The sequence below is a fragment of the Tasmannia lanceolata genome, unplaced genomic scaffold (assembly GCF_043159265.1).
Source record: "Tasmannia lanceolata isolate RefF3 unplaced genomic scaffold, GAP_Taslan_0.1 ptg000044l, whole genome shotgun sequence".
In the NCBI taxonomy this organism is placed as follows: Eukaryota; Viridiplantae; Streptophyta; class Magnoliopsida; order Canellales; family Winteraceae; genus Tasmannia; species Tasmannia lanceolata.
This window is the reverse complement of record NW_027518721.1, coordinates 14,245,948-14,317,785: the sequence shown is the minus strand read 5'-3', so window position 1 is coordinate 14,317,785 and position 71,838 is coordinate 14,245,948. Positions and strand designations below refer to the sequence as shown.

At 39.1% G+C, this 71,838-nt stretch overlaps 4 protein-coding genes across 5 annotated transcripts; 3 read left to right on the top strand and 1 right to left on the bottom strand.

Annotated features, from left to right (window-relative positions):
* Positions 1-1,875: 1,875 nt before the first annotated feature.
* LOC143863964 (mediator of RNA polymerase II transcription subunit) lies at positions 1,876-24,427 on the bottom strand. The gene is made up of 8 exons (XM_077374773.1): positions 24,125-24,427; positions 21,838-22,003; positions 15,181-15,658; positions 14,093-14,152; positions 13,913-13,981; positions 13,683-13,726; positions 13,381-13,603; positions 1,876-2,242 (listed from the first exon to the last, which is right to left on the bottom strand). Exons 1-7 carry the CDS (start codon positions 24,396-24,398, stop codon positions 13,420-13,422), a joined length of 1,275 nt encoding a protein of 424 aa, XP_077230888.1. The 5' UTR covers positions 24,399-24,427; the 3' UTR covers positions 1,876-2,242; positions 13,381-13,419.
* A 2,621-nt stretch (positions 24,428-27,048) lies between these two features.
* On the top strand, positions 27,049-28,260 carry LOC143863331 (uncharacterized). The gene is made up of 2 exons (XM_077374016.1): positions 27,049-27,420; positions 27,512-28,260. The coding sequence occupies exons 1-2, from the start codon at positions 27,049-27,051 to the stop codon at positions 28,133-28,135; spliced, it is 996 nt and encodes a 331-aa protein (XP_077230131.1). The 3' UTR covers positions 28,136-28,260.
* Positions 28,261-32,088: 3,828 nt separating this feature from the next.
* LOC143863516 (zinc finger protein VAR3, chloroplastic-like) lies at positions 32,089-48,734 on the top strand. The gene is made up of 5 exons (XM_077374197.1): positions 32,089-32,610; positions 33,868-33,985; positions 39,521-39,804; positions 46,383-46,481; positions 46,575-48,734. Exons 1-5 carry the CDS (start codon positions 32,174-32,176, stop codon positions 48,406-48,408), a joined length of 2,772 nt encoding a protein of 923 aa, XP_077230312.1. The 5' UTR covers positions 32,089-32,173; the 3' UTR covers positions 48,409-48,734.
* An 832-nt stretch (positions 48,735-49,566) lies between these two features.
* Positions 49,567-53,552, top strand: LOC143863582 (beta-glucosidase 1-like). Of its 2 annotated transcripts, XM_077374292.1 has the most exons (12): positions 49,567-49,912; positions 49,982-50,044; positions 50,142-50,200; positions 50,355-50,430; positions 50,554-50,625; positions 50,723-50,810; positions 51,507-51,759; positions 51,901-52,016; positions 52,100-52,317; positions 52,435-52,466; positions 52,821-52,923; positions 53,056-53,552. In XM_077374292.1, the coding sequence occupies exons 1-12, from the start codon at positions 49,825-49,827 to the stop codon at positions 53,337-53,339; spliced, it is 1,452 nt and encodes a 483-aa protein (XP_077230407.1). In that variant the 5' UTR covers positions 49,567-49,824; the 3' UTR covers positions 53,340-53,552. The 2 variants fall into 2 exon arrangements, with proteins under 2 accessions (XP_077230407.1, XP_077230406.1); XM_077374291.1 differs by having other exon boundaries at positions 49,567-50,044.
* Positions 53,553-71,838: the final 18,286 nt, after the last annotated feature.

The window sequence follows — 71,838 nt, the reverse complement described above, 5'->3', positions numbered from 1 at the left end:
AAAATGATACATGACCTTGGATAGGAGAGAATGGAAGAAAATGATCCATATAGATGAACCCAACTAGTGTCAGGATTAGACTTAGTCAATTTGAGCCGGGTAGACTCTTTCACCTTCTTCATGAAAATTTTCTAGAATTTTGTACCAACGCCATATCATGAAGCCCTGTTTTGGATTATCAGAACTGATTGTCAGTCCAAACCTGATTATTGAACTCAAAATTAAACTCTTGTAGAATTACAATGGCACGAAGTTCCCATAACAAGTTTGTGCTTCTTTGGAAACTTGCCAAAAGCAGAGAAGAAATCTCTTTGGAATGTTTTTTTCTTTTTCTACGACAACCTTGTGCCAGAGAGCAAGAGGGGAGAGAGATACAGAGGAAAAAGGTAGGTGAACAGAATTGTTTTACATTAAAATTAGGTTAAGAGAGTAGGAAAGGTTTGAAAGACTTTAATATGGAGATGTTAACTGAGTGAAAGGAAGGGGAGGTTGATATTTACTACCTATTTGGTTGTACTAGTGTACAAAATTAGAAAAAATATGAACCAAAAGGAAAGAGACTAAGAAGTTAGTCTTGATATGTATCACAGATTTTGGTCTCACCTAATCTTTTGGCCATTTGTGTACAATGCAGGATTTGAACAAAGCTTTGTTTTTGGTCTTTGGAGTTTCTATTGATCTTTTGATAGGAATGAATAAAGGGTTCAAAATGTGAGCTCACTATAGGCTATTGCCCATTCAGTTGGCTCTAAGCTCCTTTTTCAGTCAGTGGCGGATGTTGCAGAGGATTAATAGGCTGTATTTACTAATTAGATGGCACTCTAATATTCAGTAATGAGAATCCAAAGTGATGAAAGCAAAGTTCATGAGCAAGCCCATAATCCGAAAACAACAGCCGGTGTTTATTATCTTGATCTAAAGGCTGAGAATAACATAAAATAATAAAAAGTCAAGATTTTTTTTACTGCTCGAAAAAAAATGCAAGGATTGAAGTTGGTTTTTAATGTGTTTTGGACCTAACCTTTTAAAAAACAAAAAAATGTTTTGGGCCTAACCATTAAAAAAAAGAGGTTTTATATATTGAGTTTAAAATAATTTTAGGTGGTTAAGGAATAATTATTGCTCATGTAACCCGGATTCTTTTGAATTAACGAAGTACATGTATCATACATGTGTCGGATTCAAATATTTTAGGATTAGCTATGACACTTTTAGGTCTCTTTTATCTTTTTTCTTTCCTGAACACTATTGCCAAAACTATACAATTACCATATGTTTTTTTTTGAGACGGTAAAAGTGAGAATATATTAAAAGACGAACCGAGATGGTTCAAGCAAATTACAGAAAGAGAAAAAATGAAAATATAAAATCAAGGTGGGAGATAATCAAACCACTCCAAACTAGAACTAAAAACACCATGTATTGATATTTATCCATCAGAATAGTAAGTTTTTTATATGAAAATAAAACATTATATTACTTAACCTATTAAAAATTCAAAGAAATAATTTGTTATAACCATATATTATAATGTAAAAAAATTAAGTTGAGAATTTATTAAAATATATTGGCAAATTCCCAAATCTTTCTTTTCCAGGTTTGCCGAATTCTATGATCAATACACATGTCAGATTTCGACACTCTCATACGCGTACTGATACAACATAGGTTGTTAGTTTTTCGATCAGATTTCTATTTTGCATGATTGGATTGTTTGTGTGATTATACAGTGATCTAGCAAGTTTTACTCTTTTGTTGGATTTATCCCATGTGGTGGTGCTTTTCAAATTCAAATTCCAAAATAAGTGTAACAGATGCTTTTCAAGTGCAAAGATAGAGAGACACAATATGTATGTTGCTTAAAAAAGAAGACAATAGAACAATAAAACTTCCATTAAAACTTCCATAAACTTCAAATCCTGTAATAGACACAAAACAATCCGAAAACAAAATTTCCCAAATCGACTAGGCCCAAGTGGGCTCTCTATGCTAACCTTAACAAAGGACTGTGTTGATGTCAACAAAAGAGTACAATAAGGGTTCTGCTAATGAGATTTACATTAATTGTCATGTCGAGATGCAACATAGAAGGGTTACCAAGCTTTGATAATATATATATTTTTTTAAACAAGAATAATAGCTCTCAATATCAAATCCATGATTTTCTTCAAGGATGTACAAATTTACATTTCAATTTGGACGGCTTCTTTGTTTTCGGAATGATGCACCAGTTTCTTTTTGCCTATAAAACAGAGCCATAAATCAAAAAAGAAGACATAAGAAAAGGAGGACAATTTGTTAAACAAACACCAGATTGTTAAATGCAGTCCAATAGCAGCAATTTAGTATTATACACTCACATACTATGGAGAGCTTCTTTGTGATCAAATTACGCTATGATGGATATGCACTACTCTATAATCAGAAAGCCTTGGTCAAGTGGACAGATCTTTGTTCAATGAGAGACCAATCTTCCTTATAGGGGTGGCAACGGGGCAGGGCCTGATGTTGCATTCTCCGTCCCCGACCCGCAGGGAAAACCTAATCGCAGTCCCTGCGCCATCCCCACCCCATGCGAATTGTTAGACGAAAGTTTAGACAGAGAAAATAAATGAGTTAGGGTTATCTCCCCCTGACTCATATCTTTATACTAAAACATAAAGGAATGTACAAAGTCCTAAATGCCCTTAGGCAAGTTACATATTCCAACACTCCCCCTCAAGCTGGAATGTAGATATCATACATTCTTAGCTTGTTACATATATCATTCAATTTTGACTTATTTAAGGACTTTGTAAACATATCGGCTAATTGGTCCCCTGACCGAGTAAACACAGTGCAAATCTCTCTTTTCTGGATTCTTTGACGGATAAAATGACAATCCACTTCAATATGCTTGGTGCGCTCATGGAAGACTGGATTGTTGGCAATGTATATTGCAGCTTTGTTGTCGCAATAAAGCTGCGAAGGAGAAGATGAAATAAAGCAAATTTCAGAAAGAAGTGAACGTAGCCAAATAAGTTCTGTGCTTGTCTGTGCCATTGCCCTGTATTCAGCCTCTGCACTGGACTTAGCTATAACATCCTGCTTCTTACTCTTCCATGAAACAAGATTGCCACCTACAAATGTACAATACCCAGTGGTGGACCGTCTATCTGCTGGGGATCCAGCCTAATCTGAATCAGAGAAGCCTTCAACTTTCATACGGCCATGTCTTTTGAACATCAATCCCTTCCCTAGAGCCCCTTTCAAATACTTAAGAATCTGTGTCACCGCAGCCCAGTGAGAAGTACGTGGAGAGCTCATATACTGACTGACAACTCCAACAGCATATGAAATATTTGGCCGAGTAACCGTGAGATATATAAGTGTACTGACAAGCCTGCGATACCTGCCAGGATCCTCCAACAACTCTCCTTCTTCTGGAACGAGTTTCACATTAGGATCCATGGGTGCAGAAGCTGGTTTAACTCCAAGATTGCATGTTTCTTTTAGCAAGTCCAAGACATACTTTCTCTGTGATAGGAACAAGCCTCTAGAGGAACGAGCAACCTCTATCCCCAAGAAATACCTGAGCTGACCCAAATCCTTAGTAGAGAATTCCTTTTTCAAGAAGGTTTTCAAACGTTGTATACCTTGTGAATTGCTCCCTGTGGTGATTATGTCATCCACATAAACTATCAACAAAATACACCCAGCTGAAGAGTGATAACTGAAGACTGAGTGATTCACTGCGCATTGTTTCATGCCAAAGCGCATGGCTGCCTCACTGAATCTCCCAAACCACGCACGCGAAGATTGTTTGAGGCGATATAGTGACTTGCGTAGGCGACACACGTAAGAGGAAGTCTCCCCCTCAGCAACAAACCCTGGTGGTTGCTCCATATACACCTCCTCAGTTAGGTCGCCATGGAGGAAGGCATTCTTCACATCCAGCTGATGAAGGGGCCAGCTATGATTAACAGCAAGAGATAGGAACACACGGACAGAGGGAATTTTCGCTACATGACTGAATGTCTCAGTGTAGTCAACACCAAAAGTCTGAGTGTATCCTTTCGCGACTAACCGTGCTTTTAAGCGCTCGACAGTACCATCAGGGAGGTATTTGATGGAGAAAACCCACCGACAACCAACAGGACGGGCACCAGCGGGTAGGGAAACCAGATCCCATGTATCATTACTATGAAGAGCGCCCATTTCTAGGTTCATAGCATCACGCCAGCCAGGATGGTCAAGAGCCTCAGCCACTGACTGTGGTAAAGAGATAGAAGACAAGGAGGAAACAAAGCTCTGGAAGGTACTGGTGAGCTTATCATAAGAAACAAAATTCGAAATAGGATGTGCAGTGGAACGGGATCTAGTACGAGATGCAATAGGAGAATCAGAAACAACAGAGGAAGGCGGAAGAGAAGATACCTGAGAGCGGGAGAGAGGGATCATCGGCTCAGAAGATGATTGTGCGAGAGGAGGTAGAAGAGACCTATCTGTAATTTGGCGCCGCTGATACTGCTGTGTAATTTTAGGTGGAGCTGGCTTCTCCAACGTGGCAGAAGAAGTAGAAGCTGCAGAAGCTGGCCGCACGGAAATAGGAGATGACGGAAGAGAAGCAGGTAGATCTGGTAAGGGAAGCGAGACCTCAGACTCGAGAGAAGGGGTGAAAGATGCCGCGCCATGTTGGAAGAATGCCTCAGACTCAAAGAACGTAACATCGGCTGAGACAAACCAGCGACGCAGACGAGGGCTATAACAACGATAGCCTTTCTGCATACGGGAATACCCCAGAAAGACACAACGCTCAGACCGGGGATCGAGTTTGTCACGGCCAGGTCCAAGGTGATGAACAATACAAACGCATCAAAATACAGGATGTGTCAGAGGAAACTGGTCCTTACTAGGAGATAAAATCTCGAAAGAAGAGGCACCCTCTAAGACAGAGGAAGGAAGGCGATTTGCTAAGAAACACGCCGTGAGAAGGGCATCACTCCAGTTAGGGCTACAACTCGAGCCGGGTTTTACCCGACGCGCATCGACCCGACCCGACCCGAAAATAGCCTAGGTTGGGTTCAGGTTTCATGGGTTTCGGGTCGAGCCGGGTTGAGCATTCAAAAGCCCGCATGAATCTCGGGTCAAGCCGGGTTTGAAGGGGCCCGACCCGACCCGAACCGAGTTACATAAGTTATAGTATGTACATTTTTTTCTATTGTTAGTTAAAAGTTAAAAGTGAAAACCCACTGTTATTTTATGTGAGTGTAATTTCTACTTTTATGAGTTGAGTTGATTCAAGTGTTTGATTCAGCATTGTTTGATTGTAATTACAACATTGTTTGATTACATCATTGTTTGATTCAAGTGTAATGTGAGTGTAATTACATCATTGTTTGATTCAAGTGTAATGTGAGTGTAATTTCTGCTTCTATGAGTTGAGTTGCCTTGCCAAACAAGAATTTTCCTTAAAAAATTGCGTCAACGTGAAAAAACTCGACCCGACCCGACCCGAGATATTTCTCGGGTAGGGTTGGGTTCTCCAAAACCCGACCCGCCCGACCCGAGTTGCAGCCCTAACTCCAGTACGCCTTAGGAACACTCATCTGAAAAAGAAGAGTGCGACCTACTTCAAGCAAATAACGAAGTTTCCTCTCAGCAACACCATTCTGTTGAGAGGTGTACGCACATGAAGACTGATGTAAAATCCCATGTTGGGAGAGATAGGATTGAAAGCCATTAGTATCAGAAAAATATTCTCTAGCATTGTCAGTACGAAGACATTTAATATTGCAATTATATTGATTCTTAATTTCAGAATGAAATGTGCGAAAAGCAAATAACACGTCGGATCGACTCTTAAGTAAATATAACCAGGTTATGCGTGAGAAGTCATCAATAAACACAATAAAATACCGAAAGCCGGTACAAGACGCGACCCTAGAGGGTCCCCATACTTCAGAATGGACTAATTCAAATGGACTAGACACTCGACTAATGATCCGGGATGGAAACGACACACAACGGTGCTTCCCGAGTTCACAGGACTCGCACTGAAAACTAGAAAAAGGTCTGGGAACCAGAGAAGTTTGCAACAACTGCTGAAGTGAAGGATGCCCCAGGCGACAATGCCACTGAAATGTATCCACAGAGATATGTAAGACAGCAGGCGGCCGGCAGTCAAGACGATAGAGTCCATCTACCTCACGACCCGTTCCAATCGTCTTCCCAGTCGAGAGATCCTGAAACAAACAGTAAGATGGGGAAAAATGAGACAGAACAATGAAGTGATTTAGTAATTTGGCTAACTGAAAGTAAACTAAATGGTGATTTTGGGACACATAAAACAGAAGATAAGGTAAGAGCAGGATGAGGGGAGATATGACCACCACCAGAACGACCACCACCACGGCCGGTACGACCACGGCCACGACCAGAGGAGGCTCCACCACGAGGCGGGGTCGTGAGAGCAGAACCATCAATAGGAACAGATATCACTGGATCACCAGAAGAGCACTGCTGGACGCGGGAGTAAACCTCAGTAAGGGAAGGAATAGCGCCAGAACCGATAATATGCTGACGAAGATGCATGTACTCTGGACCCAAACTCTCAAGGTACTGCACAACACGGATCTGATCCCTCTGACAGGCAGCCTCTGTGAGATCCGTGGTAAGTGGCACGTAAACATCATGCGGCTGACAGAGGCCAACAAATTGGCTGTAATGGGTGGGAAGAGGAAGATCACCACGGCGGAAACGCACCCACTCAGAATAGGTAGAGCAGATCCGACTAATGTTTGCCACGCCAGAGTAAAGAAGAGTAACCTGATCCCATATCCGTTTCGCAGTAGGCAGAAGTATCAAGGGCCCAGAGACGTGAGGGGCCATACTCTGCCACAGAAGGGTGCAAACAAGAGCATCCTCCTGTTCCCATCGATCAAAGGTGGGATCCGTCGTAGGAGGAGGATCACGACGAATGACGTGGGCTTTCCCACGGGCAATAAGATACTTCTCGACGGCGGCTTTCCAAGTAACATAGTTTGCCCCATCCAACTTAACAGTAGTGATATGTGGGAATGATTCATCCACAGAGAGAGATGATGACGAAGCAGACGCCAAAGAGGGTGTCAGACGAACACCAGGAGCCACTCCTGTGAAAGGATTGTCAAACACCTCCTTAATAACAACAAGCAAGAAAGAAACAGACAATCCAAACAAAGACGAATAACAGGAGATAACAGAATAGGTGGGCAAACTAGGATAGGCCAAGAAAGCTAGACGCGGCTCCAAGAATGACGGGCATCGACAAAGCTTGACAAGAGGGAAGCCATGAGACACAGAGGGGAGCCGCAAAGACAAACAAGAATCAAAGTAGGGTAAGAGATGAAGATCTAACACATAATAACAGGGAGAAAAGAGTGGTAGGGTTTACCAAGTGATGAAAGGAAGAGGCGGAAAAATGATGTGGGTTGAAAAACTTGGGGTGTGAGGCTTACCAGCAAACCTAGAAATTGGGGGCTGGAAAAAAAAAATTCTGATGCGAGGCGAAACACAGCCCTGGAAACTTATTTCTAAGTAAGTGATTTTGTGGGGGGGTCAGAAAATATTTTCCTGGAAAATTTTGGGGAGGGGTGCAAATCCTCGGTCCTGAAAAAAGTTTTCCAACCTGGACAGAAAATATTTTCCTGGAGAATTTTGGCGTGGTGCAAATCCTCGGTCCTGGAAAAGGTAAATTTTGGGGGGGTGCAAATCCTCGTTCTTGGAAAATAATTTCCGCCCTGGGTAAAAAATGTGTGGGGGGGTTGCTGCCTTAGGCTCGGACAGAACGACGACTCCTCAGGAGGAAAAAGATAGCGTGCCGGTCTGCCTACGATGAAACTTGGCCCGGAGTTGGGTTTCGCGGCGAGGGGGGTGGCGGAGAAGATGGAGGCTGCTAGAGAACCCTAGGGATCAGAAAACCCTAAGGCTCTGATGCCATGTTAACTTACCAACTTCTCCAAGAAAGGCGTTATTTATCTTTTATACTTTAACACGAATGGAATCGAAAAGAGAGGCTTTTTTTATTTGAGGAGAAAAAAGGATATATACAGCTTATATAGGGGCCCGCAGTCTTAAAACAAAAGTTAGTTATTGAATCAGGGCGGGGCGGGATGAGGCAGGGCCAGTCATCCCCCCTGCCAATCCAGGGATTTTTTTTAAATCCCCGTCCCAGCTTAAATCAGGGGAACCCCGCCTCACGCGGCACAGATCTTTGTTTTCGCAGGTTTAATTGCCAGGCCAACTTATGATCAGTATGGTAGACCCACTAAATCAACAGCCTCAGTTCCGACAGACACACGTATGATGAGAGGGACAAGTGGCGATGAAAATTGCCACCTGTAATTGATAATAGCAAAACTCTTCATTTATCTGAAACTTGTAGACCACAGAACATTCACAAAATGGTTTATTGAGTGCAGAGTGCTTGTTGAATTTGTAGATGTTTACTTAAATTTTGCATTATAATTTACATGTAGTTTAATGTTTTATAGACGTCAATGCATGACATCATATAATTACTATTTTTATGGGGTAGGGATGAGTTTTGCAGCTTAAAACAGGTATTCCAGACTTCTTAGTTTTTTTTTTTTTTTTTTGGAATAGATACCAAATTAATTGAGATAGAGGATTACAAGTGCACTTCAGGGTTAAAGATCGCCCCATATACAATGAATTGCTAGATGCTCGTAGTTAGGCAGATGGTTAGCCAAATCGTTGCCGCTTCTAGGAATGAGAGAGAAAGAGAAAACACCATGCAAACACAGATCTTTAATCTCATCCTTCAGATTGGCAAGTGTCCACGGCCGTTAACATATCCCTTTGATCCAATAAATTGTATTAGAAGAATCGCTTTCCACTTCCAAACTGCCCTCCATCCGTGTTAAAAATGGTTATACCTAGTGAAGAGCACGAACTTCAGCTTCTATGAAATCAGTGGATGATGATTGGGTGTGCAAAGTAATAGACGATGTCCCCCAAAGAATTCCTAAAAATGCATCCAATACCTGCTTTGCCTGGGATGCCAAGCCAGCAACCATCGACATAGAGTTTTAAGACGTTTTCATCTCACTACCACTTTAGATTTAGGAACGCCTCCTTTCATAATTGTGCTCCAATTTCTAATGATGATATCCGTCGAGTATCCTAAAAAAAGTGATTTTAAAGAGCCAAGGAGACTATTGTTGATCTGATATACCAAACCACGTGATTAAGAGAGGATCTTCTACCTTCAAAGATGCATGAATCCTTAAGAGAGGATCTTCTACCTTCAAAGATGCATGAATCCCTCTCCATCCAAAAAGGGCGACCCAGTGCACGAGGCACCCGCCATTGCGGGGTCTGGGGAGGGCAATATGTACACATGGTTTTAAATTTCAACCGAAATTCGAAACGGTAGTTTATTTTAGCCGAAATTTTATCCCAAAATTTCGTCTAAAATGAAAGGGATTTCACCCAAAAATCTCAATTTTTGATAATTATTTAATATTGGCTGAAATTTTGGAAATTTCAGTCAAAATAAACTGCGAGATAAAATAGCTGTTGAATTGATTTCGTCGGATTTCGGCCGAAATTTTGAAATTTCGGTTTGGTGATGACGGAAACACATTCCGAAACTGAAATTTGAAACCATGGATGTACGTAGCCTTACCCCTGCTTTGCAGAGAGGCTGTTTCATTTACTGGAACCCGTGACCACCACCAGGTCACAATGAAGCAACCTTACAATTGCGCAATCCCTCTCAACTCAACTCAACTCAACTCAACAAGACCTTTGTCCCAAACTAGTTCAGGTCGGCTAAATGAATCCTTTAGAAAATTTTCATAAAGTAGGTGAAAGGAATCTCCCCGGCTCTAATCCTGGCTTTAGTTGAGTTCTTCTACTTGGATCATTTTCTTCCATTCTATCCTATCCAAGGTCATGTTCTCTGTTATGTTCTTAGCTATCAAGTCTTTCCTCATTGTTTCTACCCAAATTGTTTTCGGTCTGCCCCTACTTCTTTTTACTCCATCAACTTGGCACAAGTCGCCTCTTCTCACTGGAGCATCCAAAGGCCTACGCTAGATATGTCCAAACCATCTTAAGCGGTGCTCTCTCATCTTCTCCTCAATTGGTGCCACCCCCACCTTTTTACAAATGTCTTCATTTTTAATTCATAAGATTTCTAGGATCAATTGGTGTTCATAAGTTGCGCAATCCTCTCCATCCAAATAATCCAAAAATACATCAAATGGAGTAAGGCACCAAGAGAACCAAAACCCGTTATTCTCCAACTCCATAAGATTTCTAGGATCAAATTTGGAAATACCCATTTGATCCCTATACCAAATGAGGACATGGTCCCAAATGAGAGAAACCAAACTGCAATGAATGAAAAGATGTGAAGTGGAGTCCTCATCCGAAAAGCAATGATAGCACTTGTTTGCCAATTGCATGTGGCGATCCTTCAAAGTCAAACTATCTTGTGTGTTGATGCTATTAAAAGTTGTCGTCCAACAAAATGCTTGAACTCTTGGTGGAACAAGGAGTTTCCAAATATTCTGCCAAGTAAAAGAAGATACCGAAGGATTGGCCAAAAATTTAAATAGTGATTTAACTGAGAATACGCCATCAGATACTGGGGTCCAAAGTTTGCAATCTGGCTGATCCAAGAGAATGTAGATCTCCTTCCTGCTAAGAATGCTAGTATAAAAAATAAATAAAAAGAGTTTGTAAGGTTCCTAGACATGTCACCACCACCCCCCCTTATACCACCCTTCCCCCATTTTTATTCCTAGCAATCCTATAAAGGCTCGGGAAAACATGGCATAGTGAAATATATCTAGCCACATATCACTCTAAAAAACCACACTCTCCCCATCCGCCACCATAAATCTAAACCACTGAGAGGATATGTCAACAAGAGGGAAAATGGACCTCCACGCCCCTGAGCCTCGACCACTACCTAATCTGCCTACCTCCCACCCATCCCTCGTTTCCCCATATTTGCTTTTGATCACATTTCTCCAAAGTAGCATTCTTTTCGGTTCAAATGAGAGAAACCAACCTGCAATGAATAAAAAGATGTGATGCGGATTCCTCATCCGAGTCACAAAGATAGCACTTGCTTGCCGGTTGCATATGGTGATCCTTCAACCTATCCTACGTGTTAATGCTAATAAGAGTAGTCGTTCAACTAGTTGCATATGGTGATCCTTGAACCTATCTTGCATGTTAATGCTATTAAGATTCATCGCCCAACAAAACGCATGAACTCTTGGTGGAACAAGGAGTTTCCAAATTCCTTCCAAGTAAAAGAAGGTACCAAAGGATTTAATTGAGAATATGCCATCAGATACTGGGGACAAAAGTCCACAACATGGTTGATCCAAGAGAATGTAGATCTCCTTCAATATGCTAAGAAGGCTAGTACAAAAAATAAACTCAGAGTTTGTAAGGTTCCTAGACATGTCAACCGTGCATCTCTCTCTCTCTCTCTCTCTCTCTCTCTCTCTCTCTCTCTCTCTCTCTCTCTCTCTCTCTCTCTCTCTCTCTCTCTCTCTCCAGTTTTATTCTTAGTAATCCTAAAATGGCCCGGGAAAATGTGGGACAACGGAATAATATCTAACCACCTATCGCTTCAAAAACCCACAATCTTCCCGTCCCCCACCCTAAATCTAAACCCCTGAGAGAATATGTCAACAAGAGGGAAAATGGAACTCCACGCCCCCGAACCTCGACCTCTACTTAATCTGCCTACCTCCCACCCATCCCTCGCTTCCCCATATTTGCTTTTGATTACATTTCTCCAAAGGACATCCTCTTCAATTCCAAAGCGCCAACGCCATTTCCCCAAGAGGGCTGCTGGCACCCGTTTTCCAAGCTCTTGCTTTTAGGCCTTCTTTCTCCTGAATAAATTTTCCAATTCCCAAACCTCATTCGTTCTTTGGTAGGCACACTTGATTCGACTTTGCCAACTGTTTCAATTTTTGTCCTTCATGCTTGCCTTCCCAAAGAAAATCCTTCTGAAGTTTTTCTCGCTTCTTTCCAACCGCTTGCAAGATCTTAAATAATGACCTATAATAAACAGGAAGATTGGCTAGGGCCGCTTAAATAAGAGTAATGTGACCCCCAAAAGAGAGAAGACTTTTTCCACGCAGCCAATTTTTTCCCCGTCTCAATAGTTGGATTCCATAATGTTGCGGACCGAATACCCAAACCTAGCAGCAATCCTAGTTACACAAGCTTAAGTAAGATGTCGAGCAACCCAAAACTTCTGCTATAACTCTGCAGATGGCTATGATCCACATCACATCCAACTATTGAGCTTTTACCCAGGTTAATTTTCAAATCTGAGATCGCTTTGAACCATCTCAAGATAACATGGAGATTAAGAACATGCTTCTTGATGGCTTTACATAATATTATAGTATCATCTGTAAACTGAAGGTGAGAGACCCAAGCCTCTAAACTTGACCCCTTATAACAGCCCAACTTCCTCAGCTTTCACTGACATCTTGCTCAAGGGTTATCCTACAATTGTAAAAGGGAAAGGAGAGAGCAGATCTCCCAGTCTTAAACCCTTCGAACTTTGACAAAAATCCGAAGAAGAGAGGGGGGGGGGGGGGGGCCTCGAGATGCATTCCTTCTCCCACTTCCTCCATATTAACCCAAACCCCATTCTCCCTAGCATATAATCCAAAAAAGACAAGTCCACACGATCGTATGCCTTTTCCAAATCAATTTTGAGGACCACTCCTGAAGTTTTCTCCTTGTGCCATGACTCCAACCATTCATTGGCAATGAGGAACCCATCAAGAATTTGTCTGCTTCAACAAACACTTCTTGAAAAGGAGAAACAATGGAAGGCATGACTAACTTAAGGAGTTCAGCCAGAACTTCGGCTAGAATCTTGTATAAGCTATTGATAGGGCTGATGGGCCTAAAGTCTTTTATCTACTTGGCCCCCTCCTTCAGAATAAGAGATATAAAAGTAGCCTTGGAACAATGATTTAATCTACACCTTCTGTGAAATTCCTCTAGCATCTTCACGATCTCCACTTTCATATTTTCCATTCCAACCTATTTTTTCAATTTTGATAAACTCCCTTCTTCTTTTGAATCATTTTTGCTGAATTATAACCTTGTTCATAAACTCGCTTGCATCACAAATACATGTACGTATTCAATTAAAATCAACAAACAGTTGAAGCATTACAAGTACAAGAACAAGCTTTAGAGAGGCCTCAAAATGTAATACATACAACATCAAGTAAAAAAAGAAAAGCAATTTCTCTACACATGGCTGCAAAATTGACAGACTATTAGGTTGGCGAATATGTTTTCAGTCAAAAAACCAATAATGGTCACTTGTGAGCATACCTGAAGCCACATAAGCCAATGTCAGACATTGAAGTATTCCTACACTTCATCGGAAGAACATCCAATATGATATGCAGTGGTGACTTCTAAGCTTCTATCTTTTGGAGCCAACCCTGTTTGGACCAGTGAAATTCTCGTGGTAGAAAATTGCCGATAGGGGCGATGGACAGGAGGCAAGAGCAAAGCAGAAGGCTTATCCATCATCAGAAGGCGTCCACAATTGCTGCACCATAACAGTATTATAATTTAAAATCCAAAAGCAAATAAAAAAATGCATAAAACAAACAAGACATTCTTCCTACCTGCAAACGTTCGTAAATAGTGCCTGATAGCTGCTGATCCAATGCTACAACAACAACATAAATAGCATGTTTAAAGTTGAATGAGAAAATGGGCATACATGAAAATAGAGATCATACATGAGCAAAATGGAAAAAATGAAAAGGGAAAATGAGCCTCTACATTGCACTCTTTCCTCTCTTTTTTCTTTATTTTTTAATTTTATTTATTGTGTGTATGAAAGAGAGAGTACCAGAAGAAGATCTAATGATGCATCAGTTTTGGCACCCAAAAAGTACTGCAACGCCTTACCAGCATGTTCCTGCAATTAAATGAAGAAAGGAACCACAGTTTGTGAATGAAAACCAAGTAGGATATACATAGCTAGCAAAACTGTGATTAGATAAACTGTGTGGGCTGCAGAAGACATTACCGTGATGTGCCTAAATACATGATGGACCGAAAAGCCTCTTGCATGCATATAGTTGCCTCCCTATAAAAAAAATATTTATAGGTTAGAGGATCCAATCAGGATTCTGTAATCAATACAATAAGTGAACAATCAAACTGGAATCTATTAATCTAAATGTGGACAATATGAATAAATTCAGGTAAATCAATAGGAAGAAAGTAAAATTGAAAATATTATATAATTTAACACGGCATACAACACACAATTAAAAAATAAAAAGTTAAGTGAACACATGGTGGATGAAAGCTAGATAACCAACCAACCTGAACTCTGGCTGACTCTGAATTCTTTTCTCTGTTTTTTTTTTTTTTTTTTTGGAAATGGCGCGGGCTCTGAAATCATTAAGGTGCTTTTCTAAGAGAGACTATAAATATCCTAGCTACAGTTACGCTGTCTGGTGATAGTTTTTAGAGTCTAGACTACGAACAGAATCAGTGAAAAATGAAAATAAACCCTAACATTGTAATTAGTAAATCAAGCAGTGAATACACCGAGAGAGTATTTGGAGAATTCAATATAGCTTCATGTGCAACCTATGTTGCATCAGTACGGAAACGAATGTCGGAATCCGACAAGGCTCAAAAAGAATGATTCGTAGATTCGCCAAAATATTTTATTCAATTCTCAAATTTTAATTTTTACATAATAATATGATTATATAAAGTAATATATAGAAAAATTTAATATGTTAAGTAGATATAATATTTCATTTTCATTTAAGAAACTTACTATTGGGATGGGTAAAACTCAAAATATGCAGCAATTGTTAAGTTGTGGAAGTAGTATTCAAAGGAAAACAGATAAAAGAGATCTAGAAGTGTCTCAAAGAATCATGAAGTATTGGAATCCGAGATGAGTCCAACGCGGATTCTTCGTCCATTTAGAAGAATACATGTAACATGGTGTGCAACTACGGAACGCAACTATGGAACATAAAGCTACCAATGCTTGGAAAGAAAAAGCACATCCCACTACAGTTTCAAGTTCAAAAAATGCATTCATAGGAAAGCATGTGTCAAGAATAAGAATTGAGAACTTGAAAAGATTACCTCGTCTGGAGAGAAAAATGACACGGCATCGGGGTTTATAGAACCAGCTGGGTGCAATGATACTATAGCTCTGAAAACAGAAGGCACCAACAACTCAATAACAGCCACCTCATCTGCGGCCACAGCACCAAGGGATCCTGTTCTTAATTTATTTGAACCATGAAGGTTCTGTTCCTTGGACGATAGGCATATGAGATTCTCCTTTTCTGATGAAGACAATGATGAAGCCCTTTTCAACCAATCCAGGCGTTGGTAAGTGAAAATTCTCATGTTAGGTGCCTCTTTTTCCAAAAGGATTAGAACATCAGATAAAGTTCTATCTTCAATATGCTCGTCTGTATGACTCATTGCTGATGCTCGGGAAACACAATGTTTCTTAACAGCTCCAAGCTCTCCACCACTAGTTTGGCCAATTTGTTCGTTTACAAGGTGGGGAAAAAACCGCCTCTTCTGATCTGTAAACGCTTTGAGAGCCAATCTGGGAATATTCAAGAGTAATAATAAAAGGTCATTGAATATTTTCTTCCTCGGTCTTGTTCACTGACTTTATTGCACTTTTTGGTTTATAAGCCAAGCTAATTTAAAAAAGAAAAGAAGATAAAGATATAGACTACGTGAAAGTTTCAAAGTTACTATTCAAAAACAATGCAGAAAAGTGAGCTAATATAAATGAAACAAAAGTACACCCTGGACTTTTGCAAACAGCCAGAATAGCAAGACTTTTTCCAACCATTAAAAAATATGTAGCTCCCTCGAAAATTATAGTTCTTGTTCTTGTAGACTAACTTTGGGAATTAGTTCGCAATACCATAACAACTCGTGCGATAGGATAGGAACCCTCAACAGGTGGTGCTTTATCATATCGTGATTTAATCTGGTTAAATCAGGTTTTCTTCTACTACATCCAAATGAGATGTTGTTTCCCATAAAAAACTCGTGATTCTTACGATAAATTAATTCTAGGATCCAAATTGTGTGAAGACAAAACCAAAACCAAGATGAGAAATGGAGATAAGAGATATGTGAAGGACAGCTAAATAATCAACCAAATAAAAAATTGCCATCGTCTACAATTGACTCATATTGTGAATTGGAGAAGAGTTTGGGCGTTTCCTAACAAATGCTACACAATTTCACAAAGTGCCTACCAAAACAGAAGGGGAAAAATTCCTTCTGGTAAAAAATACGAAATGGAATTCCCATTTTAGTAGTTTAACCAGCAATCTTTTGATATTTCAAATTCTGATTTTGTATTTGGTTCAACATCTCTGGAAAAAAAAGAAACCACTGCACTGGGGGAAATAAAAATATTAGTTAAATCGAAACTAACCTCGGCCAAACACTAACACTGACAAGCAATTGACCAATAATAAGCTCGCTAGAACCACAATTTAAAAGCAATACCGGCTATATACATTCACATAAAATTTATAAACAGAACAATTGCAACATCCACGGAAGTTGTATCTTTCAATATGTGCACCAGAATTTATGGTATCGATACATGATAGGGAATGCATCATATACAACATGTATCGTTCAAAACTTATAAGGCGTCAGATGATACAACCCAATATCCAACGATAAAACCCAATATCCAACGATGTGCCAAATGCATATCGTATGTTTGTCAGGAGGCGTAAAATGATGAGGATGACTTTTCTAAAACCACGATTTTCTTTGTTTCGAAGCTTGGGAAATGTTTCCAACGAGATTTTGGGACCCTTTTTCTCAAATATTTGTGGAAAAAAAACCTTTGATCCTCCAACTAAGAAATCGAAGCACCAGATATAGTTTTTTTAGTGCTTAAACAAGAGTAGATCTAGTTTGGGTGTGTTGTTTCGCTAGATCATAAATATGTTTTTTTTTTTTGAAATAGCTAGATCATAAATATGTTAGACATAGCTTCTTCTTCTTTTTTTGTATTTTTATGCTTTTTAATTTTTCCTTTAAAATGGTAAAAACTAATTAGACTTAGTTTGTTAATAGTGTGCAAGGATAGACCATAAATATCCTTCGTTGGGCTATTCCTATCCCCAATGGCAGGCCAAGGCACGAAGTTGGAAATCTATCCACGTTACATCCTAGAAGCCCGAACAAACCTTCAACCTCTTCACTGAGACTGTGAATTCCCATGATGGATTTGTGACATGTCACCATCTCATTGCATCGTAGAATCGCTTCTAGCTTTAGCACCTTTTCGACTACTTGTACACTGAATACCAACGCATAATCTGCAAACTGAAGATGGGGCACCTCTACCCCAAGATTTCCAATCTTGAAACCTTCAATGAGCCACAAAGTCTACCTTCGTCAATCATTCAACTAAGAGTCTCAACAACAATCACAAACAAGAACGAAGAGAGGGGATCTCCCTGCCTTAAGCCCGTGGAAGACTTTAAAAAGCCTTTTGAAGAACCATTCACCAGTATAGAAAACCATGCAGAGGAAATACATTTCTGAATTCATCCCTGTCATTTCTAAACAAATCACATTATGCAAGGTAGATAATCCAAATAGTCACATTCCACCCGATTGTACGCTTTTTCCATGTCTAGTTTGCAAACAACTCCTTTCTCCCCACACTTAGAATAGCAGCCCATAACCTCATTAGAAATTAATGCACATCTAGGATCTGTCTTTCCCCAATAAGGATTGAATGATTGCTTGAGATAATTTTAGGAAGGGCCCTCTTCAAGCATTCTGCCAAAACCATTGCTAGAACGTATATAGGCACCCCACTAGGCTTATAGTCCAAAAATCCATTATATTAACTAATCCTTTCACTTTGGGTATCAGGTCCATAAAAGTTGCTCATGTTCCTTTATTAAGCTCCATTCCTGCATAGAATTCTTTGAAGAAGTAGCAGATATCCTCTTTAACATAATCCCAAAACGGATTGGAAAAAAGGAAGTCAGAACCCATCCGGCCACGGGGCTCGATCTCTTCCCAACGCAAATAGTCTTATCCTTATCTCCTCTTCTTCCAAAGGTTTCTAAAGGGCCACACTCCCCTTCCTCCAACACACTAAACATCACACCATCCGGTTTGGGACGAGCAACCCCCTCTGAAGGACATTGTCCCATGTAGAATGTTACAATCTCCTTTCCTATCTCTTCTTTATCCTCTGATAGCTCAACATATACCTGTAAAGCACTAATTTTGTTAGCCCAAGGGTTCCCATGGGTTCAACTAATCACCTTTACCTTGGTGTTTTGATGCTAGCAAATTCAAATTGATTAGTCTTTATGGACTAATGTGTTGCCTTGGAGTGTTGTCCCTTAGACAGGAACTTCACATGTCATATCGCCATTAGCACATTAGCACAATGCATCACAACACATGGCTTGAGGATCAACATGCACAAAGGAACTAAGTGAGCTTGCACATATTGGAGGCATCATCTTGAAAGATGTCCAAGCATAGAGCTCAAGTTGAGTATCCCACAAGCAAGCCTAGCATATGCCAAGAGGAGCTTCAAGTTGGACAAAGTGTTGGTGACCTTCTCATGTCTCAAAGTGAAGAATCCATTCAAGACGGAGAGTCATATAGACCAAGTATTCAAAAGAGTTAACCTACAAGTTCAAGAGCATAAAGAAGATATTTGAAGCCAAGACAATCAAGGGAGTTCAAGCAGCTTATATTTTCTAGATTGTATTAGAGATCTTTTTCAAAGTGGTTTTGCATTTCAAAGTGTTTTCGCATTTCAAAGTGTTTTCAAACCTTTTTCAAAACCACCCTTGAGACATATTTCAATTTCATGGAAAATCATTTTCAAAGGTCTTAAATACTGTTAAAACAAAAGACCATAGCCCAAGAACTAAAGCCCAATTGCCAAGTTGAGAAATGACATCTAACTGGCACTTACATAGTGGACAGAAGATCTTATTTCTACTTTAATTGGTCCAAAATATTTTCAAATATTTTTTAAAATATTTTTAGCAAATAGATCTCATCGCTTCCATTCAAATCGAGTATAAGAGCGACAAAATCTGATAAGAAACGAGTGAGATATGAATTTTACAAAACGGGCTGAAAAAACAGTTTTTACAACAGCGGAAGTCCGGACTTCGTTCGTCTGTAACTGGGAAAAATAGCCGCGCCGACGCCGAACGTCCGGACTTCGCTCACGACGCCCGTGAAGACCAAAAATTAGGGTTTTTTCTTCAACCTCAGCTATATATACATCTTCAAAAACCCTACTTCACAGCTCTTACAACTCTTGCAAGTTTGAGCCACCATTGTTGAGCCTTAACTTTCAAATCTACAAGTTTTCTTAGAATTCTTCAAAGAGCTTTACACTTGCATATCTATTCGAAGAGGATCTCCTTAGGGCTTCATTGTATTAATCTTTTTGAGAGTTTGTGAGCTATCATCTTTGTAATAGCCTACAAAAGAGGCAAAAGAGTACTTTATCTTTCTTTCCACTCATTGTAAAGAAGGGTTGCGATCCTTAGGAGTTTAAAGACTCGAATAGATGGGCTTTAATCCGGGCGTTGTGTGGGCTTCAAATAGTGGATACCCTTGAGTACGACCTCAAGAAGAGTGAACGTAGGCCTTGGGTTTGAAGGCCGAACCAATATAAATCTTGCGTGCAATCTTCTTCTCCTTCTTGAACCACTCTAAAATTCTTGTGTGTATGTTCTCTCTCTCTCTCTTTACTTTATCTTGTTTTGGTGTTTATTCTTTATTTTGTTTTACTTGCATGAATCATCCACAAAGTATTCGTTAAAAGAATTAAAGAGAGTAAATCAACTAGGGTTCTACCAAATGTTTGATAAAAGGCCAAAAAGAAACCATTCATCTTATTCCTTTATCTTATTGTGGGATTTGCATTTTATTTGTAATCTCCAATCATCAACCAAGTATTTTGATAAAAATATTAAAAATGAAATAATCAACTAGGGTTTTCAAAAGTCACCTAACAAGTGTTTGTCAAAAGGTCTAAGAGAGGATATTCATTTAAACTTTTGAAAACTAGTCTTGCAAAAGTTTTTAAAAATGATAATTTTTTTATAAGACAACCAATTCCACCCTCTCTTGGTTGCCCAACTGGGATTTCAAATGTGATTCCCCTTTCTTCTCGCACTAGTTATTCCATGAAAATATGCCGTATTCTTATCTCCCTCCTTCAACAATTTTACTCTTTATCACCGCCTTCATGTGATTTCATCCCAAACCACTATTTACTTTTACTCCTCTTTGAGGGATCCCATTTTCTCCACTTACTCTACACTGCATAGGCCATCCTTATCTGCCCTAGAAACTCTCAGCCGATCGGCCCCTTCTCTCTGTTTTTCTTGATTCCATTCCTTTAGTTTTTCTTTACATGGCAAAGTTAGGTCCAATCATAACTTCCTTTTTGTATTTCTTCCTTCTTCTTTTTTGTTGTTTGATGTTTTGATACCTTCTCGGTGTCCCTTGTAGTATTCAGTTTTCCTATCTAATGCATGTACCATTAACTCAACTCAACTCAACTAAGCCTTTGTCCCAAACTAGTTGGGGTCGGCTAATGAATCCTTTAGAAATTTTTCATGAAGAAGGTGAAAGAATCAACCCGGCTCAAATTGACTAAGTCTACTCTTGACACTAGTTGGATTCGTCTACATGGATCATTTTCTTCCATTATATCCCATCCAAGGTCATGTTCTCTGTTATGTTCCTAGACCTCAAGTCTTTCCTCACTGTTTCTACCCAAGTTGTTTTCGGTCTGCCCCGACCTCTTTTTAATCCATCAACTTGGCACGAGTCATTTCTTTTCACTAGAGCATCCAAAGGCCTACGTTGGACATGCCCAAACCATCTTAAGCGGTGCTCTCTCATCTTGTCCTCAATTGGTGCCACCCCCACCTTTTTACGGATGTCTTCATTTTTAATTCGATCTAACCTTGTATGGCCACACATCCATCTAAGCATTCACATCTCCGCTACACTCATATTATGCACATGTTGCTTCTTGGTAGCCCAATATTCTGAGCCGTACGCTGGCCTCACAGTTGTCTTATAAAACTTTCCCTTCAACTTGGTAGGTATTTTACGATCGCACAGAACTCCTGAAGCATGCTTCCACTTCAACCAACCTACTCTTATTCTGTAGTTAACAACTTCTTCAATCTCTCTTTTAGTGCATGTACCATTAAAAGAAAGAAAAATTAAAACAAAAGCAGACAATTACACAGGCTAATAGCATTAAGTAAATCAAGTGATCATGGTGTTTTTTCATATTTTCAACTACAACTTTCCACCCGTGATACAATGAAAAAAAATACTATAGAAATAGATAGTCCATACAATTCGACACGTATCAAGCAGCCAAGACTTGATATTATGACAACTAAATGAAATAGGTGCTAATAAAATTTATAGAACACCTTTCTATTAGTTATTCTACCCATCTTATAGACATTTTGTGGTGATCGGAGATGAATCAGGCATGCATATCAGCAGTACATATCACATATCGGCGAAACATATCAGATTTTCAGCTATCAGATCCACAAGATTAAAATAGGGCAACATCAGAGATTACATTTTGAGTAAAATAAACTTAAGCTAATTGTCACAACAACAAAAAATTGTTAGAAAACCAACTATGAGGCAATTCAAGCTTTCTGCCAAAGAATTAGTTGTCCATGTATAAAAAATGTTCAAATGTACCTGGTTCTGTCAACAGCAGATGCACCAGCCTGTCCAGCAAGTTGACGCTTCCAAGCATATGCAACAACAGCACCATCTGGACAAACAAGGGGCATGTGCAAACCCCACGAGTTACCTCGTGACCGAAGAGATCCATTTAAAACTCCAGAAGACTCCAGTTGCCTTCCTAAGAGTAAAAGAAACCAAAGGTTTAACAATATTAAGATCATCGTTTTAAAACTGAAACCGAATAAAAATTTCCCAAAATTTCCACTGAAACCGAAATTGCCACCGACATTTCCACCAAAATTTCTAACCTTGATTAAGATAGAGAAGAAGAATAAAGGGTCTATAATGAAGAGTGTGTTGATTTACCATACAACAATAGAAGATTAGGTTCCAACAGTACATGAATCACTTTTCCTTGCAATGAGCACAACATTAAGACTCATTTGTTCATTAGAATATCATTATTTTTTTGTTTATAACTTCCGCATCACTATGAAATTAGAAGGGAATAAGAATTATTAGATAAATATAAAAACATCATTGGTAGTTCTAGTAAGTACAGTGGCATGCTTTACCATGACCAGAAGACTGCTAAAAAACAAGGGCATAAACATGTGCGTACATAGTTGTAAATTCCGTTTCGGTCGCCATTTCGTTTTGGCCACCGAAACGAAATTTCGGTGGGATTTCGGTGCATTTCGATTGAAACTTTTCGTTCATACAAAAAATATATTAAAAACTATGAGAAAAATCCAAAAAAATAAAAAATCAATAAGAAAAGATGAAAAACTAATAAATAGTCCAAAATATGTGTCTCAAAAGGTATATTCATTACTTAAACACATAAAGTCTTGCACAAGTCCAACTGATAGTCTGATACATAGAAAAACATAAAAAACTAAAAAGAGCCGTTCGAGGCTATGAAGCACGGGTACGGGTGCAGGTACGACACGACACGGGTACGTGGGGACGTGATTTGCCAAAAAAACCGGGTGCGGGTACGTTCGGGTACGCAGAATATAATAATATATTTTAATATTTTATTATATATTTATAAAAATTAAAAAAAAAAATTGTAGAGCAATCAAATAACAATAACATCACCAAAATGGAAAATTCTAATATTACTCTTCATTTCATAAGTGATTAAGTTCCATATTTCATAACATGAGGCATCAATACATCATTCATTAGAAAAAAAAAGTCTGTCACCAGTGTGTTGACCAGTGTGTTGACCAGTGCCTGACAGGATGAATAATTTTTAGAGACCAAATTATGAGATTTTTTTTACCGGACTTTTGGGATTTAATAATGTTTGGACAAAATAGATTTTATGAATTTTTAAAATTTGAAAAATACCCTACTGTTTGGAACTTAAGAAAGTTAAAATTTTGACCCGACCATTTTTCTTTGAATTTTGTACTAAAACTGGGGAGTTGACTTTTTTTCCTTTAGATTTGGGTGTTGAAACTATTTTTAATAAATCCAAAAGGGGGGTATTCCGTTATTTACATGTAAATCTTAAGTAAATGGACAATAAAATAGTAAACATGTCGGGTACGCGTGGTGCGCACCAGGTTCCAGGGGCATTGTTGTAAAATCTGCAAAATCCAGTCAAACTAGCCATTATGCACGATTCCGGCCGGAATGGAGAATTTCGTCCATTCCGGATGAAATTCCGGATTTCGGAAAATTTCGTCCGGAATGGAACGAAATTTCCACCGGAACGAAATTTTGGATTTTCGTTCCGGAATTGTAACGAAACCGGTTCGTTTCGTCCATTCCGAAACGGAATTTACAACAATGCGCGCGTATGTTATCCATTTATGAAGATAAAATCTAAAGCGAAGGAAGAAGAAAACCATGAGTCCACGACATTATTGAGATGTTGGTTTCAAAAAAGGACTACGCCAGATCAGGTCATCTGTGATTTCCTATTTCCTATTATCATCTGCGATTTCCTATTGTGCATACATGGAGCTTTAATAAACACTGCATTACATTAGAACAAGTCCATATTTAAGAAGTTTCTACATCAGTTACCATCCAGTTAGGTTGATTCATTTACCAAAAAATGTAATAACAGTACTTCAAATCTACAAATTGCTTGTGCAAAAGAAAGACCTAATAACTTCAATTGCTAAACAAATTACCAAACAGAATAAGAATCCCACTACTTAAATTCATCAAGTTGATGCTATGGAAGGGAAAATAAATATAAATTCTAATGTCACCTAGATGAAAGAGGTCATGTCAAAAACCCTAACCCTAGGAACTAATAAAAAAAAGGGGGATTTACCGAGGGTGCGGAGATCTTGAAGGTGGTGGCGCATGGAGGTCTCCTCTTTGAGAATTAGGTTAATGGTTTTGTCAGATTGATGAGGGAGAGCCACGAATAGAGCTTCGAGGAGGCGATCGGCTCCCAGCCTGATGTCCGCTATGAGACGTGCAGCGCTACCAAGCCTCTCCATCGCTAGCGCCACCTGTTTGGGCGGCGCCTCCGCCGGAGATTCAGAGGATTCCGGTGGCTCCGTCTTCGTTGCTGTCATGATTGGCTCCTGAGTTTGCTGCATTTTCTCCTCCGCTATCTTTCCCTCTCTCTCTCTCCCGGATAGATTATGAACTTGAGAATAGAATAGGAATTGTATAGTGCGTTTGGATTGCCGGAATCAGATGGCGGAATCGGGATCTGATTCCAATCAGCCCGATTCCGGAATTTGTTTGAATAAGCAACGGAAATTAACGGGGCTGAAACAGGGTAGAATTAGGAATTAGAGGGTTAGGATCAACCTATGGAAATGATTTTTGGGGCTGGCCCATCTAATGGACAGTTTGGATCATCCTATGGTGCGGGCCATACTGTATTTTTAATAACGTGAGGAGTGACCTCATCAAAATACTGTAATGCTGATAACATTTCCCTTACGAATTTTCTTCTTACGAGATACACAGAAGATAGAAAACTTTTTTTTTTTGGCACGTGTGATATTTAATGGAAAGTAATATATTCACCCCATTTTCTTATTCAGGTCACCTCCATATAGTGCGTGTTTGGCGTACCGTTTAAAACACCGTTTGGCGTTTGAAACACCGTTTTGGGGCCAAACGGCCGTTTGGGAGTGTTTGGGTGCACAGCCACCGTTTGAAATGCCGTTTGAAACACCGTTTTGAACCCTCAAAACGGCGTTTTGCAAACGGAGGGGGGGAGGTCCGTTTGCAAAACGCCGTTTTGAACGGAGTTTTTAGGTTATGGGTTTTTACATATTTACCCTCATCAAACCCATATTTACACCTTCGTTTTTTTGGCAAGTTAAAACGAAATTTTCCTCGACTCTCGCTGTGCTCCAAAAAAAGAAGACACGAGACTTGTCTTCCACCTCCAGACGTCTCCTTGCAACCTCAGACTCCAAGCTTCATAGCAGGTACGGATCTCTCTCTCTTCTTTCTGTTTTTTTTTTTCCTTTTTTTTTATCTTGTTAAATCTCATAAAATAGGGTTTCTAAAAACCCAAAATAGGGTTTTCTGGTTCTCTGTTTGTTGGGGTTTCGTGGGTTTTGGTAAACCATGGAAGCCTCTGTTTCTTTGGATTCCTTAAAACGTAGAGAGGAATCCATGTTTCTTTGGAAGCCTCTGTTTCTTTGCCTGCAATCTATGTGATTGGAGCTATTGATGGCAGCCTTCATGTTTCTTTGGAAGCCTCTGTTTTTTTCTTTTTACTGTTTATTTACTAGTAAGTCTCAAATTCGTATATCTATTGACAGGGAGCACGAAGTTGCATTATTGATTTGTTAAAATGTAGAGAAAGTCTTGCCTGCAACTTATGTGATTTCTGTCTGAAAATGTTTCGTTTGAGAATTCTACATTAACATCAGATCTTTAGTGAATGATTTTATTTTCATTAATTTATTTCCTTTATTTCTTTATATGGAAAAGATCTGTTAGAACGCTCTTGTCTGGTTGTTAGCTTGATCTTTATGTCAAATCTGACACAGTTAAGCTTACTAGTCATGATTAGATCAGAAGAACAATGTGCTTGGGCCTGTATCTGTGGTAATTATATAATTGGTAATCATATAAGCTAAGATCATGTTTTGTAAGTTCGGTTATACATTCGTCCTGTATGCTCAATGTAAAAAAGTTCAATATGTATTCTTTGGATGTGGTTAATGATGTTAGATTTCAAGATTAATATGCATATATTTTTTTTATTGGAAACACAATTGCTCAATGGTGCTGAACTGCATATTCAGTGGTAACTTGGCAGTACAGATTAGGTAGTTAGATTTGAAGCTTGATATGCACCTTTTGAATGTGATGCATCAACAGTGGTGTTTGTCTTTGACCATCTGTACTATTTTGTTATGTAATTTGTTTTCCAATTTTTTTGTGGCTAAAGTTGGTCCAGCCGAACAACTACTATAAATTAATGAAGGGATGGGAAAATGGTAAAAGGCTATATCACAAAAACATCTCTTGGATCTGATCCTAAATGCATTATGATTCTTAGAAAGACGGATGCTTCTGATCTGTTCTGATGCAGCTATGATCATCATGGTTACACGAAATCTAATTCGTAATATCATATTTTATATTGTTTCCTTGAATCTTTGACAGGCTGTTTGTGCTAGAATTTATGGATGCACTGGCATTCTTTTAATGATGTGTTTTTCTATTGGCCTGACTAACTTATTTGCCCATCCAAGTCTTTTACTCAACAATCACTTGTTGTTTCATTTGCTAACCAGGATCTATAACTTCTTTCTGTTTGCCTTTTAAGTGTTGATTTAGAGACAAATTCATTGCTAAATTGAAGCTTTTGGACATTGGTATGATTTTTGAATTAGTAAAAAATAACATTCGTTTTTCTTCTTTTGGCATGTTGTTAAAATGCTTCATTCTAATTCTATCTTTCTTTAGAAGCATTACGGCTACCCCATCAGGATATTGGAAAGCTTGTTTGCATCTAGCGTTTGGAATGTGCCCTTATTTTCAGATATTTCTCTAAAGCTTTTGGTAGTGGTTTTCCTTCTGTTCCTTTCTCCTTTTTACGTTAGTTAGCAATTCCTTTACAAAATCTTAGCTTTCTCAATAAACTTTTAAGCTCTCTTTTAGAACACAAAGCTTTAGAAATCCATTGTTAAATCCCCTTTTTATACTCTCTATTGTAGCTTGACCTTGTAGAGTTGTGTAGAGAATTTCTTGCTTACGCTTTGAATTTTTTAGATGGAAAGTGATCAAGCAAAAAAATCTTCCCAGACTACAAAAGGGAAGGCAAATGGAAAAGAGATTATTAAGAAAGCTCAATGGGACATTGATAGCCATTATGCTTGGATTGACATATGTAAGGACTTAGTTAGGAGGGGATTTAGACCCGGTTCACACTTGAGCAAGGAAGGGTGGGCGCTAGCAACTGATGGTTTTAATGAGAAGACGGGCAAGGGATTCACTAAGGAACAAATGAAAAATCATTGGGACTCGACTAAAAAGGAGTGGCAGTTGTGGCATTCTTTGTTGACCAGTGCAACTGGTTTGGGTTTTGATCATGCGAAGCATTGCATAGATGCATCAGACGATTGGTGGGATACTCAAATTAAGGTAATCAATAAACTTAAACTTAATTTATTTTTATTATAAGTTTTTTTCCATTTCATTAAAAGGATAATGTTTCTTTTTTTGTTTTGTGTAGAGAAATAAAAAGTATGCGTGCTTTAGGAGTCGAGCCTTGGAAAGGTGCTGGGATCTTGAGGAGTTGTTCTTAGATGTTTCTGCAACTGGAAGACTTGCATTTTCTCCTTCTGCAACCCAAGTTGAGACACAAAATAGCAAAGCATCTACCCCATTTGATATAGAGGAAGAGGGAGATGAAGATGTAGGCACACCAGTATCTTCGAATGAGCCTGTTTATGGTGAAGATGAGACGGAACCAGATGTAGTAGCAAGGAAGAAAGAGCCTAATGTAAAACAAAGGGTTGCAAAAAGAAGATCGGTTGCAAATCATATTTCCAAAAACTTAGAGCGTCTCGCGACTGCAGTGGAAAGCAGGAGAACGACTACATCTGTCCGTATGGAGAAGTTTGATGCTGACATGACTAAAATCGTGACGCAATTAGCCTTGTTGCCAGGTTATGAGAGGGGGTCACTAAATTTTTATGCCGCTTGCAAATTGTTCAAGGTGAAAGAGAATCGTGCATTGTGGGTGGCTATGGGAGATGACAAAACAAAGATTGGTTGGCTACATTATGAGTTGGGAGTCCCATTGCAACCGTCATTCGATGATGACGATGTTTACTATCCCCAGCCCATTGATTAGTTTTCTATCTGTTGGTTGTGAACTTGTGTTACTTGGATGTTGTCAAGTGGCGTTATTTTTTATCTTGTGATCGATGGTTGTGAACTTCTGATAGTTTTTTTAGTATTGCAACTTGTTGGTTGTTACTTTTATTTCGAACTGGTTGGTTTTTATATGTTAGTTGAACAAGCTCAAGACAATGTATAACTTTTTCATTCTTATACAATTTATTTTGAACTGTTTTTACACTACAGAGGTCTGGAGCATACTAGTAACATCTTCCCTTGGTGTGCCATACGGGATTTGAATATGCTAGTTGTTGGTTTTTTATTTGCAGGGAATATGGATTCAGGAGATGGGTCAGATAAATTACTCATTGTGCCACTTTTTAAATTTATTTTTTTGTGAACAATAGTATAACTAGTTATGGCAATGATGTTTAATTTTAATTGTGTCGAATGAGATCCTAATGACCTTCTAATATTGGCCTAATGAGAGAATAATTGAGTTACATTGAGGCCAACCAAACAATGCCCTTTTTGGTCATTTTACCACTAAAACTCCGATTTGGGGCATTTGCAACCAAACACACAATACCTCCGTTTGCCGTTTAAAACGCCGTTTTGATCTGGCCAACCAAACACCAAAACGCCGTTTGGCAAAACGCCGTTTCAAACGCTATTTCAAACGGTACGCCAAACACACCCATAGTGTATTTCGATGACTCCTTTTACACTACAGGTAGGGTTGCAACTCGGGTTGCGCGGGTTAGGTTTTCCATAACCCTACCCTTATCGAGAAACTATTTCGAGTCAGGTCAAGTTGGTTCTTTTAAAAAAAGCACAAAGTCCAAAACCCTACCCTACCCAAGATAGTTTCTCGTGGTGGATCGGGTCCGTCGAGGTTTTCTACATTCTCTGACCAAATTAGGGAATTTCACTAATTTCTTTGAATCTTACAATTCAACTCTAACTAGTGCTTATATAGAGCACTTTAGGGGATAAACAAAGAAAGTGAGAGATCACTATGAAAAGGGATTTCCTAAACTAAGCAACTAGCCTAATCTTAGTTGCTTGATGAAATCCAATTACCAAATCCACTCCAATCACTCCAACAATCAAACCTTAGAAGATCGGATCTGATTTTATTCTCTAACATGCCTCCTCAAAAGTATGTGGATTGAAAAATCGACATACGTTTGATTACAATAAAATTCCCCGTATGAAAAATAGAATTTTCACTACAATTCCCCATAAGAAAATGGAATCTTTTGATTTGAAGCACACTGCTAAAGTTTGATGATGAATATCCCCTAATGTTGTTGCCGAGTGTTAGCTGATGATGGCGGATACTGATTGCCGAAGAAGATACCACTTGTTGATGTGCCATGAAGAGATAGATTAGAACAAATCATAGCCTCAATAGGCTAGACAAGACTCAAGCCTCGATGAGCGAGTAGTAATGGGTCACCATGGACCAACGCTTGAAACAGGCAAAAAATGGGTCACAGTGGGCCATTGCCGGGATGGGCAAGAATGAGCCAGAATTGGCAAGAATGGACCATGATGGGCGAGACATCATGGTTTGGCTTTAGATACTGATCCTCATGGAAATGAAACTCTCCCAAGCACGCACTTCAAAAGAAATGAAGCCCCTGAACTAAAAGGGGAATTATTTCAGGCATGCACCTGCACCTAAGTGAGGTACCTCAACTGAAATAAGATACAAAAGCCAAGGTATTTAAAGAGTGCAAAGATCTGTTAAACAAGCATTGAAAGCACAGTTTGTAAATATTTCGGCAAACAAAATCTCAATTTTGGTCTTGAGATCGATCATCGGAACTGTAAACTGAGGCCGGAAATCACAATCAATCACACAGAAAATAGTGTACTGATCAATATGAGGGTGCTATTCTGCTCTGACAAAAGAGAGATTGATGAAGGCAAGTGAGACACAGATAAAAGGAAAGAGACTCATAACTGTTGAGCCAGGGGGTATCATTATCAATACCTTAGGCTAGGTACTTTCCAAAAGACAAAGAAAAGAGTACCAATCAGAATAGAAGGATCCTATTTTCACCTTTCCAATGTCTAAACTTGGTGTCTCTTCCTCCTTTATCCAAGCCGTCTGTGATTTGATTTCTCTGGGACTCATTGATGTTGATGACAAAAGCATCACAAGAGAAGTGGGTTTCTCTCTTTGAAACTCTCATTCCACAATTTTTTTCTTTTAACATGCTTTTCGGAAAATGGAGATGGGATCAAGATGCATTCCAATCAACTAAAAGGAAGAAAAAACATAGGCTTCTGGATGAAGAAGATCGGGAAGCGATGGAGAAAATCAAGAAGAGAATGCAGAAATAAAAGGCCATGTTTCTGTTGAATGGAATTAGAAACTAAAAACAGTGGCTTTTAGAAAGAGAGTTTCGATTGGGTTGGGTGGTTGGTGGAAAAAAAAAACAAAGCAGGTTGGATAGGGCTTTGGAAGAAGAAATATGCTTGTGAGGTGCCTAGAAGTTGTATACAAAAATTGTCCGAGGCCCGACGGACGACTAGATTGGCCGTCCGTCGGAGGACGGGAAAACAAGTGTTGTTATCAAGGCACAGGCGTGGGATCGACCTGCTCTGATACTATGACAAAATTAGGGAATTACACTAATTTCTTGGATACTTACAATCAACCCTAAGAAGTGCTTATATAGAGCACTTTAGAAGATAAACAAAGAAAGTGAAAGATCAATATGAAAAGAGATTTCCTAAACTTTGCAACTACCCTAATCTTGGTTGCCTAATCTAATCCAATTACTAAACCCACCCCATTCACTCCAACAAACAAATCTTAGAAGATCATATCTGATTTTATTCTCTAACATTCCCCATACATGCACCCTAAATTTTATGTTCTGATTGTTGAATTTATGGTGCATGATCTATTCGAATCCAATATATGATTGAATTTATGGTGCATGATCGATTCCAATATATGAACTTATATATGTGAAACAAATGTTGGTAACAAAATTTTCATAAAATCATGGTTTTAAATTTCGGTTTTGGAATGCGTTTCGGTCCTCACCGAAACCGAAATTAAATCCAACGAAATCAAATAAAGTAATATTTTATCTCGAACAAAATTTCAAAAAGCTGAAATTTCAAAAAAAATATTAAATAATTAATAAAATCTAGATTTTTTGGTGATATTCCTTAAATTTCGGACCAAAATTTAAGCGAAATTAAAATCGTGCTCAAAAACCTCCCAACCATGCTCAAAAGACCTCCCACATATAATAAAAAAATCAACACTCATAGAGGCGTGTAAGTACATGCACGATGCCCAAAGTAATACGATATTTAATCTTGTGCAGTGATAAATCGACCCCCATATAGTAAAGTGCTGAGAGAGAGAGAGAGAGAGAGAGAGAGAGAGAGAGAGAGAGAGATATTAGGGGGTCAATTCATCACTGCCCTTAATCTTCAGTATTAAATCTACTTGCATTAAGAATCACTATGAATAGGATCGAGGAAATTATTGTTGTTGCATTGACTGATAATGGTTAATTGCGATGATCGTCCCGATGAAAGTGAAAGGCAAAAAACTAGAGTTGCAACTCGGGTCGGGTTGATTTATTTTAAAAAAAACCCGAGATTCCTAAACCCGGCCCACGGTGTTTTCAGATTGCAACCCTAACTAGAGGGATGCACCAGGGAAGTGAAGGGGGTCAACATATAATTTCCCTAATATTAGAGGCTATTGATGTTGGTACTACCATGTTCTTAATAATTATATGTATCAACTCAGCTTGTCTTTTCCTTTTTTAATTGACTTTTAAGAGCATCTTGACGATTCTATAATAACCTCTGACAGCTGTTTAAATCATAAAAGACTGGATGAGTTACTGCAATTATCAAAACATGGTAGTGCCAACATCAGTATCCTTACTTAGAATTCCAACAGTAAATGCCGCAAGATGCCCACCAAAATCACTCTCTCCATTCGTCAAAACCCGGCCCACGATAAAACCCTAGCTAAACCCTACCTCCCTTCATTTTCAAATGCTCCATGGGCGGTGCTTCCAAGATCTTCATGCTACTCAGAACTCCCTTCCCACTCATCTTCCCCCGCCCTTTCACTCTTCACCTCGCTCGCCGTTCTAGGGTTTCTCTTCCCCTCTTTTCCGCCTCTCAAAATCACAGACTTTTCTCCAATTCTCTCCCTCGGTTAGGTTTTTCAATCAGATCTTCTGAACAGATTCACACGCAGACCGTTTCTAGGGAAGAATTCGGAGAATCTGTTGGATTTTCTTCGAATTCTAGGGTTTCGCATCCGTGGCCTGAATGGCAGAAGCTTGTGGAGAATCTCTGGTCCGGAGGTTATTTCAACCGAGAGATTGGGGTTGGAGATGATGAGTTTTCGGTTTTTGAGGATCTCCCGGAGGAATTTGTTCGATCTGCGAATGCGTGCTTGTGGTTTGCTCGTGATCGGTCCGATCTGTTGAGGTAGGGTTTTAGAGTTTTAGCTTTATATGTTTCCTTTTATTTATAAGTTAATGTTTTTTTTACAACGTTTGGATACATGAAGTTTATAATCTAGGATTGTTAAATCCTGGATTTTACTAGATAAAACGCTATGATTTGGCTGACACTTTGAATTTATTGCTGTCACACATGTCATGTCGTGTCCGACAAGATACCCGTGTCCACACATGTCCACACTCCTTTAGACACTTTTAAGTGTACTGGTAGAAGTGTCAGTAACTTTATATGTATGTACGTCTGACTGTGACACTATTTCTAGATTTCAGGGGTTGCCATGTTAGATACCTCGTATCCGTGCCGAAACTCAGCACACGAATCCGTGCCCACAAATCATGATTATATGTACTTTCTATATTAGGCGTGTCCCCATTTCTAAACTTTGGGATTTCGCCGTGTCTGACTCCGTGTCTGTGTCCACAGATCATAGCTAAAACCTGAATTTTATAAGCTAAAATCTGAAATTTATAATCTAGGATTGCAAAATCCAACTTTTAGCCTGTAAAATCTGAGATTTTATAATCTAGGATCGTAAAATCGGATTTTACAACCTAAAACCTGGATTTTATCAGCTAAAATCTGAAATTTAATAAACTAGGATTGTAAAATTCCAGATTCTAGCTTATAAAATCCAGGTTTTAGCTTATAAAATCAAGATTTTAGCCTGTCAAATCCAGCATTTTACAATCCTGGAGTATAAAATTCATGTATTCAAACCAGAGAAGCAGGATTCGTACCTGGAGTTGGGGATTCACGAATCCCCGAATCGCGAATCCGAATCGTGATTCGATTCGAATCCCCGATTTTGGGGAACCCCGATTCCTAATTTATGAAAACCCTGATTCCCACTTTATAGGAACCTCGATTCCCAGGCGAATCCCTGCAAATTCCAACTCCCCAGCGACTCTCAGCGAATCCCCGACGAATCCCCGTCGAATCCCCGTTGACTCTCTGGCAAACCCACGATTCCCGCTTCCCACCATCCCAGGAGCCTTCGATTCCCGCTCTCGAATCCCGAATTGAATCCCGCTTTCGATTCCCGCCTTGGCAACCTTGATTCAAACGGCGCATTTGTTTTTATTTTTTTATTTATCAAAGTTTCAAGTCTGAAGAATATGCCTGGTTTTTTTTTTTTTTGTTATATCATTGAGATCTCAATCTGATTTGGTTCATTCACTGCCTTCATGTATTCATTTTGTTAAATTTGTCTGTTTTCTGTAGGCTGCTTTCCAAGAAGGACATTGAGGTTATTGTGGAAAATGGAGTGCCGTTCTTGTTCAAAGATGCGACGAATTCAACAAGGCGATTGAGGTCGTTCTTAGGCAGCAATGGTCGCGATGTAAGTTGATTGATAGGCCTCAGGGACATGCCTCTCTCTGAGGGGTATTATTGCATGCTTGCATATGTTTCTAGGATTGCTAACATGGCATTGATAGTAGTTTGATTTTTGCTCGAAATTTGAAATATTGAATTGGGAATGATGACTTACTTTATCTTGGAAGTTTCGATCGTTCAAGGCTACTCAATAACTTGGAAATGCAATTATATTCTATGTTGAGAATTCATGAGGCATAGGTTAGGGGCATCCTCTACTGCTGTGCTTAGCATATTTTCATGTTATTTAAATTAGATGGTTTGATTATACTTTTCTCTCTGTGCGTGTTTTAGGGGCATCCTCTACTGCTGTGCTTAGCATATTTTCATGTTTATACATTAGATTGTTTGATTGTACTTGGGTCCCTCTTTCTATTTTCTTTCTTTCTATCTCTATCTCTCTATACCTGTCGCAGGCTTGCACACATGTTGCACCTAACCTACGATAATAAAATATCAAATATTCTACCCGAGAAAGTGAGTACATGGGAATCTATTGAGAAAATTGAGACACCATGTCTTGGAAACTGGATAACAGTCCTACTGGCAGACCTACTTTTAGTTACAGAATTAGCTGAAGAATCTTCTATTTGGTCCATATTTCAATGAAATATCTAAACTTGCAGGCTGTAGAATCTGTTAGAGAAATAGTTGAAATCCAATAGGGTCTTTAACCCACAAACATGGACTTTGGGGCACTCTCTTCTAATTCATCCATAATTCTCACACAGCTGCTGACAAACATGGACTTTTGGGCACACTCTTCTAATTCATCCAGAATTCTCACACAGCTGCTGACATTCCCACTGAAGAGGAAATTAGAATCACTTTCCTCGAAGGAAAGAAGTGTGGCATCTGATAGGGAAAACAGCTTGGCATCTAATTACTTAGATTGCACCTTAATACATAAAAATCTCTTTTACATTCATCATTATTGGTTGATTCAGTAGCATTACACTTTCATTTGTTATGTTATGATGTTGTATTATCCATCCTTTATTTCATTTGAAAGATGACCAAAAAAAAGTTAAAATGGGAGAAAGTGAAACGAAGAAAGGGATGAGCTGACCTGAGCAATCAATGGAAAGAGACTAAAACAAGAAATGAAACAAAAGTTTCAAGAGATTACATAGAAGAGAATTGGTTTTTACAACTTGGACTTCCCTATCCACTCTATCCCTCGCCAAGCTATCTGTGATATCATTAGCTTTATACAGAATATGAGCTAAGAATGGGATGAAGATGGATGGCTATCATGCATGGAATGGGATGTGTTATTGATATGAAAATGACGGAATGGGATAAAGAAAATGGGCCGTGGTGGAAGTGGGTTTAGATCTTGAAGAAGACGGCGGTGGTGGCTGGGTTTAAAAGGTGGAGATGGATGGCTTTTGTGGAAGAGATGTGGGAGGGACTGAAGGTGGTGACCGTGGAGAATGAGGTGGTAGCCGGCGGGAGAGCTGCCGGAGAAGACTAACGTCTCTCTCTCTCTCTCTCTCTCTCTCTCTCTCTGTGAAAATTTAGCAAAAGAAGATGACCTAGCGTATGATAGAATAAATGGCCATCGTGCACGGTTAGGGGCGCACAATAGCTCTAGTCTTTGAGGGAGATTTTTGAAAATTGAAATCGCTAGCTGGGATGAGGTGGAGAAGTTTGTGTGGCATGGCGGACACGCATCATGACTTGTTGGCGCCCACAAATATGGCACTTTAGTTGGATCCGATACAAGTTAGGCTATCGGGTAATGTAATGGGGAATGGGGATGGGTAGCATGTAACGGATATGTAAGCTAATCCTACTATATGTAGGGGGCGGTAATGTTGTAGCCTGTTAGGGGACAACTTGTCCCTTATTTGGCAATTTTTGGAATCATAAATGACAATTAAAAAAAAAGAAAATAATACGAGCTAAGAACAAGGGAAGACTCTACTCAGGTATTTAATCTTCGTAGTTGGAACAATGGTATTTAATCGGGGGAGATCTTAACGAACTTGAACTCCACAATGTTGAATCTCTCCTGTGGATCATGAGAACCATGCTTGAGAATCAGATTGAGAGGGTGGAGATCAAGCTACCGAACAATAGGAAATGCTGCTAAACCTTGAAGGCTGTGAGTTCACGTAGACAGTGGAGTAGAGGAAGCCAAGTTGAGAGGGTGGAGATCAAGCTACCGAACAATAGGAAATGCTGCTAAACCTTGAAGGCTGATAGTTCACGTAGACAGTGGAGTAGAGGAAGCCAAGGCAATTGGGAGATTGGATTTGCAATAAATGCAAATTTACTCATTTTAGACAGAGAGTTGCATGCCAAAGCTGCGAGAAAATTTTGTCCACTATGAATTTCAACATGCCCTCGCATGACGATTGACTAAGATTTGCGAACACATGTTTTTGTTTTCAAATCCTTTTTTTCAATGAAAACAATTATTAATAAAATGGTGCAAAGCCCAAGGACTGAGATGGTTGAGTACAAGCCAAGCAAAAAAGAAGAAAACATACAAAAAAGGATCAAGGAGGAAGGTAATCGAACATCTCCATATTGGATTTTTTGACTCTGGCTCGAGCTAAACAATCAGCCTCACTATTCAGATCTCCATATGTGTTGAAAGCTAATTGAATGCGCCGCGGCCTGATCAAGAATATCTTCAACCATGTCCGCACTTCTCCATGGGTAGGTCACTCCGTTGCTCATCTAGCGGATCACATTTAAAGAGTCTCCAACAATAAGCAGGTCTAAGTCAGTAACCTCAACAAATCAAATGCTGGCCAAGAGATCATGCACTTCTACATTAGTGGCATTCAACTGGCTGAAAGGGCCAAAGTAGGCTCATTTCGTTACACCATTTGCTCCACGAAGAACGCCCCCAAAGTCAGACGGCCCAAGGTTCCTCAAGCTTGATCCATCATAATTAAGCTTAATAAAGATAGGAGGGCCTGTGGGGGTCCAATTAAGAACCACTTTGCTCGAGGGGTTGCATATCATCACAATATCTGATTAAGGTATTTACTGCGAAACCCTTGAATTTTGGGTGGACATTGGCCCACTGCATTTTTTCAAATCCACTTACAAGTTGCCCCATAATATTTTTGGGGTAAAGCTGATTAGCAGTTGTTTCATTGCTTGAGTAATGCTTAAAAGCTAATTGAGTTAAAAAGGTCGATGTGTGTCGGATCCTTATATGTTAGGAGGTCGGGCATTAGCAAGGCAGACCAAGGTCTGTTCAGGAGTTGATAAGGTCCGCTTAGAGATCTTCAATTTCCTCTCCCCTTGGTTTTTCTCTGTACTTGTAGCCTTTTTTTTTTTTTTTTGAATGGTGAAGCTTTCATTAAAAGGGAGAAGACCGAGATGGTCAAAACTCCAAAGATTACAAGGAGAGAAAAACAAGAGAAACAAGAAGAGAGAAACAATTATGGAGGAAGAAAATAAAAAAATTCCATATTCGCCTGCGCCACTCCTTGACGAACAAGGCCATCTGCCACATTATTTGCCGACCTCCGGATATGCTTGAATGTAATAGATGACCCCCAATTTTGTCTTGGATCTCATCAAAAAAGTGACCAATGCTGGATCCATCAAAATTTAGTTTAATCAACCCTTCTGGTGGAGGTTCCCAAGCTTGCAGTATAATATCTCTTTCTCTTTCTCTTTGTATTGCCCATCTTGGTCACGTGGTCTCGCCCATTTCTTTTCTCTATTAAAATTTACCACTTAAAAAAAAAAAAAAGAGTCGACGTGTTAATTCAAGTGTCAATCGAATCAATTCAAGTGGATTAAAATTCAAGTCGAGTTCCTCAGTTTACTCGGGAAAAAAGATCGAACATCTCCTTTATGGAAACTTGCAGTGACTTCCTTCAGGCAAATCAAAATCTTGAATTAGTAGCTTGTATTAGCTCGTGTCTCCGTTGTGGGCCTGAATCTATACTTCGATATTGAGTTTTCCGAACTTTTCGAGTGTTGGTGACTTCACTATTGGATTTCCAGTAAAAGGATTGCCAAATTGCACATTGATCTTCCTGACATTGCAGTTTCTGCTATCTTGAATTTTTTCTAATAAGAAGTGACGAAAGCAAACCTTCTTACATCCTTGGGTGCAACGTAAGACCCGGGATATACAAAGAACTAGTGCTATTATTTCCGGTGAAAAGGTCACCGATAATGATATTAAATGGCCACAAAACTAAGAATGGATGTACGCACACTGATGTTAGAAATAACTTTGGGGTGCTAGGGAAGGGTAAATTCAAAAGATCAGGATAGCCTCTGCTACCACTGTGAACATCTATTTAGCATACAGAGTGACATGGATACCCTTGTGTAAGAACCAAGCCTTCCCATTTATGCTATAATATTACATGTTCCATGTCTCTGAAAGCTTTTCTGTTTTAATTTTTACAAAATTTTGATAGTAGGTTATTCCAATTGTGCGACACCCAACTAACGGGTGTGCTTTGAGAAGTTCAACTTCAATATCCAGTTCCAATTCTCTGTTGATACTTCCAGTTTTGGGGAAACTATGTTACCTTATATTCAAATTATCCACATATTCTATCTATTGTGCTTCTTGGAGCTTTCTATTTTGATTTCTATCTTGTTTATTTGTTAAATGTTACTAAAATGGCCGTGTGTCCAAGCCATTGTGTTAGTGGATATGCTTTTTTACTTCTCCGATATATATAGCATTTAAATCACTCAGAGTGAAATTTATCATTACGCTGATCTTTTATTTTAATTATTCTTGCATAGGTTCATCCTTTATTCCCTTCCTTTATGTTCTGGCTTTACTACAGTCGTTTCTGTGGACTGTAGTTCAGATGGATCTATTGTGTTATGGGTTCCTCCAGGTTTCCATTGCTTTTTTGGTGATTCACGATATCACTATAAAATTCAACTTGTGTTTTACTTTTACCTCTGCTAAAGTGCCCCAAATTTTGTAACATTTTTCTTTTTCAGTACTTCTGTTTCTTTCTTCATCCCTATTTTGTACTTCTTACTCTCTTCATCCTTGACATTCTTTGAGTTAAATGTGTGCTTGTACTTGTTTTAATACCAAACTAACAGCTTATTAGGATTTAGACCAGGCTATGGGAAATAGGTTAAGAACAGCAGGCTTAGAACAGTTTACATATTATAAATTACATGACAGATTTTAAAACATGGAAAATTCTGAATCAATACATGCGTGGGGAATTTGTAAAAGGACATGCGAACGAACATTTAAAATAGAAGTACATAGGAATCTTTGGCTTCTCTCTGTTTCTTTGGGGAGTGTGAATGAAAGAAAAAACACAGGTGCACCAGCTGATATTTTTACTTGTGGATGATCCCAATGTTTGAATACATTGCTTGTGTATTTTTTAATCTTTTGCAGTGAAATAATTTATACCGTTGATTGGCATGTTCAGCTATTATTAGTCCCCAGTCTCTGTATATGCTCAGTGATGATTTAATTACGTTAATCCAGAGCTGTAATGTTAACATTAGCATCTTATGCAAAATTCAGGTGTTGGAATTTGAGAGGGCGTGCGCAATTGATGTGATGCGATTTTTGTTGAGCTACACCTACAGCCCTCTTACTGCTTCAGACCAAAACAATGTTAACAATAGAGAACTTGTTGAAGTGTCAGTTCGTAATCTACTGAGAGAGTTGGCTGATTTGAGTGGAAAAGTTGGAGAATCGGGCTTTTTTGAGTCAGCGCCAATACAGGTTCCTGCTGGATATGAACAATCACCAAGACCTTTTGGGCAAAATATTGAAATGAAGAGAGGAGACTGGATTTGTCCAAAGTAAGTTTTACTTTTTGGATATGTTTTTTCCTACCCATAGCTATCTCATGCACATCACTACTCATTTCTTTGTTCAATGCCTATACATTCTGGAACCTTCCTTTTACTTCCACTCGCACGCATAAATAAAGCACGACTTGTTCATCACCATTGGCACAATTGATGGGTCATTTCACACCATGGGTCCAATACCAATTTAGGTGCAGCCGGTGGAGTTTGTCACTGCTTGTGCCAATTCCACTGCGCGTATCACCCATTCTTTTAAATTTACAGATGGTGCTATCTTCCACCTTCATGCATGTAGACGGATTATTGAGTGTCCTTTTTCCTCACTTAACTGTGGTGCACTACAACATTGATTATGGTCACTATAGGATGAAAATGCCTATACACATGGTTGTTAGAATTCAAATTTGGATTACTTTCTTTGCCACGACCAATACCTTGTTTATCGGTTTTTAACGGTTATACATGATAGTTGGAACTTGGATTAAATTCCTCGTCAAAACCTACATTTTTATTGAAATGTGTGCCAATCTTGTCGGCATGATGAAAATATGTGTCAACATCTACCAACTACGTTGACATGTTTGACACTATGTAGACTTTGTCAGCTTCATGAAAATGTGTCAACATATACCAATATATTGAAACGTTTGGCAGTATTTCGTTTCGTGTCAAAAAATGTGCGAAGATATGTGTCGACACGTGTTCATATTGACATATATGTTGATATATCATACTCGATGCAAAACACCCTTGCATTGGTACCATTCAAAAAATAAATAAAAATAAATCTTGAATTGGTTTTGACTTTCATGTTCGTTATTGTGTTATCAAAGAGATTCAGTGTGTCCTAAGTAGCTGCAAAGTCTACCTACTCTCTGTTCGTTGACATGTTGATTGTGGTCAATATATGTCCAAGATACTAGAGAAGAACAACCAACTCTTTATCTGGTTTCCCAGATCAGGGTGTTCGGTTCACAATCATTGCACCCGGCAATCTCATTGAGATTTTAGTTAAGTGGAAATCCTCTCTTTCATGTAATAATGGGTGCTGTCAGATACATCTGTGCAGTGTAAGTACTTGTGATAGTCCCACAAATGTATGTTATGCCAGCGTAATTGGCTGTGTTTGAATCATTCAAAAAAAAGGGCTGTGTTTGAGGGGGATCTGGGAAGTCAAAACTAGAAAGAGGCATCTGATCTGAGCCATTCGCTGAAGAATCTGTAAAAAATATTAAAACTAATCAAGAGCTATTCTTTGCAGAACAAGGAAATCATTATCGAGAGCTAATACGCTGAAATAGAAGCCCGAAATGTCCTCATACAATGCATTCAACATAGGGGGGGGGGGGGGGGGGGGGGGGGGTTGGGGAAGAAGATTCCTTGAGAATCTGCTACGTCTAATTTTTACTGATGGCATTGCCATGATATTCTGTGCTGCATTCTCCTCCTGGAAGAGATGCGTGGCCAACACTTGATGTAGCCAGGATGGAGTGGAGCATTGCACGGATAACCTGAAATGAAGGACTAATGGGGGTGATGGTAGTGTTTTGATTGTTCTACGGAAGCCACAATCCTCCAGAAAGCGCTACTTTTTCGAACAGTGATAGGAGTTGGGGTAATCATCCTGCAATCTTCTAATTAATGGGTTGATTTTTCCTTCAGAAATTCTGGTTTCAGAGGAGGAATATGATATCTGGCATCTTGGTTTGCAGGAATGATCTGAAAGTACACCAAAGGCCTGGGCTTGGCCCCTCTTAACATTCCAAACCATGATCGTCATTTGGAGTGGGGAGGAGACAGAATTTACCTTTCCGTTGGGATTGAGTTGGTGTCTATGGGGTTTCATAGCTTCTCCACTTTGTTGAGTGTGTTGATAACGTACCTACTAATGCCCAGTGCGTATGGGAGAGTTCTGATCCCTTGGTGATTTGGTGTAGAACTCAGGGTTAACAGGTCTCGAGCTTTGTATAGTGACAGGGATTGCCGGTGTCGAGAGCATTGGGTAGTGATGGGGGAGAGTTTGGCCTGGCATGTTGACTTCGATGGAGGGCCATTTCAGTGGGTTGAGGCACACTCTGAGAGGATGGATTTTTCTTGCAGATTGATGGGTCTTGTAGCTTATTTTGTCGGTTCAATGGCTGGTCGATGGTTGTTGTGGATCAAACTTGTTAGAAGGGGTCGTATAACCCCCGTGCATAATCGCTATGCGCAACGGAATAAAATCGCATAGTATAATAATTTATTTTCAATTTTGCCCTTAGTCCAGGATTTCTGGGAAGTAGATTATATTTTGGTGATAAAATAAACAGATAAAAAACATACCTTTGTAGAAATTACCACGAAAAAGATCGTCTGCTTGATCTACTCACCGAATCGCCACGAACGAACTTTTTGCTACGGACACTGCAAGTTGATCCGGTGGGATCTTTTGATCTTGGCACAAAGGGATAGAACAACTCTTGTTCTATTTACGGATCTGATCTAAATCATATCTAGTGGATGGGATTATCTCAAGTGTAGATGGAGCTTTAACGGTGAAGAACTAGAAGTAATGGAGAGAGGGGGGGGGGGGGGGGCGTTTTCACTTGTGGGAGGTTTTCCAAAAGCAATCCTTCTCCCAAAAACAAACATCCACCCCTTTTTATATATTTAGTGTTTGTGTTTGTTTTGCCTTTTTTGAAAACCTATAATATCTCACTTAACATTTATCTAAAGTTGTGTGCAACTTTTCCTAACTTTGAAAAAACAAAGTCCAACCAATATTGGACGTTTTGCAAGCCCAAGTTGGGCGAGTGATTTGTTCAAACACAGATTTGTTTGCAAATAGATATCCTACAAAATCTTCTCTTTTATTCCTTAGGAAACTAGTTTCCCAATACAACTAGTTTTCCTTTTTCAACACAAATATAACTATTATATTTAAATTTTATAATTCAATTACATTTGAATTAATATGGACACCTCTATTTGGGTTGGACGAAAATTCCATTTAAAAGCACTAACTCTAACAATCTCCCACTTGCCTGCAACATGTAATTTTGTACAATTGGGTTAAATTCAAATACTTATTTAATTCTTGTAATTAAATAAATAATCCCCATCCAATGAGAATAAAGCTTCATTATATAATACCCCTTTGGGTAACAATTAACCAATTTGGTATTCCCAATGTGTCACATAGTGTACATACACTATGATATGCGTTACCTTTGCATGAAGTGCGACGAAACAAGTTTGTCTGTGCAATCAAATAAATGCGGGACCATATCTAATAGATACAATTGGTCATTCGAGTTGTGAGTGTGATCGTTGTAGGGATCCAATGGTTAATCCTGCAGAGCCCAATGGTGGGCCCCACTGTGATATTTTTCCGTAGTTCGAAAACCACAATCGCATTGAGTCAGTGGCTTCCATCGAGACGTAACCCTGAAGATGACCGCCAAATCATCTTTCCTCTAGTCACATCCAATATGTGCACGTCCTTTCTCCGCCATCTACTTAGTTAAGTCCTACGGGGGAGTGGACATACACTACCCCCTGGGCCCACTCTTGGTATACCCTTCAGTCAAGCAGCTTAGGCCCGCAAATGCATTTGCTAAAATCAATCAAAATATTTTCATAAAATCATTTGATAAAACATTTATCAAATCCACCTGACCAGGTATTTTATAGGCTTACTGCTCTGACCAAAACTATAGATGGTACCCTCATGTATATGAGGCGGAGAATTCCTTGTTGGATATCACTATTAGTCTCATAAGTTTGTCCAACAATTCCAGTACCACCCTTAAATGATTTCTAAGAGAACCATTGTAAGATGGACCAAGATAATGGGACGGGCCCACATATCAATAAGATCCCTCAGGTCTAGCCTTACTATCACCTGTCCACAGGCTATTACAATGAGATTCAATTCAAAGCGCGATCCCTATCGTCGCTCCCACTCTTCTTGCTTAAGGTCCATTACCCAAATGACTGAGATAAGTCACCCCATAACACGTGCATGTCAGCAAGACTGGTGCTGGTTGTGTACAGGAGAAGTCCAATCTCCACCCCAACTAAGAACTTTTATGGTTTGCAAAGAACCAGAATTTCATATCTCCCTGGTCCCTAGGATCTGTGATCCTTGAGCATGGTATTCCTACTTTGCTACCTAAGGACTAATATGTGTAAAAACAGGCACATCTCACATATTAACAAAATAGCACAAAAAAATGTAATGAAATAATTCTTTATTAATGAAAAATGCAAGGTGCACTGGAATTTAAAGTAATCAATCACTGATCTTTAGATCCAGTCCTGCATATATCTAAGACCCATTCCCTCAACATTCTCGTCAAACACTTTTTGGCTAAGGGACTTAATGAAAGGGTCTGCCACGTTATCCGCTGAAGCCATCTTTGCTATGGCAATATCTCCTCTGTCTATGATATCCCGTATCACATGATACTTCCGAAAGACTTGCTTGGACTTCTGATGAGACCTTGGTTCCTTTGCTTGAGCAATAATCCCGCCATTATCACAATACAGCGTAATTGGTCTCTCAACAGAGGGAACGTGGCCAAGGTCATCCAAAACCTTCCGCAGCCATACTGTCTCTTTCGCCGCTTCACTGACAGTGATATATTCCGCTTCAGTGGTAGAATCTGATGTGGTTTTCGAACTACGGAAATAGATTGCAGTGGGGCCCACCATTGTGCTATGCAGATCGATCGTTGGATCCCTGCAACGATCCCACTCACAACTCACCAATTGTATCTATTAGATATGGTCCCACATTTATTTGATTGCACAGACAAACTTGTTTCGTCGTACTTCATGCAAAGGTAACGGATATCATAGTAGGATATCATAATGTATGTACACTATGTGACACATTGGGAATACCAAATAAGTATTTGAATTTAACCATATTGAACAAAATTACATGTTGCAGGCAAGTGGGAGATTGTTAGAGTTAGTGCCTTTAAATGGAATTTTCGTCCAACCCAAATAGGGGTGTCCTTATCAATTCAAAAGTGTTTGAATTATAAAATTAAATATAATAGTTATATTTGTGTTGAAAAAGGAAAACTAGTTGTATTGGGAAACTAGTTTTCTAAGAGATAAAGAGAAGAATTTATAGGAGATTTTGTAGGAGATCTATTTGCAAACAAATTTGTGTTTGAACAAATCACACGTCCAACTTGGGCATGCAAAACGTCCAATATTGGTTGGACTTTGTTTTTTCAAAGTTAAGGAAAAGTTGCACACAAGTTTGGATAAATGTTAAGTGAGATATTATAGGTTTTTAAAAAAGGCAAAACAAACATAAACACTAAATATATAAAAAGGGGTGGACGTTTGTTTTTGGGAGAATGATTGCTTTTGGAAAACCTTCCACAAGTGAAAACGTCCGCCTTCCCACTCTGTCTCTCCATTACTTCTAGTTCTTCACCGTTAAAGCTCCATCTACAATTAAGATAATCTCATCCATTAGATCAGATCCGTAATAGAACATGAGTTGTTCTATCCCTTTGTGCAAAAATCAAAGGATCCCATCGGATCAGCTTGCGGTGTCCGCGGCGAAAAGTTCGGTTGTGGCGACTCGGAGAGTAGATCAAGTAGACGATCTTCTTCGTGGTAATTTCCACAAATGTGTGTTTTTAGCTGTGTATTTTATCACCAAAATATAATCTAGTTCCTAGAAATCCTGGGCTAAGGGCAGAATTGAAAATTAATTATTTTACTATGCGATTGAGCGGATGACTCAATCGGGGGTGTTGGGGTTTGGGTTGTTGTTGAGGTGACCTTGGGTAGTTTGTGTGATTCTGTGTGAATGCATTGGTGTAGGATTTGGATCCAATTGGGCAGGGTCAGAAATAACTTTTTCTGATGGAAGACTGGCTCCGGATTTTGCTAGGGTAGATGCAACCCGGGAGCTCAGTTGACGAGGTATCCATTTTGTAGAGATTGAACTTGTTGCTTGTTCTATAAACCACCCTGGATTGCCTTCCGAGCACATGTCTTTTTACTAGCTGGGCACATGTAATGATGTTCCTGATTGGGGTATCTTCTTGAGATTTTTCTCGTTCTTCTCTTGGCTCCTTTTTCCTTAGTGCATAACACTGTTCATAGATCCAGTATGACAGGTTCCTTTGCCAGTTCGGTGAACAGGGTCACGGGATAGGGAACCAGTTCTGCTCTGGCTTCTTCTCTGGTTTTTTCTCCACTTGGGTTATCCCCTGGCCCTGGGTGTATACAACTTGCATGATCTTAGTTTACATGTCATCTGTATTTTTTCTCCACTTTGGAGGATACATCTTTCAGTATCTGATTAGCTGTCTCTTCAGAGAATAAGCCGTAGGGATGGACTCATAAGAAAATACTTGCCAGTTGCCACAGTGATTCTTCGTATGGGCCAATCTCCCCACAATGATTTTCCGTATGGGCCAATGATGAGAAGATATATGTACTGCTCATTGTACTATCTATTGTAATTTAAGTTGTTTGGAATTCAAAATTGATGTGGAAATTCAAAAAAATAAAAAATCATGTGGAAATGTTTGTGTATTTTCATTTTTGAGCAGGTGCAGTTTCATGAACTTTGCGAGGAACATGAAATGCCTTGAATGTGATGAGCAACGACCAAAGAGACAACTGACTGGTGGAGAATGGGAGTGTCCTCAGTAAGCTCGTTTCTTTATATCTGCTGCATCATGTTGTTGTTCATATTTATAAATCATCTGATAGACTACTCTCTGAAATTTCTCTTTTCTCAGATGTGTTTTCTTTAATTATGGGAGGAACACCGTATGCTTAATGTGCGACTGCAAGCGACCTGGAGAAACCTCATTTAGTAGTGCCAACCTGAGGTCCGATTTAGGGTACGGTCAGAAACTAAACATTGACAGGTCTCTCACTGGTAACATTTCTGATAGGACTGAAATTGAGAGGAGGCTGGCTGAGAATGACCAAAAAGCAGAACGATGGTTTAGTAAGGTTTCTCAGCTGGACAATGTCTCTGACTTGAGCAGTGCCATAGAGGATGAAGATTTCCCCGAGATCATGCCTCTGCGGAAAGGGGTGAACAGATTTGTTGTGAGCACCAGGAAAACGCCCTTAGAAAGGAGGTTGGCCAATGCTCAGTACAGAAGGAACTTGGGTAACGACGGTTCTGCTGAGGGAAACAACTTTCAGAATGACGTCCCTGTGGGTGGCTTTGAATCTGATAATACGCCCAAGACATCAATTAGCCAGAGTCTGGACAGGATATTAGGACGTGCATCACCTGTTTCTGAAACAGATCAGAGCTACTCTCAGAAAAATGATAATCTATCCGGTGTGGGACCGAAGAATACTGGGACTGAGGTGAGGTTGACTTCTCCACAGTACAGACACAGCTTAGGGAATCAAGGTAGTGATTCTGGCTATGTTCCGTTTGTGCCATTACCTGCGGATATGTTCAAGTCCCCGAAACCAAATGCCGAAGAACAAGCAACGGACAGCAGCAAAGCCTCTGTTGCTGCCAATGCTGGGGGGTTTGCAAGCTCTGTTCCTGGGAGCAAACTAACTGGCAACTCTAGTGATGGTCTGTACTCTGAAAAGCTTGAAAACCAGACTGAAATCAAGAAAGATAAAGATCAATCCGATGCTTCTGAAAGATGGTTTAAGAAAGTTGCAGAGCTACACGATGTAACTGATCTAGCAAGTGCCATCTCAGATGAGGACTTCCCAGAGATCATGCCAATGCGGAAAGGGGAGAATCGTTTTGTGGTCAGCAAGAAGAAGGATCGATCATTGACGTCACCCCAGTACAAGAGACGCTTAGCCATGGAGCAAGCCAACAGTTCTAACTTTGTCCCTTTCGTCCCTTTCCCTCCTGACTACTTTGCGAAAAAGGACAAGCAACCAGAGGCTGGAAGTATGGCGGAGAAAGCTGCATCCGAAACTTCCACTGTTTCTTCAACACCAGAAAAACTTCTGGACGCGCCGGAGAAGTCGTGGAGTAACCCTGGGAGTCCTATTTGGGAAGCAGTGGGAAATTCGGATCAAAAGTCCGAATATCAACAGACAAGAAGAGAGACTTGGAATACAGATTACTCTACACGGGGAATGAACGAGGGTAAGGTGGAAGCTGTTTATAGGGGGGCTTCTGGAAATTCAACCCAACGTCATGACAATCTAGAGGCTAATGGTAGAGACAATTGGAATGGCGGATTTTCTGGGAGGGAGAGTTTGGCCAATGCTGGAAATGTGACTGGGGGGCTGACCCAGCAATCTGAGAATCAGCAGAATAGTAAAGAGAATTGGAATAGGGGATTTACAGGGAAGAGTCTGGAGGGTTCGGCAGTAAAGGAACCAGATCCTCTGGACATGTCCGAGGAGGCAAAGGCGGAGAGATGGTTCCGTAGGGTTGCTCAGATCAATGACATATCGGAGCTGAGCAAGATCCCCGATGAAGATTTCCCTTCGATAATGCCGATGAGGAAAGGGGTAAACCGGTTCGTGGTGAGCAAGAGGAAGACACCATTGGAGAGGAGGCTGACCTCTCCACAGTATAGGAGGAATCTTCCTATTGTGAGTTCTGACCCGCCGGAGAAAGACCCCAGCTGAAAAAGAGGCACCCTCAAGGTACTTCTTCGAGATTTTGCAGTGCTAATTTATGTGGGTAAAAATTTCTTTCTTCAATTTTATTCTCTGTAAAAGAAATCTGTTAAGGGATTTTGATTTCTTAAATAAGAACATGAGATTGGTTTATAGTTGCTTTGATGAACTGGGTGGGATTTCAAATCATCAGGAAGATTAAAAGGGCGGTTTGGTGTATTACATTTTCTCTGTAAAAGTATAGGATCAGTAGTGTCAAGTATTGGGGATAACGTTCAGTTTATTGGCCTGGTAATCTTGGCAAATTCATATTATTTTTTAGGTATTTCAATCAATTTTTATCTGTTCACAGCGATTTTTATTTTATTTTATTTCTTTTCCCTGAAAGTGCAGTTGAGTTTTGCAAGGTGGATGAGCATTTAGCAACACGAGCAGCAAAAAATACAGTGGGGCCCAGATTATTGGGTGATCTAAACCATTCGTTTGTTGGTCCCCTACATAGGCTCTGCTTCAAAGATCTTCTCTATAGGATGATCCTAACAGTCTGATTTGTGGAGAATCAGACGGTTAAGATCATCCTTATGTCACCCAATTATGTGATCTTTGGCTAATCTTGTGGCTGCACGTACGGCTACGGCCACACAGCTGTATAACTACTCGGTGGGGCCTATGAAAACTCTGCTTGGAGAGGGGGCCTCTACGAATTTCTCTGTTCCCTGGTTTACCAACCATAGTGGGGCCCAATGGCGTGTAACCTGGTGAGAGTCTATATACTAGGATCGTCACCGTTGGATCTCTACGTATTCTAGAAACAGATGCAATTACAAACATTACCATCACCCTTTTGTTATGGTTTGTTGAATGTAAAGCACTACGTAGGATCACAACCGTTGGATCGGTGGATCACAAACGTGTTCTAGAAACAGATGCAATTACAAACAACCGTTGAAAAATACTAAAGGATCTATCCGGCTCAAATTGACTAAGTCTAATCCTGACACTAGTTGGGTTCGTCAATGTAAACTCCTAGTAAGGATTAATTTGAGAGCACTTTGCAAGGAACAAATTCAATCCAAGTAGAGTCCAAATTGCACTCCAACTCAATTTGGGTTTTCATAAGATGAGAAGGGAGTTTGGGTGGGTTGGGCATAGTGGGTCCCACCTTGATTTATCGGCCTTGTTTTCGATCTACCATGCCAAAATAATACGGTGGCTATTATTTGATCCGAAATTAGATATGGAATTTGAATCGGGTAAGGACTGTAAGAAGTATGTAATAGATTAGGCATGGAATTTGAATCCGAAAAGGACTGTAAGAAGTCTGTCACATGGTGTCATGTGCAAGGAAGTCTACTTGTTCTAGGATACGTGGAATTCTTCTATAAATAAGTGAATAGGAGAGAGCCTACTGATTATACGAACGAGATGAAGGTGGCTAGCTTTCTCTTGTTCCTAGTTCACTTTTTTGCCTTAGTTCAGTTTTCTTTTTACTGCCATCTTTACGATATCGGAGGTCTGAGTAGAGAGAGTTTTCTGGCCGATTTCACATTCCGAACGGCTACTTCTGCGTACCAAGTCGAAGGAGCTGCCGGTCCTAAATACAGGCGGGGCCCCAGTATTTGGGATGTGTTTATTCGTGAACCAGGTATATAATTTCATCTCTCTCTCAATTTGATCTTTCTGATCTCTTTGTATTTTGTTCATACATTACAACATTGAATATATGTTTGGATTTTGTGTAGGCCGAGTTGCAAACATTGGGACTGGAGATGTTGCTGTTGATGAATACCATCGCTACAAGGTATCAAATATATTATCTTCTTCGATCTTCTGCTTCATATTATTATTAGTTTTAGTATCAGTATCAGTATCAGTATCAGTATCAGTATCAGTATTAGTATTATTTGTTCAAGTTATCTTTGTAAAAGTGGTTTGATGGACTTTCTGTTTTGCAGGAAGATATTGATTTGATGGTGGACATGAACATGGATGCCTATAGATTCTCCATCTCATGGTCAAGGATTTTCCCAGGTTGAAGAAATATCCCTATCTGTCTTTTTTTTTTCAGCTTTTGGTTTCGATCTTATTTTTATAAATGAAGGCAGTAAAAAAAACAGTTCCTAGTTCCTGATGTGTTTAGTTGTTTTGTTACAGATGGAGTTGGTCGTGTAAACAAGAAGGGGGTCGATTATTATAACAGATTAATCGATTACATGATCGAGAAAGGTATTTTCAGCTATTTATGCATGTGGGTTTTCTGTTTTAAAGCATACCTTAACACAGAAGTGCATGATACTGAGATTTTTATTTATTTGAATTTCAGGCCTGACTCCTTATGCAAATCTCTATCACTATGATCTCCCGGAGGCTCTCGAGAAGAGATTTGGAGGCCTCCTCAGCAGAAGAGTTGTGTAAGTTTCTTGTCCCCTGCAATAAGATAAGTCGTATTTAAGAAAATACTAAGAAGTGTTTTTTGTGATTTCCAAATCTTTTAGTTATGTTTGTTGAATTTTATTTTTATGTCTTCCCCGAGCCAAATCTTAAGATACTCATGAGGTGAAGGTTTTCAAATTTTAAGATAAGCATGAGGTGAAGGGCTATATATGGAATAAAATTCAAGATATAATTTTTGTACAACAGTTTCTTTGGGAAAAGCCAACCCAATTTAAATTCGGCTTGGGCTACAGGATGCCTTGGGCAATTTGACCCTACCCGAACCAAATGTTGCCCTAATTTTATTCTGATTTTCAAATATCATAGCTATTTTTTGTATTTTTTTTCTATTTTTGCGAGCCATACCAAGCCAAACCCAACCCCAGGGCAATCCTGCCTGGTTTGGAAAATCTGTTCAAATGGATTGGTTTATGGCCGAGAGCTTTAGAGGCTGGTTGGGTTAGGGTTGACCCTACTTGACCTTAGGCTTGGCTAGGTTTAGGTTAGGGTTGAGGTGGGATAGTATATTTGCCTCAACCCGACCCAACCCGGCCCGAGTTGCACCCCTAATACAAAACATAACAGACTAATTAGGCCATGATTACTCAATTATATTGACAACCTATATGGTAGTATTAGTGATGGATTGATGAGTGATCCATGTGATGGAACAGCCACACATATGTCAACTATGCGGATTTCTGTTTCAAGACATTCGGCGATAGGGTGAAGAATTGGATGACATTCAATGAGCCTCGTGTGGTCGCGGCTCAAGGCTATGATCAAGGTACCTTTGCTCCTGGAAGGTGTTCGGCACCTTTTGGCAATTGCAGTGCAGGAAACTCATCCACCGAGCCGTACATTGCCGCCCACAACATGATTCTCTCTCATGCGGCTGCAGTTCGTAGATATCGCCGTAAGTACCAGGTAAAAGGAATTAGTTCCAATGTGTATTTTTTTTAATCTAGTGATTGTTTCTTACTTTGTTTTATTGATTTTCTTTTAGAATTTTGAGGGGTTTGGTTTCAAAGGTGTTGATGAAATGTGTTGGTGTGTGGTTAATTTCAGGAAACACAAAAGGGGAGGATTGGAATTCTTTTGGATTTTGTTTGGTACGAGCCTCTGACTAACAAAATTGCTGACATTGCAGCAGCTCAAAGAGCAAGGGATTTTCATCTTGGATGGTAAGAGATTTTCATCTTGACATTAATGGGCTTCTTGTATTATCTTCCTTTGTGGTTACTGTATGTTTTGTGTCAAATTGCAGGTTTTTAAATCCTATAATTCATGGTGAATATCCGAAATCAATGCAAGAAATCGTCAAAGAGAGGCTTCCAAAGTTCACAAGCAGACAGATTAAGATGGTGAAAGGCTCCGTAGACATTGTTGGCATCAATCAATACACTTCCTACTATATTTACGATCCTCAAACCGATAATCAGACTCTGACTGATTATCAAGGGGATTGGCATGCAGGATTTGCATGTTAGTCTCGTTGTATCTTAATTATCGCTTTGAAGTTGTGTTTAATGTAACTGTTAGATGTTTTAAGAAAATTTACTGCTAATATATTCCTAAATCGACTTATTTTGCAATTTGCAGATGATCGCGATGGAGTGCCTGTTGGACCAAGAGTAAGACTATATAAGAAAGTACTTTTATTATATAAAGCTCATTTGGTATCCATAATTTTATGGGTCCTTTTGGAGTGCAAAACCAAAAGGGCATGTATGGCTAAGCAGAAATACTTTTTTATGGATGCTTTTTCCCTTCAAAATATTTTCAGTGATAAATTTTCAGAGATGAGAAGAAGTCACAGCTATAACTTTTTTTGGATGAATATTTTTTAACTGAAAAACTCACATAAAAATCTGTATGCAAATTTTAGAAAATTTGATTTTCGAGAAAAAAGAATTTCAGTTTAGACAAACATGCCCTGAATGTTTCTATAAGCTGTTCTGCATATTCTAATGGAAATAACATTGCAGGCACACTCATATTGGCTTTATATTGTACGTTGGGGTATGCATAAAGCTGTAAACTATGTGAAAGAGAACTATGGCAACCCAACCATATTCATATCAGAAAATGGTAAGAACTCTCTCTCTCTCTCTCTCTCTCTCTCTCTCTATATATATATATATATATATATATATATATAAATATATATATATATGTTTCAAATAGGCACTCTTTTAACTTATTAATTACATGGTTTGGCAGGAATGGATACTGCAGCAAAACTCACCTTGATAGAGAGTTTGAATGACGGGATCAGAATCAATTACTACAAAGACTATCTTCTCCACCTTAAGAAGGCCATGGACGAGGGAGCTAATGTGATTGGATCCTTTGCGTGGTCATTGCTCGACAACTTCGAATGGCTATCAGGTTACACTTTGAGGTTCGGACTTCACTATGCCGACTATGAGAACGACCTGAAAAGAATCCCCAAGATGTCGGCTCATTGGTTCCGCCAGCTACTTCACAGAAAACACCATGCTTAGTTTTAGAGGCTTGTTTAGTGTTTACAGGTTTAAGTCTGGTCAGTTTGGTTTTATAATTAGATTAGAAGTGGAATAGTAGTTTGGATTTTATTTGGAATTTGGATTATAGGATTAGATGTTCATTGGTTGGTTTTTTTGGGGTTCAGTACATGCTGATATGATTTTGTTTCAAAGATTATTATTATTTGATACTATGAAATTAATGTTTATAAATCTCTCTCTCTCTCTCTGTAATCGAAATCTTCATCAATCTTGATTGATCACAAAAGAACCCTAACAAGTGTTTATATAGGACACTCAAGGTATAAACATAGAAATATCTTAAGATTAGTATGGAAATAACTTGTCACATGTTGAATTGAATATTGGATAAAAAAATTGTGGAAATAACTAAATAAAGATTATCCTACTCAATCCTTGTTGCTTAATCTACCCTAGGTACCTCGACATTTTCCTGCTTCTGATTTGTTGCACACACCCCTCTACATTGGCTATTACAAAATATTATCATTAGGAACAAAATTCGATGCTTCATTATAAGAATCAGCATAATAGCAGAGGGAGAGATGGTGTTATAAACTTATAATATAGGGTTTTGCTAACGAGTGCCTAAGGGCACCGGTTAAGGTGCATTGGGAAAAAAAAAATTTACACATGATTTTATAAAGAAATCTCAAAATGGGTGTAAAAGTTTGAAAGTATGTGTAAAATGATAGGAAATTTTCTTTCCCAATGTGCCTTCATCGCTCTAGGCTAAGCATGAATTACCTTAACCAGTGCCCTAAGGGCACTCGTTAGCAAAACCCTATAATATATCATGTCGTAGTAAGAGATTAAGATAAATATGAAAAGGGATTTGCTAGTGTCCATTGCAGAAGGCATTTCGTGGATGGCCTGTTGCATGTGAGAGCAGCCACCTCGTGAATGAGGACAAAAACTGCTGAAAAGGTGAACCTGTGTGGCTGCTCTCACATGTAACAGGCCATACACGAAATGCCTTTTACGTTCGCTGGCAAATCCCATATGAAAATTGATTAAAAGGAGATTATCATAATCTAACTAAGCTAAGCACTACTTGTCTTAGATTTTGTTTAATTTTGAGTCCAGTAATCCGTTTTGGACTCACAATTGGCTGTTAAAATCTAAAATGAACACGGCTTTCATAATCCAACAATGGGCTCATAGCTGTGCAAGATCACTGACAAAGATTTCACATACAAGCACGTTTGGCTATGTAGCGTCTTCTAGTGGTGAGAAGGGGCTAAAAATCAGGAAACTAAAAACTCTTCTCAAAATAATAGTGATTTTTCCCTAATTTTTAGCCACTTCTCACCCTCATGGCCTCATCTCAATTCTGCTCTCTAGGGGTGTAAACGACCCGAGGTTGGCCTAGCTCGGCTCGTTAAGCTCAAGAGTTCGGCTCAGGCTAGAGCCAGGCTCGCGAGTGGTTCGCGAGCCCTACCGAGCTCGGGTTATATAAAGGGCAATGATATATTCACACCCCTCATCTTCCCTGGACAGCCCTATCTAGTGTAATTTGACTCATCTTTTTACACCACAGGGGGTGGTCCAAGTAACAAATGGGGTTCCAAAAAAGAAGCGACATATTTTGCCTCCCCCCTTCACTCCCTGGACAACCCTTTTAGTGTGTGTGTATACTAGTAAGAAACCCGTGCGATGCACAAGGCGAAGATGGAAAATAAAGTGATTTATAAAATGATGCATTAAAACTATGGTGAAAACCCTTATGAAAATAAACATGTAGCAAGCTATAGCTGTAATGTTAAAATGATGCATTAAAACTATGGTAAAAACCCTTATGAAAATAAACATGTAGCAAGCTATAGCTGTAATGTTAAAAACATAATAAAAAGATGAAACAAAAAAATAAAGCAAACAACAGCCATTATAATGGATCTACATTACCCATTTTAAAAAAAATTGATCTTCATTATAACAACACAACTCCCTTTTCTATAATGACTTCATAATCTGCCTTTACCTGATAGTAGTCGAAATGACATGTTAATACAATAATCAGTTTGAGTCCAAGATTGAATTTTGGAGTCCTCACAATCTATAATCAAAATCGAAAATTATGAGGCCCACGAAAATGATGAGCCCCACCCATCCAAAGTTGAGGTGTACAATCAGGGCCCCACCCTCTACGCATGAGTTTGGATGGAGATAGTGGGACCCATGAATCAAAACATCTCTCCCTCTCTCTCAAAATGTACCTTCTGCGGGAAAGGGATATGAGAAATTTTCCTGTGATCAGCCTTCACCTCCTCATACCTTCCAAAATATCCCCACCAAAATGGAAAATAGAAACAACAATGAAAATCTCGTAAACCCAATCAGTTCATTAAGAAACGAACTATAAAAAAAATGATCCAAAGCGCTTTGGATTCGGGTATGGGCCCACATTATTTGGATGATCCAAAGCGTTCATTTGATGAGTCCTGACATAGATAGGGTGTGCCCAAAAACTCAGCTCCATCGGATCATCCTAACCCTTCAATCTATGGACGAACCTTCAGCTGAGAGGGCAAACCTTAAACAAAACGAAACTAGAGGGGATGTCTTTGTCACTTTTTAAACTATAGGGGTTGAAGTGGATGTGTCAGAAACTAGAGGGGGTGTAAATGTAATTATCCCTAAAAAAAATTTAAATACAGTGCAGAAGAGGAAGAAAAAGAAAAAGAAAAAGAAATAATAAATAAAAATGAATTACCCTTCCTTTTCCAGACGATATTAGGAAAAGTTTTAGTAAGTGAAATAAATTTGCAATTAGTAAATGAATCAGTACAATAGAATAGAAAATGAAATTGATTGGATAATTACTGATTTTAACAAAGGAAATTCTATTTAAATAATCTAATGAATTTTGTTGCTGATTGTATGGGATTTAAGAGGTTGGAGGACTTATAGGGGACCGAAGTTTTAGGGATTTAAAAAAACAATGATCACGTGGGTAACCAAATAGGTATATGTAACGAATTTAAAGGGGAAAAACTTTTCCAAAAGCATAGTTTCCTGGAAAAAGACGAATGACAACGGAAAGTCAGCTGCTTAGTATATATATATATATATATATATATATATATATATATATATATATATATATATATATATAGAGGAAAAGGATTGTGAGCTTGAGCGTTAGAACATATTCGTGAGCTTGAGCTCAAAAATCATTGAGGCCCACATTGTTAGGATGATCCAAAGCATTCACTAGAAAGGGCCTTACATAGATAGGGTGTGTACAAAAAATCAGCTCCATAGGATCATCCTAACCCATCCATTTGTGGAGGTCAAAATGGACAGACCACAAATCTGCCCATTTTTGCCCTCCACTTTTGGAGGGGTTAGGATGATTCAATGGAGCTGATTTTTGGTACACACCCTATCTATGATAGACCCTTGCAAATGAATGGTTTGGATCCTCACAGAAATTGTGGGACCCATGTGATTGGTGCATTCAAGCGCACCATTCCTTATTAGAGCTTGAGCGCACGAACATATTCCTCATATATATATATATATATATATATATATATATATATATATATATATGAGAAAACGGTTTCTACACACATGTGTAGATAAGTTATCTACACACTAGCTTAAAAAACAGTGAAGGGCATATTGTTTGGGTGATCCAAACCATCTATTTGATTGGCCCCCACATAGATAGGGTGTCCACAAAAAATCAGCTCCATAGGATCATCCCAACCCTACGATTTGTGGAGGTAAAATGGACGTGTATAAACCTTCACAAATCTGTCCATTTTTTGCCCCCACGGTTCGAAGGGTTAGGATGATCCTATGGAGCTGATTTTTTGTGGACACCCTATCTATGTGAGGGCCAATCAAATGAATGGGTTGGATCTCCCTAACAAATTGGGCCTCTACTGTATTTTAAGCTTATATATATATATATATATATATATATATATATATATATATATATATATATATATATATATATCTAGAGAGAGAGAAAGAGAGAACGGTTCCTACACATATGTGTAGAGAGTTCTCTACACACTAGCTTAAAATACAGTGGGGGCCCACATTGTTTGGGTGATCCAAGCCATCCATTTTAAAGGCCCTCACATAGATAGGGTGTCTACAAAAAATCAGATCCATAGGATCATCCCAACCCTACGATTTGTGGAGGTAAAATGGATGTCTTTAAACCTTCACAAATTAGTCCATTTTTTGCCCCCACAGTTCGAATGGTTAGGATGATCCTATCGATCTGATTTTTTGTGGACACCTTATCTATGTGAGGGCCTTAAAAATGAATGGATTGGATCACCCAAATAATGTGGCCCCCACTGTATTTTAAGCTAGTGTGTAGATAACTTATCTACACATATGTGTAGGAACCGTTTTCTCATATATATATATATATATATATATATATATATATATATATATATATATATGAGGATAGAGTTGCTGCACTCGAGCACAGAAACAGGGTGGGGCCACATTTTGCGTAGGATCCAAAGATTCATTTGATGAGCCCTTACATGGGTAGGATGTCCACAAAAAATCAGCTCCATTGGATCACCTTAAGGTGTTTATTTGTGGGGCCAAAAAATGGACTGATACAAATCTGTCCATTTTTGGCCCCACAAATGGACACCCATTGGTGATCCAATGGAGCTGATTTTTGGTAGGCCCCCCATCCATGATGAGGCCTTCCAAATGAATGGTTAGGATCACCCCCCCAATGGCCCCACCCCCTGTTTCTGTGCTTGAGCGCAGCAACCTCTCTCTCTCTCTCTCTCTCTCTATATATATATATATATATATATATAATCTTTAACGAGCTGAGCCGAGCCTAGCCTAGCTCGGGCTCGGCTCGTTAAGGATTCGAGCCGAGCTCGAGCGAGCTTCCGAGCCCGAGCCCAAACTGACACCCCTACTGATCTCTCAAATTTCTCTCCTCCTATCCGCCCTACACCTCTCTCACCACTTGGAGACACTAATTTATCATGAAATTTTTTTTTTCTGCCTGCCACACATCGCCTATGGGCACGTTTGGCCACCATGAATTTATTTCATGATAAATCGCTATCTCCACCGTCTCCAAGTGGAGAAGAGGGTGAAGCGGCTTAACATCAGGAAACAAAAAAATGGAAACTAGTGTCTTTACGTGATGAGAAGTGGCCAAAAACTATACTCAAAATCAGATAGACTTTTTTCTTATTTTTAGCCATTTCTCAGGCTCATCTTAATTGTACTCTCTCAAATCTATCTCCTTCTCCAACTGCCCTACGCCTCTCTCACCACTGTTAGACACTGATTTATCATGAAAAAAAATTCTGGCAGCCAGATATGGCCTACTATCGGATTAGGGCTGGCAACGGGGCGGGTCGGGGCCGGATGCTGGGGTCCCCTACTCCTTCCCCTCTGCGGGGAATTTTCCCCCTCCCCTTCCCCTCCCCACTGCGGGGATGGTGAGGAATCCCCCTCCCCACGGGGAATATTTAATCCCCATCCCCTCCCCTTCCCCGCCCCGCATCCTTCGGGGACAATCACTTTACTTTCTCACTTTACTTTGTTAAATGTTAGGTTTAAAACTAAAGATTTGCTAGGGACAATCACTTCAGGCATGTTGTGGCTTGGCTATTGCATGTGAGAGTAGCCACACAACCCACACATAGGCTAAGATTTTGTCATATTCATTTTATTAACCTGGGGACAAAGGTGGTTGCTCTCAGATTCATTTAATTGATCAATAGTCCCTAGCAGATCCCTAATTCCCAATCCCACTTGCCAAAAAGTACTGTACGTGCCACACCATAGGAAGATCCAAACCGTCCATTTGATGGGCACACCATACTACCATAGGCATAGGATGATCCAAACCTTCCACTTGATGGGCACATTGTAGGATGATCCAAACTGTCCATTTGATGGGCCGCAACGTAAATAGGTTGTGGCCCAAAAATCATTTCCATATGATAATCCCAACCCTCTGATCTATAGAGGAATTCCATATTATGGTACCTTCTATAGATCGGAGGGTTGCAATCATCTTATGGAAATGATTTTTGGGCTGCAATTTATTTACGTTGTGGTCCATCAAATGGACGGTTTGGATGATCTATGGTGTGGCCTGTAAAGTACTTTTAAATTGTAGCTTATCAAATGGACGGTTTGGATCATCCTATGGCTCTGAAAAATACTGGACTTGTGGACCCCGATCCGAGGACGGCTGCCGAGGGACGCGAGATCCCTCCTGCAATCCTCAAAGATCTCCACAACGTGAAGGAGAGCTCTGCCAAGGAACTCTCGAAACTGGTGCCACCCTCATAGCATAGCATGAGTGGCGATATAAAAGGAAAGAGATACTTCCTGATCCGGAGCCAGGGCTCGAAACCAAGATATATCTAGAAATAACTCAGAGTCGCCATCCATGGATGCACCATGGAACCAAAACAAATGCTCTGTTTGCAATGGATAACCAGAGATACAATAGGTCCGTGCCTGATGACGAATGGAGAAGGTCCGAAGAGCGCCCCCAATTCGCCCGAGTGCGAACACTTGGTCTCTTATGCAATTTATTATTAACCTCGAAGAGTTTTGAGCAAAAATCATGTGAAATGGGAACAAATATCCCCGAGTGAACGTCTACCTGATCATGCATGACTCGGGGGTGAAATAATAAACACACATAAAGTAAGATAAAAGACGTGTCACCTAATAGCAACTAGGTTATGAGTGACATACCTAACTGGCCCTAAGTTCTGATGTGCAAACACATGCAAGCTATAGCTAAAGGTATAGGATCAGTACAAGAAAGTAAGAAAACACAACAAAATATACAATATAACACAACACAACAAATCCTAAGACTCTAAACGATTTAGCCTGAGTCCTCGGATGGTCTGGTATTCATCCAAAGAAGCCTACGTATCCCCGCCTCCACGAGAATCAAGGCACCTAGACCTCTATCTTAGACTCGATCTAAAAGACTGGACTAGTTCTTAAAGCTTATTGTACGATTATTTAAATTCCAGTGAATTGTGAATTTTAGGACACCCTATATGCCCTAGCTAAATGCAGGTTAGCCCTAAGCTAATGCAGGTGGTTCCTACAACCTATGTGTAACTAGATTGTATTTCCTAAGGAAAACAAAGGGTTGACTAACGCATCTTAGACCTAGTCATCAGTCGGCGATGTGAATCGCCCACTGACCGGACGGAGGCGCTCCTATAACTCTAGGACAAACCCCTAACTCTAAAACTAACACAAACAAGCACACAACAAAATCCAAGACAAACTCCTAACTCTAAAACTCTCTATCTAGGACAAACTCCTAACTCTAGAGGAAGATCTTGTTGAAAATAAGGTTTTGAAGAAAAAAGGTTAAAGCATTTATTTACAAAGTTTGGCTGGACTTGGGATATGTATCCCAAGCTGCACTACGTACCTCGTGAAAGAGGATCAAGCCAACGTAGTTCGAAACGAACTCTCAAACTACGCTATAAACTCAACACTTTAGATTTTTTAAAGGTTTTTGATGTTTTCACCCTTTTGGTCAAAGACCGGAGGGAAAATACAAAACAACAACCTAGGGACGAACCCTAGAGTTAAAAGGAGAAACTAGGCTCTAATAATACCATTATAAGAGCAAATGAGTCTAAACTCTCTAATAGCAGTAACTGACGAATAAATGAGTCAAAGACTCTCTAATAAAAGCAACCGAAGGATAAAAGAGTTAAAGACTCTCCAAAAAAAGCAACTGAGAGATACAAGAGTAAAAGACTCTTCAAAAGAGAGCAAATGAGGGATACAAGAGTCAAAGACTCTTCAAAGAGAGCAACTGAGGGATACGAGAGTCAAAGACTCTTCAAAAGGAGCAACTGAGAGATACAAGAGTCAAAGACTCTTCAAAAGGAGCAACTGAGAGATACAAGAGTCAAAGACTCTTCAAAAGGAGCAACTGAGAGATACAAGAGTCAAAGACTCTTCAAAAGAGAGCAACTGAGAGATACAAGAGTCAAAGACTCTTCAAAAGAGATGGAAACACGAGTCAAAGACTCCACTGACAACAACATAAGGATAGACTCCACTGATAACAACATCACACAAACAAATGAGTCAAAGACTCTCTTAAAGAAATGGAAACACGAGTCAAAGACTCCAATAACACCAACTAAAGGATAGATGAGTCAAAGACTCTCTAAAAGAAATGGAAACATGAGTCAAAGACTCCACTAACACCAACTAAAGATAAATGAGTCAAAGACTCTCTAAAAGAAAAGGAAACACGAATTTGAACATTTGGCAGAGGTAAAACACCCAGCCGGGCCGGACAGCTACCTAGCCCTAGGGTGCAACAAATGTGCAACCCAATACCCATAAGGGTAGGGGTATGAAGCCAAGCCGAGTAGGGTGTTCTCTCAAAACCAAACGGCGCACAAAGAGGAGGACTAGCGAGAGAATGAGACCGGGCGGGTCTCCCAAACACACACAAAGATGGGCTCCAAGTAACCCTATCATTGCCCTTGCAAGGGGGTAAGCAAGGCTAAGACAACTAATTGACCAAATTGGTCTCTAATTAACAGAGGTACAAATTGAGGTGCAACCTCAGAGAGGATTCTACAAATGGGGCCAAGCAGGCATTCTAAAGGCTAAATACTTACAAAGCCAAGACAGATGACTCCCTAATAACAACAATGAAGATCAAATGAGTCAAAGACTCCCCCGATAACATCACCACACAAACGAATGATTCAAAGGCTCTCTAAATGAGGCAAGGCATGCCTCCTATGGGTATACCATTTATCAAAATCAAAGCAATCTCTCTGAGGTTAAGCTGAAAATGATAAACAATAATAATAGCAATCATAGCATGATAAACAACATTAATTAGCCCAGACCAGCCGTTGGGTAGCCTAACGAAGTAAAACAATATCAAACACTTCAAAGCCAACCACAAACCCCAATACGGGGACTCCAATGAAATCAGATGATGCCAAAGTAATCATCTGATTTCCTACACGTATAATATTTCTACAAACCGCCTTGAAATCAGACGATATTCGTGTCAAGGACATCGAATAGTGCAAATCATCTGATTTCCTTCTTCAATTAAACAATTTATAAAATTAATTAGCCCAGACCAGCCGCTGGGTAGCCTAATGAAATAAAAGAAAGTATGATAAGCTTTCAAGATAGTCTTACCTGAACAGTCCATTCATCTTCAGAACCTAACTCAAAACTTAACATAAAAGAAGAATCTTAAATTTTCAACAAATTATACAAATGCATGCAATGATATTTCTGATTTTTATAAATTTTGGTGCATAACAGGGGGCATCAACTTGTGCAGATTCAAGTGCAAAAAAAACGGTGAGCCACAAAACACAAAGACGGGCTCCAAGTAACCTTATCATTGCCCTTGCAATGAGGAAGAGATGAACTACCATATAATGGTGTCTAAAAGACTAAGTAAGTCTACTAAACTAAGAGGGGAAACCTACTTGGACTAAGCAAGTCCCCTGAGGTTGGGCTGCTACGGACACCATAATGTCTCCAACCAAATCTGCAATAGCAGCAGGATTTCAAGGATCATCTTCAGGGACTCCCTGCTCTATTTTTCTAGTAAAATCAGCCCCAACATCAGCTTTTTTGTGTATATTTCACCACATGACTGAGAGAAAAGTACAACAAACGAGGTTCCAAAACCATAGCCAACCGGAAGAAAAGGCAACTCAGTAACCTTCATGGAATCTGGTGAGTTCCTTATACATATAGGCGGTGAACATAAAGTGGAGCAGAACAAGAGTACTTCACATCAAGTCCAAATACATGAACGAACAGATATACGCGCAGGTTCACTTATATATAAGAAACATGTATAAGCAACCAATGGGCAACTCGAGAAGTATCTATTCAATAGGTGGAACTCCTTTTCAAAATATGACCCTTCAAAACGAAGTCCCACATTATGAGCCGGCTCTGAACTACACTTAATGTAGTCGATGATTGATGGCCTTTTTACCTCATAGAAGATGCTCGGCCTTACTACTGTCTCAAATTCATTTCCTCTTTCACGATGGAAATATTTATCAATCGGAACAGGGGATATGAGACAACTTGATACTATCATCAAATATTCATGGTACTAACATTTAAACATAAAGGGGACCGGAATGGCTTATGCTCTTAGACCTTCAAAGGTATTAGACCAATAATGTTTATAACAAAGGGGACATAACCCACAACACATTTTTAGAAAAAAAACCAAGAAAATCTAGCTATGAGTAAAGAGAGATTGATCACAGACCTGTGTAGAAAGTGGTCAATGGCAATCACCGAATGGTTGCCGACTTTCAGCGCCCTCGGATTCTTTCTCCTTCTCCTCTTGTTCAGCTTTATCTCTCACTCAAATTTCTAAGATCGAATCCTTCCTCACGAGATCAGCTCCGAGAGATTTTTTTTTTTTGATCGGACGGCAGCAATAGTAGGACGTGACGGAGGTGATGATTACCGGGGATAGCGAAAATCACCGGAGGAAGGATTTGGCTGGAGTTATAAAATGGGTTGAGGGAACTTGGTGGGGTTTTCAATTGCAGTGATGGGGGGTTGATGTGGGTTTGAGATGGGTTTTGTCGAGAGTGGGGTCTGATGATAGTGAAATTGGGGGTTAAGAAGAGGGTTTCGAATTCTTTTGGGGAGAGGGGTTGATCGGATTGCAGAGATGGGTGGTGGTGTTGGTTGGTGGGTTTATGGTGGTGGAGAAAATAGAAGAAGAAGAAGAAGTGGAGGTGGCCGATCGGAGCTTGGTGGATAAGGGTTTGTGAGAAATGGAGGTGGTGATGGTGGTGTTCGGAGGAGTTGGGTTGCAGAAATGGTGGCGGTGGAAGAATGTTGGCCGAAGGAGGTGGGGTATTGGCCGGTGGGAAGGATTTTCTCCTTCTTCTCTCCCTCTGCTCTTTCTAGAAATTGCCTCCTCTCCCCCTTTTCTCAGATCTGAGATCTCAGATCTAGGATTTCAGATCTCAGATCTGGAATCCAGCAAAGATACGGCCGGAGCTTGGAGGTGGGAGAGATGGCGGTGCGGTCGGAGCTTGGAGGTGGGAGAAATGGCGGTGCGGTCGGAGCTTGGATCGGAGAAGGAGGTTGCCGGTGGATCCGATCGGAGAAGGAGAAGAAGAGGGCTTGCAGAAAAGGTGTTGATGAAGATGGAAGAAGAGGAGGATGATGGAGTGATGGTGGGGAAATGGAGGAGCGGGGAAGATGACCGGAGCTAGCCGGAGGTAGTCGGAGAAGGCGAGAAAATGATGCCGATCCCTCTCTCTCTCTCTCTCTCGGGATTTTTTTCGAATGAACAGTGATCTCGATTTTTCATATTTATATAAAAAAAAATCATGTTGATATTGGCACTCCAAATGGATAAAGCGCGCGAATTTATAAGCGCACTTCCGCCGCTTTGTCCTATTAGCGAAAGACAAAATCGGAATTTCGCATTTCAAAGATGCACCCCCTCTTCGGCTAATCCACCCCTCTTACAAGTTTACACTACGACACTGATTCATCTCGTTCGCTGATCAAATGAGCTCGGATTCCAACGAAATTTTACGGGGACCTATAGGGGACCCTAACCTAGCTTAGGGTTCAATTTGGGACCCCAGCTCACTGATTTGACGAAGCTTCGCACAAACAACTCGAACTCAGGTTCGGTCAAAATGGGGTGTCTACAGATGCCCCTCTTTGGCAGAGCGTGCTTGTCACGCGAATGGCGAAGCTGAACAGACAACACATTTTGACCGGCCCGAAAATAAAACAAATTTTTGGGTTTTCGATTTTTAAAACGATACTCATAAAGGTAAGACTCAATTAACAATAGGGAGATAGCCTCTCACTGACTCTTAACTTGGCAACTATGACATCTCAAAGAGATAGCCTCTCCCTAATACTCACGACTCAACTATCTAAACTAGTTAGCAAAGATGAACAAACAATTGTAAAACACAAACACACTATTTTTCTCTTTTTTCTTTTTTTTATCAGGTGAAACCAAAGTAAACATAACAATTGCTCAAAGAGCACCAATCCAAACTAACAAACCAATCACTTCAATCACTCAAAGAGTTTTCAATTTTTCAATTTTTTTAGAAACCAACGTTGCGATTTGTCTAAGACAAATATAACTCCAAACACTCAAAGAGTTTACTCTTTTTTTTTTACCACCGAGTTTTTATCCTGGAATTGACAGCCAGAAAACACCTGACATAACAAAGTTAGAGGTCGAGGGAAGAAACAAAGTCTATAACAATACAAAGCTAGGAGCAAGGAGATACATCGAGTTTTTATCCTGGAGTCGATAGCCAGAAAACACCTGACATAACAAAGTTAGAGGTCGAAGGAAGAAACAATGGCTATAACATAGCAAAGCTAAGAGCCAAGGAGATACATCGATTTTTTATCCTGGAATCGAGACCCAGAAAACACCTGACATAACAAAGTTAGAGGTCGAGAGAAGAAACAATGGCTATAACATAGCAAAGCTAGGAGCCAAGGAGATACATCGAGTTTTTATCCTGGAATCGAGAGCCATAAAATACCTGACATAACAAAGTTAGAGGTCGAGAGAAGAAACAATGGCTATAACATAGCAAAGCTAGGAGCCAAGGAGATACATCGAGTTTTTATCCTGGAATCGAGAGCCAGAAAATACCTGACATAACAAAGTTAGAGGTCGAGAGAAGAAACAATGGCTATAACATAGCAAAGCTAGGAGCCAAGGAGATACATCGAGTTTTTATCCTGGAATCGAGAGCCAGAAAACACCTGACATAACAAAGTTAGAGGTCGGTTTCAACTACACTTCGATTCCTTCAAAATGAAACTAATTTAAATGAATTACGAGTTAAATTGAGAGAGTTATGGTCAATCAATCGGAGGTAGGTCAGTAAATTGCTAAACCAAAGCGCGAGTCTAACTATTTCCATCATAACTCTCAAAATACTTGGAGTTTTTCATCTCCGTTTCTTTCGTTTTAAACTACACTTCGATTCCTTCGAAATGAAACTAATTTCAATGAATTAAGAGTTAAATTGAGAGAGTTATGGTCAATCAATCGGAGGTAGGTCAGTGAATTGCTAAACCAAAGCGCGAGTCTAACTATTTCCATCATAACTCTCAAAATACTTGGAGTTTTTCATCTCCGTTTCTTTCGTTTTAAACTACACTTCGATTCCTTCGAAATGAAACTAATTTCAAACAATTACGAGTTAAATTGAGTGAGTTATGGTCAATCAATCGGAGGTAGGTCAGTAAATTGCTAAACCAAAGGGCGAGTCTAACTATTTCCATCATAACTCTCAAAATACTTGGAGTTTATCATCTCCGTTTCTTTCGTTTTAAACTCCACTTTGATTCCTTCGAAATGAAACTAATTTCAATGAATTAAGAGTTAAATTGAGAGAGTTATGGTCAATCAATCGGAGGTAAGTCAGTAAATTGCTAAACCAAAGCGCGAGTCTAACTATTTCCATCATAACTCTCAAAATACTTGAAGTTTTTCATCTCCGTTTCTTTCGTTTTAAACTACACTTCGATTCATTCGAAATGAAACTAATTTCAATGAATTACGAGTTAAATTGTGTGAGTTATGGTCAATCAATCGGAGGGAGGTCAGTAAATTGCTAAACTAAAGCGCGAGTCTAACTATTTCCATCATAACTCTCAAAATACTTGGAGTTTTTCATCTCCGTTTCTTTCGTTTTAAACAACACTTCGATTCCTTCGAAATGAAACTAATTTAAATGAATTACGAGTTAAATTGAGAGAGTTATGGTCAATCAATCGGAGGTAGGTCAGTAAATTGCTAAACCAAAGCGCGAGTCTAACTATTTCCATCATAACTCTCAAAATACTTCGAGTTTTTCATCTCCGTTTCTTTCGTTTTAAACTACACTTCGATTCCTTCGAAATAAAACTAATTTCAATGAGTTAAGAGTTAAATTGAGAGAGTTATGGTCAATCAATCGGAGGTAGGTCAGTAAATTGCTAAACCAAAGCGCGAGTCTAACTATTTCCATCATAACTCTCAAAATACTTCGAGTTTTTCATCTCCGTTTCTTTCGTTTTAAACTACACTTCGATTCATTCGAAATGAAACGAATTTAAATGAATTACGAGTTAAATTGAGGGAGTTATGGTCAATCAATCGGAGGTAGGTCAGTAAATTGCTAAACCAAAGCGCGAGTCTAACTATTTCCATCATAACTCTCAAAATACTTGGAGTTTTTCATCTCCGTTTCTTTCGTTTTAAACTACACTTCGATTCCTTCGAAATGAAACTAATTTAAATGAATTACGAGTTAAATTGAGAGAGTTATGGTCAATCAATCGGAGGTAGGTCAGTAAATTGCTAAACCAAAGCGCGAGTCTAACTATTTCCATCATAACTCTCAAAATACTTCGAGTTTTTCATCTCCGTTTCTTTCGTTTTAAACTACACTTCGATTCCTTCGAAATGAAACTAATTTCAATGAGTTAAGAGTTAAATTGAGAGAGTTATGGTCAATCAATCGGAGGTAGGTCAGTAAATTGCTAAACCAAAGCGCGAGTCTAACTATTTCCATCATAACTCTCAAAATACTTGGAGTTTTTCATCTCCGTTTCTTTCGTTTTAAACTACACTTCGATTCCTTCGAAATGAAACTAATTTCAATGAATTACGAGTTAAACTGAGTGAGTTATGGTCAATCAATCGGAGGTAGGTCAGTAAATTGCTAAACCAAAGCCCGAGTCTAACTATTTCCATCATAACTCTCAAAATACTTGGAGTTTTTCATCTCCGTTTCTTTCGTTTTAAACTACACTTCGACTCCTTCGAAATGAAACTAATTTCAATTAATTACGAGTAAAATTGAGTGAGTTATGGTCAATCAATCGGAGGTAGGTCAGTAAATTTCTAAACCAAAGCGCGAGTCTAACTATTTCCATCATAACTCTCAAAATACTTGGAGTTTTTCATCTCCGTTTCTTTCGTTTTAAACTACACTTTGATTCCTTCGAAATGAAACTAATTTCAATGAATTAAGAGTTAAATTGAGAGAGTTATGGTCAATCAATCGGAGGTGGGTCAGTAAATTGCTAAACCAAAGCGCGAGTTTAACTATTTCCATCATAACTCTCAAAATACTTGGAGTTTTTCATCTCCGTTTCTTTCGTTTTAAACTACACTTCGATTCCTTCAAAATGAAACTAATTTCAATGAATTACGAGTTAAATTGAGTGAGTTATGGTCAATCAATCGGAGGGAGGTCAGTAAATTGCTAAACCAAAGCACGAGTCTAACTATTTCCATCATAACTCTCAAAATACTTGGAGTTTTTCATCTCCGTTTCTTTCGTTTTAAACTACACTTCGATTCCTTCGAAATGAAACTAATTTAAATGAATTACGAGTTAAATTGAGAGAGTTATGGTCAATCAATCGGAGGTAGGTCAGTGAATTGCTAAACCAAAGCGCGAGTCTAACTATTTCCATCATAACTCTCAAAATACTTGGAGTTTTTCATCTCCGTTTCTTTCGTTTTAAACTACACTTCGATTCCTTCGAAATGAAACTAATTTCAAACAATTACGAGTTAAATTGAGTGAGTTATGGTCAATCAATTGGAGGTAGGTCAGTAAATTGCTAAACCAAAGGGCGAGTCTAACTATTTCCATCATAACTCTCAAAATACTTGGAGTTTATCATCTCCGTTTCTTTCGTTTTAAACTCCACTTTGATTCCTTCGAAATGAAACTAATTTCAATGAATTAAGAGTTAAATTGAGAGAGTTATGATCAATCAATCGGAGGTAGGTCAGTAAATTGCTAAACCAAAGCGCGAGTCTAACTATTTCCATCATAACTCTCAAAATACTTGAAGTTTTTCATCTCCGTTTCTTTCGTTTTAAACTACACTTCGATTCATTCGAAATGAAACTAATTTCAATGAATTACGAGTTAAATTGTGTGAGTTATGGTCAATCAATCGGAGGGAGGTCAGTAAATTGCTAAACCAAAGCTCGAGTCTAACTATTTCCATCATAACTCTCAAAATACTTGGAGTTTTTCATCTCCGTTTCTTTCGTTTTAAACTACACTTCGATTCCTTCGAAATGAAACTAATTTAAATGAATTACGAGTTAAATTGAGAGAGTTATGGTCAATCAATCGGAGGTAGGTCAGTAAATTGCTAAACCAAAGCGCGAGTCTAACTATTTCCATCATAACTCTCAAAATACTTGGAGTTTTTCATCTCCGTTTCTTTCGTTTTAAACTACACTTCGATTCCTTCGAAATGAAACTAATTTAAATGAATTACGAGTTAAATTGACAGAGTTATGGTCAATCAATCGGAGAGAGGTCAGTAAATTGCTAAACCAAAGAGCGAGTCTAACTATTTCCATCATAACTCTCAAAATACTTGGAGTTTTTCATCTCCGTTTCTTTCGTTTTAAACTACACTTCGATTCATTCGAAATGAAACGAATTTAAATAAATTACGAGTTAAATTGAGTGAGTTATGGTCAATCAATCGGAGGTAGGTCAGTAAATTGCTAAACCAAAGCGCGAGTCTAACTATTTCCATCATAACTCTCAAAATACTTGGAGTTTTTCATCTCCGTTTCTTTCGTTTTAAACTACACTTCGATTCCTTCGAAATGAAACTAATTTAAATGAATTACGAGTTAAATTGACAGAGTTATTGTCAATCAATCGGAGGTAGGTCAGTAAATTACTAAACCAAAGCGCGAGTCTAACTATTTCCATCATAACTCTCAAAATACTTGGAGTTTTTCATCTCCGTTTCTTTCGTTTTAAACTACACTTTGATTCCTTCGAAATGAAACTAATTTCAATGACTTAAGAGTTAAATTGAGAGAGTTATGGGGAATCAATCGAAGGTAGGTCAGTGAATTGCTAAACCAAAGCGCGAGTCTAACTATTTCCATCATAACTCTCAAAATACTTGGAGTTTTTCATCTCCGTTTCTTTCGTTTTAAACTACACTTCGATTCCTTCGAAATGAAACTAATTTCAAACAATTACGAGTTAAATTGAGTGAGTTATGGTCAATCAATCGGAGGTAGGTCAGTAAATTGCTAAACCAAAGGGCGAGTCTAACTATTTCCATCATAACTCTCAAAATACTTGGAGTTTATCATCTCCGTTTCTTTCGTTTTAAACTCCACTTTGATTCCTTCGAAATGAAACTAATTTCAATGAATTAAGAGTTAAATTGAGAGAGTTATGATCAATCAATCGGAGGTAGGTCAGTAAATTGCTAAACCAAAGCGCGAGTCTAACTATTTCCATCATAACTCTCAAAATACTTGAAATTTTTCATCTCCGTTTCTTTCGTTTTAAACTACACTTCGATTCATTCGAAATGAAACTAATTTCAATGAATTACAAGTTAAATTGTGTGAGTTATGGTCAATCAATCGGAGGGAGGTCAGTAAATTGCTAAACCAAAGCTCGAGTCTAACTATTTCCATCATAACTCTCAAAATACTTGGAGTTTTTCATCTCCGTTTCTTTCGTTTTAAACTACACTTCGATTCCTTCGAAATGAAACTAATTTAAATGAATTACGAGTTAAATTGAGAGAGTTATGGTCAATCAATCGGAGGTAGGTCAGTAAATTGCTAAACCAAAGCGCGAGTCTAACTATTTCCATCATAACTCTCAAAATACTTCGAGTTTTTCATCTCCGTTTCTTTCGTTTTAAACTACACTTCGATTCCTTCGAAATGAAACTAATTTCAATGAGTTAAGAGTTAAATTGAGAGAGTTATGGTCAATCAATCGGAGGTAGGTCAGTAAATTGCTAAACCAAAGCGCGAGTCTAACTATTTCCATCATAACTCTCAAAATACTTGGAGTTTTTCATCTCCGTTTCTTTCGTTTTAAACTACACTTCGATTCCTTCGAAATGAAACTAATTTCAATGAATTACGAGTTAAATTTAGTGAGTTATGGTCAATCAATCGGAGGTATGTCAGTAAATTGCTAAACCAAAGCCCGAGTCTAACTATTTCCATCATAACTCTCAAAATACTTGGAGTTTTTCATCTCCGTTTCTTTCGTTTTAAACTACACTTCGACTCCTTCGAAATGAAACTAATTTCAATTAATTACGAGTAAAATTGAGTGAGTTATGGTCAATCAATCGGAGGTAGGTCAGTAAATTTCTAAACCAAAGCGCGAGTCTAACTATTTCCATCATAACTCTCAAAATACTTGGAGTTTTTCATCTCCGTTTCTTTCGTTTTAAACTACACTTTGATTCCTTCGAAATGAAACTAATTTCAATGAATTAAGAGTTAAATTGAGAGAGTTATGGTCAATCAATCGGAGGTGGGTCAGTAAATTGCTAAACCAAAGCGCGAGTTTAACTATTTCCATCATAACTCTCAAAATACTTGGAGTTTTTCATCTCCGTTTCTTTCGTTTTAAACTAC

Excerpts from the sequence above, each read along its gene's own strand:
- LOC143863516 (XM_077374197.1), top strand. The coding sequence starts at position 32,174 with ATGGGCGGTGCTTCCAAGATCTTCATGCTACTCAGAACTCCCTTCCCA. Across the intron at positions 32,611-33,867 it reads GATCGGTCCGATCTGTTGAG|GCTGCTTTCCAAGAAGGACA; the intron begins GTAGGGTTTTAG and ends TGTTTTCTGTAG. Across the intron at positions 39,805-46,382 it reads GGAGACTGGATTTGTCCAAA|GTGCAGTTTCATGAACTTTG; the intron begins GTAAGTTTTACT and ends ATTTTTGAGCAG.
- LOC143863582 (XM_077374291.1), top strand. The coding sequence starts at position 49,825 with ATGAAGGTGGCTAGCTTTCTCTTGTTCCTAGTTCACTTTTTTGCCTTA. Across the intron at positions 50,811-51,506 it reads CTCCTCAGCAGAAGAGTTGT|CCACACATATGTCAACTATG; the intron begins GTAAGTTTCTTG and ends GTGATGGAACAG. Across the intron at positions 52,017-52,099 it reads AGGGATTTTCATCTTGGATG|GTTTTTAAATCCTATAATTC; the intron begins GTAAGAGATTTT and ends GTCAAATTGCAG.
- LOC143863964 (XM_077374773.1), bottom strand. The coding sequence starts at position 24,398 with ATGCAGCAAACTCAGGAGCCAATCATGACAGCAACGAAGACGGAGCCA. Across the intron at positions 14,153-15,180 it reads CATTTTTCTCTCCAGACGAG|GGAGGCAACTATATGCATGC; the intron begins GTAATCTTTTCA and ends TTTTTTTTATAG. Across the intron at positions 13,727-13,912 it reads CATCATTAGATCTTCTTCTG|CATTGGATCAGCAGCTATCA; the intron begins GTACTCTCTCTT and ends TTGTTGTTGTAG.
- LOC143863331 (XM_077374016.1), top strand. The coding sequence starts at position 27,049 with ATGGAAAGTGATCAAGCAAAAAAATCTTCCCAGACTACAAAAGGGAAG. Across the intron at positions 27,421-27,511 it reads GGTGGGATACTCAAATTAAG|AGAAATAAAAAGTATGCGTG; the intron begins GTAATCAATAAA and ends TGTTTTGTGTAG.